Raw genomic sequence first — 60,948 nt, 5'->3', positions numbered from 1 at the left:
TTAAAAACTCAAGATGACCCAAGATAAATTAAAACAGACCAAATTAGAAAAATATTCAGACTGACTAAAGCAGTTTTAATTTTTACTCTGAAAATAACAAGGTTATTTGAAATTAAAAAATAAGTGTTTTACCCCTATGGCCACATGAAAACTAACTAACCATACTTTTAGTTCTAAAATGGTTACATATTTATAAATTATCTTTAAAATTCTTTAAAAGTTCAACAGCCTCACAACTAAACTTAAAAAAGTTGAGGTCTTGAGAAAAATACTGTCATCAAAATGAAAAACAAATAAATATTAAATAAAGAAAAGATACCCTTAAAAAACTATTGAATTTTAAACCTCCAACAAAAAACATTAAAATTAGAAAAAAAGTTAATAAAAATGTTAATTTTTGTAAAAAAAATGTGCAAATTAGTAAGGAGTAAGGAGGGAGGGTGTATAGGCACTTTTTTACATGTTGTTCTTATTTTAACTTTTTCAGAAAGCTAATAGTTACTCTTTAATAAACTTGAAAATCCCAATTAAACTTTTAGTTACAACCAGTCAAAGCCAGAGAGTACAATGGTTTATTATACAAGGAGCAAACCAAAACAGCAAAAATTACAATTTTACTGAAAACCTATATTCTCCATCATTTTTAAAACAATTTTTAATTAAACTTTTTCATCCTAATTTTTTTAAAACTTTATACTTTTGTTGAAGAGAAGTTTTCAATTTTTAAGTATCAATATATATTTTTATATATACAAAAAAAAAACTTTTGTTATAATTTTTTTTTCTTGGTGTTTTAAATATCTAATTTAGCAATTTTTTTTTTGTTTTATAAAAGAAACATCTAAAGATTTTGAGGTTAACTTATAAAAAAAAGATATGATTTTAGTGATTTGATTTATTTGTTGTTTGAGTTTATATTATAAAAATAAGGATTCATTTGTACCTTTGACTGTAAATTACCATATCTCAAAAATTTTAAGAATTTTTTATATTGATAAAAGATGACTTGTAGTTAAATTAAAACTGTATAAAGTAATTTAAGTGAAATAATTCTAAAGTATATGTTAAGGGCATAAAGGGGGGGGGGGGGTAAAACATTTTTTTAAACACTGTTTTAGTTTGTGCCTCCCATTATGAACCTTTTGTTGCCTTTGACTTTGACCGGCTATATCTTAAAACATATACTGAATTTTTAAAATCTGTAAAAAGCATCTTGTAGCTTAGTAAAAACTACATAAAATAAGATTAAATTGTTTCATCCCCCCTATGCCCTTAAAAGCAAAGATTATCTTCAGGTGTAGCAGGTGTTGTTTTCAAACTTGACAGTAAAAACATATTTTTATTAAATTAATTGATATTTTTTTAAATTCTGCATCACCTAAAAAAAATACCACGCGACGCCACTGGTGGCTACTATTTCTAAATCTAACATTTATATAACATTAAATATTTTTTTATTAATATTGTGTGTATAAAAACAAGAAATCACCCTAATTTTATGTTAATATTGTTTGATAAATGAGGCAAACAGTTTTTCTTAATACTTACAGTATATTCAATACATATTATTTTTCTATTAAATAATGAAATATAAGTATTTTTCAAAATTTAGGTACTTTATGCAAGTTTTATCTAACGTTTTAGTTAAAATTAAAACGTTAGTTTCACGCTTTAAAATTTAAACCTTTCTTTATTATTGTGATTATTGTACTATTTTGTTAATTTTAGTCCAAACGATTATATTAACTTGAAAATTTTGATTTACTTTAATTAAGCTGTATAGAGACTGAATTATGCTTAATTATAAAAGTCTTTCAATACGTACTTTTCAATTTTATAAAATAAACAAAAAACCAATACCTAAAATCTAACATCTAACCATGTAAACAAGGTGTAAAAGTTTTTTTTGAAAAAAAAAAACAATAAGCTACTGTCTTCTATCATTATAAACTTAGGTTCTATAAATTCAACCTAACATAAATCTGTAGTGCATTGTACTAAAAACATTTGAGTTAGCGTAAAGATTCAATTTGAAACTTTTATTTTTACACATGTAAGCCTTTTTGCATTGAAAATACTTTAATAAAACGATAGCTCTAAAACTATCTTTTTGTTCTACGACACTTAACAGTCTGTTTTGAAAAATTTATGAGCTTTAAGTTTTGCTGTAACGAATCGCTAATCTTTAAAATGCTTTTAAATTAGTGGTTGATCGATGTTTTTGATTTAAAGAAATACAAATTTTCAGCAAAAAATTATTTTTATTTATTGAAAACACATTCTGAATATGATTAAGGGGAATTAATTGGTTTAACTCATAAAAGCACTAAAATAACTGTATTAAAATGTAGTTTACAAAACTTAAAAAAGATAAAATCTAATCCTAACCTACATAAGCAACTTTTGAGAAAACCATAAAAACAAATAAATATAGCAGCCAACATTAAAATTCACAAAAGAAAAAGAAATCCAATTTTGAAATTGAACAAAAAATACAACGTAAAATTTTGATCAACAATAAGGTATTTTTTGATATTTTAACCTTTATAGATGCAACAAATGAAATCTTCAATTATTTGTTTGAGTAAAATTACAAAAACTACGTATACATAAACTTTTTAAAGTAAATACTAAATATCTTTAGTCAAAATCTTAAAAGTTGTATAAAAATAACAAAGATAAACAGTAACTATAAAATGAATTTTTCTAAACACTTGAGCAGCTTTTTAAAAGCTACTCATAAATAAATCAATTAAACAAAATTTCGTTATAAAAAAAATCCCGACAAAAAACATGGCACTATTTTGTTGTATACAGCAGTCTAACACATTAAAAACTATAAAGGCTTATACAGATTCTTTGTCTAACCTATTTAAATTACTTTCCACATCATTTATGCATTCTTTGACTTTTTCTCTGACGAACGATTTTGCCTAAATATTAAAATGCTTTTTTTTTATAAGCCATGCTACAGATTTTTTTTGTTAGCAACTTAAAATTAGTGTTCTATATAAGTTTTGTATACAAAAAGTAATTTAATTTTTTACATTAACTTTACCTTAAGTAATAATTACAATGACTATACAATCGTATTTCATAATATTTTTATTAAACTCATGTACTTGTAAATTATAACACAATGCAATCTATATTCATAAGTGGAATTATTTGGAGATAGTCTGCCTTTTTTATAATTTAGATTGGACTGTTTTGAAAACTGTAATCTACAGGTAATGAAACTGGTATAAAAAACCATATGCAATAACTGTTTCGATTCTTTTACAAAACCTGTCTCATTTCTTTTACAAAAACAAAAATCAACAGATACAAAAATCTTACAAAGATTCTATTAGAATAAGCATTGAAATTATTATTATAAAAAACGAAAGATACTTGTATATTTTGTTTTTTGTTTTTGTAAAAGAATTGAGACAGTTTTTTCATATGGTTTTTCAAACCAGTTTCATTACCTGTTGCATTAACAAGTTAAAATAGTACTAACATAAAAAAAACTTACAGCTGTTAATGTAAACAAACTGCTGAACAACATTAAAACAGAACTCATCCATAAAGCGCTTTTATAATCCTTCCCCATGAAATCAACTAGATTGCCTGTTAAACAGATTTAACTTTAATTCAACGAACTGTTTGCCTGCTGTTTTGTTTGATATACTTATAAAAACTTTTATTGTTTTCAAGTTTATTGTATAATAAAACTTCTTTAACTTATATCAGTTTAGCTGAATTTACAAAATATTACCTGCGCAAAGAGGCGCAACTAAACCAACGATTCCTTTCAAAGTCAGGCTTATACCAAACGAAGAAGCGTAGTTTTCAATTCCGACGATGTCAGCGTATATAATTGTTGACAATCCCCCGTTCGACCCCTGCACGTGGGTGTTGTGGTTTTTTAAGCGGTACTTGGGTTTAAAGTATGTAGATATTAAAGTTATGTTTGTATAGTATAAGTTTAACTATACATGGTAACTATAGGTAAAGACCTACTAGAATCTAGATAATATTAAACAGTTAGCTTGAATGTACTTAAGTTTTTGTTTTCTTGCATTTAAATAAAAAAAAATCAGTTTTATATTCAAATAGTCTCAATTTTCAGCAAAACAACTAGTTTTTAACACGCAGGTATTATGGATCATTAAAGGTAGTTTTTGAACAAAAAATATAAAAACCCCATTAAAATATAAACATAATTTTTTTAGCTTACCTCAAAAAATCCAAGAAAGCCACGCACGATCATCAAGTTGAAGAAATTTGTGGCAAATGGAGTTATCATGCTGACGAGTAGTTGCAGAAAATATGAAAATGAAAGCAAGTAAAGTCTGTCTATTCTGTGCATATTTGTTTGAAATTATTGATATATTTCAGCATATCAAATTAATTGTCTAGTTTTTATTTTCAAATCGGTAATTATTTTTTTTGTAAATTAATCAGTTTGTATAAATTTAAACGCTAATTAAATTGCCAATCAAAAACTTAACTTCTTTTCAACACTTATCTTGATAATACTTAGATATAAGAATACACTATTATCAGATTAAAACTTTTTTATCGAACCTTTTTAAATCACCCAGAAATCCGTATATTACTTTTGAAATAATTTCAACTATCATTTGTGTGGATAATATCAAAGATGCGTTTAAACTAGTTATTTGAAGCTGTTTAAATGTTTTTAATAAATGTCTATAGTAAGATAAGTACATAAAAGAATATTTTACTTAAAATAATATTTGTCAGTGAAAATATATAAATATTTTAAATCTCTTTAAAACTGTCTTTTACTCTTTACACAAAATTTCTACTACTGTTTTTTATTTTATGCAGTTGTAAATATAAAAGATCTTTTTTTAAATTAAACATTATAGTGTTTAAAGTTGTTTATACAATTTTAAAAAGGTTTTTTATGTCATTTTTGGGGAAAGTATAGTCTTTTTTATAATCAATGACAGTATACAATATTTATTTACGTACTATTTACAGCTTTAAGAAAATTAAAGTTTTAACTAATAATATGTCTTTCTAACTAATAAAAATAAATAAACCTGAGTTGATACATGGTAGCTTATGTACTATTTACGTACTATTTACAGCTTTAAGAAAATTAAAGTTTTAACTAATAATATGTCTTTCTAACTAATAAAAATAAATAAACCTGAGTTGATACATGGTAACTTATGTACTATTTACGTACTATTTACAGCTTTAAGAAAATTAAAGTTTTAACTAATAATATGTCTTTCTAACTAATAAAAATAAATAAACCTGAGTAGTTGCAAACGAGTGAATGAACAAGGTGCTTATCGTGTTAGACCCGAATTAAAGGGAAGTCCCTAAAACGAAAACCCAAAATACTTTGTTTGTCAAAAGTTGTCGAAGTTTGGAAGAGATGTTAATGCTTTTATCAAATGTTTTGAAACCAGCTCTGTTTTTTCAACGTTTCTTAAGTATTTTGTGTAGTTTATCTTACAAACAGCAAATAAAACTCAACCCTGTTTTTCAGATACAATAAGCAGACTAAATTATAGATATGCACATATTTGTTTAAACTAAATAAAGTAATAGAATATCTCTTTTTTTTAAACATAGTATTTAAACGTTGCTTAAAGGTTTTTAATCTTGAATTTAAGAGTTTTTAAATTAAGTAAAAATAATCTAATTACCTTTTGTTTGTTTCTGCACTTTTATCTATTCGAAGTTCTTTCATGAGCTCATCACGGTTGTTAGTCGTATTTTCTTTTGAGACTTTAAAGCTTTCATGCGTCACATTTTCTTTATTAAATGTGACATAAATGTTGTTTAAACCTTCGTTAACCTCGTCTGCTGATTTTTCTGTACTGGTACTCGCATTTTTGTTTTCACTCTGAGGTCTCATCAGGCAGCCGACAAAAAACAAAGACATATTTACCGCCGACATGACGAGCACGAAACTTCTGAAGTCAATTCTTTCAAGTAGAATTGTCACCGCAGGCGACATTACGAGAGTGCCTAATGACGAACCTGAATAAAAAATGAAAGAACTTTATTTTTATTTCGGTAATTAACATTGAAGTTAACAAATATAACAAAACTATATAGTTAAAAGTTAAATTTAGATTTAAGTTAAGTTAAAATTAACAAAAAAAAAGGACTTTTAATTTATTAAACTTGTTTTAAAAACTTTGCTTGAATATAAAAAAACTGAGTAACATTATTTTCTCTAAACGATAAAAGTAAAACAAAAAACTTAATTAATTAAAACACTTTGTTGCTTTGTGTTTCGTTATGTTTAAAAAAGTAAGTTTGTTTCAAGTATGTTTAATCTTACCTATACTAGAAATGTTTGTAGCAATACTTCTTCTTTTTTTAAAATGTTTCCCAATTAAAACTGGTACAGAAATATAACAAATTCCAAATCCAGCTCCTTGAAAAAATTTTATTTTTATTTTATTAAATCTAATATAGTAGAAAATTACTATTGAATTTAGTTTCTGAAAAAATTTATTAATAATAGATATTATAATGCCAGTCAGTTATCTTTATAAAGTGTTTGGTAATTGTGATCTAAACTAATTTCTGCAAGTTGTTATGAATATATAAAACAATTTTAGTTGACTACTTAATACTATATCATTAAATATGCTAGGGAGAAATTAGCTTTACAGACTAGAAGCGTGACAAATAAACAATTGCTTTAATTTCTCTTATGCTAGACACAGTCTATATCATTCAAGTGTGAAATAAACGAGGAATAATATTCAATCAAAACAGTTTTGTATCAACTCACCCACAACAAATCCGAACAAAACTGAAAATAATTCGATCGTTGGTGCGAACGATGACGCGACAGTAGATGACGTCAGTATCACAGATGACGTCATCACCGTGGTGCGAATCCCGAACTTGTTGAAAATTGGTATCGACAGCAAACCTACGAAAATAATTAATAACAATTTGTAGCTTTTGTTACCGAACGCTCAAAAAGCAGCAGCTGATTAGACATTTTTAAGCTTAAACTAAAATGAAAAAAATACTTCAAAAAGTTCTAAAGTTTTTATAATGTGACTCAAGTTAAATTTATTTTAACAGTTTGTTGAGTGATATAATTAAAAGTATATCACAGAACAGACAATATCTGTACAAACAAATTAAAACTTAGTGAGAAAGTCTAAGTAGAGTTACTAAGTACAAACCAGAAAAAGACATTCCTAACACAGTAAGCGACATTACTAGCGATGCTTTTGTATTTGAAGTTTGAAAATTCGTAATTATTTCTTGAACATACACTGACTGTACTCTGAAATAGTTTCAACAGACGGTTATTAGTTTGTGAAAAAAATATATTATTGAGTTAAATAAAAAAACCAAACGTTTAGTTTTGGAAATGTGGTTTTAAACTTATTGACTGTTTTAATACATGTGTATATATTTTTATACATAAGTATATTAGTATAAATATAATATATAATAGAATATAATATACTTTTCATACATAAGTCTAGATGAACAGAAGTAAAACTAATTTGTTGTGTGGTTAATACATACTTTCAACTTTTGAATAAAATTACTTCAGTCTTAAGTAATAAAAAATCACTAACTTGCTAGTACCAAGAGTGACAAAATTTATGATGAATCCGCAAGCAACTAAGATCCGTCCGTAATACTTTTGTGAAAACTTCATTGTATATGGTTAACTTTAATAATTTTGTTTCTTTTGTCTAAAAACGTTTTTTTTTTTTTATTAAACATAAAACAAAACAACATATAAAATAGTAAGTTTTAACGTTTTAAAACTTTACTACAGAATAGTATGTTTCAAATAAGTCATAGCTAATATATTTGTTTACATTTTTAGTATTTAGTTGATTATTCAAAAATAAATGTTTGTGTTTTTATATCCGTAAAATATCTCTATTATCAATAAACATAGCTTTTTTTAACTGCTTAATTTTTCGCTATACCTGTGATAAGCTAAAAACTTTATGTAAGTAAAACTACCTTATTTAAAAACAAATAACGTAAACGTTATTTAATATAACACTTGAAAAAATAAAAAAATTTAAAGAAACGTTTAATTAGACTACTTATTTTTTAAAGTTTGATTGTTATTAGAGCTTAGAGCAGAGGTCGGCAACACGTGGCCCACAGGCCAACTGCGGCCCTCCAAGAGTAAATCTGCGGCCCGCGAGCATATTTTTATTTTTAATGGGATGCGACCTGCAAAAGCAATTTTGTGGCCCGAGAGCATGTTGATCTGGCACACTAAAAAAATTATTTTAAGTTGATTTTTTTTTGGTTAAAGTTTTGTATTTTGAACTATTCCATTTTAAACCCCTGAAAAAAAAGTGTTCTACTTATTTTCCGCTTAAAATTAACAACTTAAAAATTAAGATTGTATTTTGTTTGTATTTCTTCACAGTAGAAACATCAGGGTTTTTTTCTACATCTGTAAGTGTTAACTTGTCAAATTCTAGGAATACTGTTCTATCTTGGGTTCTTTTTGGATTTAAAAATCATTAAATTGATATTTATTAAATAATTTTTGTTAATGCTTATTTTGGTAGTTTTCAATGCAAACTTAAGCTTTGTACAGTAATAAACTAAAATGTTAGTTTCAATCATACTAAGTATTTTGTTGAACAATTATTTTATATGTAACTTTCCATTAAATAAAAGTTTTCACTGCATTTTGTATTTTATGTTTTAAGTTTTTGAAAAAAAGGTCAAAGATCTCAAGTTCTAGTGGAGAAATAATATAGTTTATTCTTTCAAGACACCAACTAGTAAACTAAGTTTCGGTCAAAGACCTCGTCAGTACTTATATAAAGTCTAAAAAGATATATTTAACAGTCATGGAAAATAGTATTTAAACAATTAAACAAAACAAATCTCTACTTAAAAAACAAAAAAAATCATAAGGTTGAATGTATGGTAAAGTTTAAATATTGGTAAAGTTTGTGCTTAGTAATTTAGGTCAAAAAGAACTAAAATAATAATCGAAATAAAAATAATAATAAAACTATCAAAAAATAATATTACTAAGAAGAACCTAGATGTAGGCTTCTTTTTTTCTTCTTGCAAATTTTCAATACAAACATTGTTTAAATAAAGTTGTGGTTATTAGTAGTGGAAGAACTTTGAGTTAAAATACATTCTAATGTGGGTAATTTGAATTGTGACGTAGCTACCGAAAATTTAAAGAATTGTATGCTTTTTGATGACTATGAGTTGCATTTTATACTTAACTATCAAATTTAAATTTAATGCTTAAAGTAAAATATTGTATTAATAAGCACATTTTCACCTCATTTTAAATGATTAAGCACAGTAAGTTGTTTAGTTTGCACCCACTAATTAGGTTAGTAAAGTTTATTAATTATGCATTATATTACTACAAAGTTTGTGATAGTTTTATACTACATAGGGTGTCAAATATTTAGATTAGTTTAACAATTTCGAAGAAATAGAATACTTTATACTAGTTTTAATTATTTTTTTAAAATCAATCTAGTTTAGATAAGTTCATTATTTTAAAACTTTGTTAAGCTGTAATACTTTTTAACAAAGTAGTTAAAATCTTATTTAATTAAAATAATAATAATGTCGTTAGTACTTGATAAGCATTATTCATTTTAATTAATCTTTATGAACTTTATTTTAATTTTTTAAGTATTGAGATTAGATTACTTAAGATAACTTTCTTATCTCAAATGTGGCACTTTTTGAAAAATAAACAGCTTACTGAAAAGTTTAGACGTAAGTTTTTGAAGTTAGCACATTTTTTTTTCAAAACTCAAGTATATACTTTTTAGTTTATTTATCCATTTTAGTTTAATGATTTGAAAGTTTGAGGTTATATCAGATATCGAACGTTATTAAACATTAAGTAGGAAATTGATGTGTTCAAGTTATAAAAAGATTTATGAAAGATATACTGCTTTCATAATCGATTATTTTTTACTAAGATAGCTTTTTTTAATACCTTATTTAAATTAAGCAACATACTTTATCGAGCCTTTTTTATTGTTACTTATACCCCTAACCCTTAACCTCAAGCGGCAACTTGTTTTAGTTTTTTTTTTAATAAGGACAATTGAAAAAAAGTGGCCAAAATTACTTTTTAAGCTCATTTGTTTCGGTGCTAGGTGATAGTTAAGTACTAAAATTACTAAGCATAAAAGTATAAATCTATTAGACTGATGGGTTGATCATGCCAATTCGATCATCAGACCACAAGTTTCGGTAGACTGAGACCGGTTTCGTCCTTATTAGGACTCATCAGACTGATATTAGACTGATAGTAAGTTTATTAAGACAAAATCGTAATTTTACCTTTTAATAAAGTAAATGTATATCTAAAACTCAGACTGACATATGTATCAGATTAGCTAAGTTTAAATAGTTTTTAATATGTGTTCAAAATTTGGCCCGCGAGTACTTCCAGCCTGCCGACCTTGGCTTAGAGCCTTGCGACCTGAGACTTTCTTCAGTATCTTAACAGCCTAAAATAGATAAACTGTAAGCAGTTTTAGCAACAATGTTCTTATAACTCGATTAAAAGAATATATTTAAGAAAACAATAAAAACTAGGCTTATTTTTAATACAAATAAGTGTATTTAGTGATAACTGATAAAAACAGTCTTTCATTTAATCAATACTTTGTTTAAAACAACTAATTTAAGTTAACAAATCAGATTTTCTATCTAAACTTATTTTGTCAACAATCTTCAATATAGTTTAATACACGAAATCCTAACTATTTTTATAAAACACTTTCGTTCTAAAACTTTTAACAACAAAAGTTAGTTAAGAAAAACCTTTTTAAAATCGTTCTACATATAAGTTATTCAAATCTCATCTAACTAAAAAACAAAATTTATAATAAAAACAATCTTATTACTCGCTTAAAAAGTATTTTAAAAAAGAAAACATATATATATAACAAATATGTGTGTACTGTAAGTTATTTATAGATAAGTAACTAAGTAAGTATTTAAGCGGTATTTGTTTAATAAAGTACTTCAAAAAAAAATGTTCAAGTTAAAAAACAAAACTACCGATATGTCTAATATTTTTTAAACTTCAATAAAGTTAACTGAACTAATATCTTCATTTTTGAAATAAACTTGTGTTCAATATATTGATGTTTGAAAATAACTTTGAAGTTTAAAAAACTCTACGGTTGTTTAGAGCTTGTAGCTCACTCAAACAGTAAAAAGAAATTTAAGTGAGATTTTCTCAAGGAAGTTTATTTTTAAAGCAGCTTTTTAAGTAGTTAAAGTCGTCAATCAAAAGGCAGTTAAAGTACTTGAAAGTTTCTACTGACAGCGATTGAAGGATTTCTGATCAATAATAATTTTTTCTTACGTAAAAAACTTAAAATATGTTTTTCATGCGTTCAAGAATTTGAGAGAGTTTTATATTAAGACAGCAATGAATTGCATAAATTTTATGTTTTAATTGTTTTAACTAACATAGAAAACACAATATGAAAATAGTAATTGTAATACGTTAAACAAAAATATACAATGCACTTATTTACTTTAGAACTATTTTAACTTTTTTAAATTAAAGTTGTTTAAAGTCTAAATTTATATAGTATTAATCATACTATTTAAAGTTAATATATATAATAATGCTACCTTTGATAATAAACTTTTGATAGATTTCTATCAATTTAAGCGTTATAGATTTTTTCTCTTTTTTTAGACTTTCTTAAACTTTCACGAGACTAAGTAAGTCACAAGCTGGAGTTATACTTGTAAAAATTTTCTCCTTAAATATGAACCTAACTATGAAATTATTTAATTTAGTTAAGATTTAAAAATTTTTCACATCCATTTAAAACAGTTACAACTAAACTAATAAAAAGTTTTACTTTTATTAACTGCACACACCTGCTTAAAAGTGTGGTTTGAACTTTGGCATACTAAAACATAATTGGTTAAGCTTTTGTAGCTGTTAATGGTTGATAATTATAGTTTTAGGTAGGTTTCATTTTAAAATATGTTTGATTGTGTTTAAGTATTTTATCATTCAAGATTCTTTTATTTTCTCTCTTTTTATTATTATTCAATTTAATAACTCTTTTATGTATCCTGAACCTTTACCTTTATAAAAAATATATAAAAACTAGCACCTTACTTTCTTATTACATATGAAATGGTTTAATGAATCTAATAAACTTTATCTTTCTTTACAAATAAATGTTTTTAATCCACTAACTTCTGCTCTATAAGTCAATCCAAAAGCTAGTAAATTTTAAAGTTTAAAAAATTTAATGACTACTCACTAACGTATCTTAAACAGCTTTGATAGTATTGGTGTTTTAAAGGTCTTCGGTTTTTATTTAATTTTTTAAAACAAAAAAAAGACATAACTTTTCTAAAAATGCATTACACACTGTACAACACTTAGACTACAAATGAAATGAAAAAGTTTTTTATATTGTTATTGTTTTGACAGCTATGAAATTTAAACTTTTTGTTATCATTTTCTAAATTTAGACAGGTGCGAAAAACAAAAGCTTCGAGTGTTAAAAATAACTTGATTGTGTGGTTTCATAAACATGCAGTCGCTTAAAAGTGATAAACTTTTTTTTAATGTGTAAGTAAAACTGCCAAAAAGCTTTATTCAAACTTACAAATACGTTATTTTGATTAGTTTACACAACTTATAACTTTAACTTAAAAGCATTTTAAAAAACCAAACGCATATCTGCATGTTTTTAAAAAAAGTTGTATTAAGTAAAGTGTACTTTGCGTACTTTTTAGAAAATTTTCTATAAATCATCGAACTTTTCAACTTAAGTATCGTGACAGCGGCTTATAGAAGTTTGCATGTTCATTAAAAACATCAAAGCTGATAATATATTTTCTCAATAAACTGTTACAAAACAGGTTTTGTTTAATCACGGGTGTCTGAAAGTAAAATTCTCGCTTAAGTTAAATATAAATTGTTAAACAAGACCGCATAAAGTTAATGCAAGACAAAATGAAGTTTTTAACTTCTCATGATTTATATAAAAACTAATATTAGAATAAAAAGTACACATAAAGTTAAAAAAAACTTTCTATAAGCTGATAAAACTAGCTATTTGTAAAGTTTATCAATTTTTTCAAATAGTTTATATATTGTATCTACTAGTATATGCATTTACTTAGCATTAAAAATTTTGTTTGCAATAATAATTTCCTAAAAGATATTAATAGTTTGAAGTTAAAAATAAACTAAGTACATGTTGTAAACATCAAACTGATCAAAGTTACTTTTTACGTACATAGGATTAAAAACATTTTATTGTTTTTATCAAACATATGTACTGTTGTTTTTAAAATTAGAATTTTCGCATAAAAATGTATATACAATTATATAAAATTACCATAAATTATTTAGTTTTAATTGTTAAGCAGCACCAATTAAAAAAATTTAGTTTGATCTTTTTTTACTCGGTTTGGACATAAAGTTAATAATTTTATATAGATATGAATTAGACGTAGAATGAAATTATTATACTTCGAACTTTTGCATATTCTTTATTAAATAAAATTTTATTCTAAGATCATTGAAAATTTTGCTGAAGAAAAATCTATATTGATTGAATTTTTCAAATGGACAAGTGTAAGCCTTACATCAGGAATGTCCAACCTGTTAGATTGTAAATTGACTAAATGTTTTGATTTAATAAAACAACAGATGATACTTTAAAATTGTTTGTACACCGTTACATTAAATAAAAATTTTCAGTTTATTTATCCATACTAGCAACTTTTATTTACTTTATTTTGTCTTTAATGGAAAGTCTTTTGTTAAATCGGGTTAAAAAGGATAAAATTTTGTGGCAAACTACCAAAAATGAGGCTCTGCAAAAAAAAAAACCAAGCTGTATAAGATTGTAAGAAACATCTTAAAATCTTATTAAATTAAATTATAAAAAGTTACATAAAATCATTAAATTATTAATTTTAACACTAAAAATTGTACCAACGTTGTACTTAATATATTAAAAACTAATGACGTTTCTCTATTTTAATCAAAACACTTAGTTCTAAAAAGCTCTGAAAAAATATAAGTACTTCAAAGGAGATAAAATAACAAGTAGAAGATAAGAATGTATTTTGTGAAATATGTAGGTAAACAATATTTATGAGTTATCAAACTAATAACTATCTATAACTAAATTAAGTTTTAAAAATGTAGAGCAGAGGTCGACAGCCTTTTATTAGCCACAAGCTATTTTTGCTAGCAAAATTTGATCGCGGGCCACAAGCCTTCTCTGGGTATTTTAAACGGTTTTAATAACCAATAGAAATGCCGTTTTATGAAAAAAAAAAACATAATTGAAATAAACAACTATTTTTTCTAAAGCCTAACTGTAAACTTTTACTACATAACCTTTTTTTATTGTTATTTTTTTCTGATTTTACTCACAAACAGTCGCTTCAGTGTACACTGTACAGTAACCTGCCGCTTAGGTACGCACTTTGAACACAGCGTAAAAGCGCTTAAACAACAGGTAGAGCTTACCTAAGAAATCATGGTCTTTAACTACCTACATTAAGCCTAATACATGTTCATTTTATAAGTATCGTTTTTTATAAGCATTTCGAACTTAAGTTTCAATCATGGAGTTTGTAAATACAAAGTAAAATGTTTTTTTATTTATTGGTTTCGCATTTTTATGATATTTTTACATTTCAGTTTTAATCATTGGGTATGTAAATGTCAATTACACTCTTCATCCTTTTAGTTTATATAAATTTTGTATGAACTTTTAAATATTTTTTGTTCCTATGTTGTGATCATGGGTTATGCAAATATTTAACATGAATGTTACTTATTTCTATAAAATCAAAAAACTGTAGCATATTTGTTGTAAATAGAGTATTTAATATTTGTTTTAACTTATTTAAATCTAAAACAGAAAAAAAAAAAATATAATACTTTTTTAATACTAATTTTAGGTCTTTTTTATTTATTTTTAAGTAGAAAAAAAAACAATTTGAAAACAGCGTTTATCGGCTAAAAAGAGCGTACCAAACCGGCAGTGCGTACCTAAAAATTCTTACCTAAGTGACAGATGATTTAAATGTACTTGGTTTGATCTCAACAGCGGTTTTTTGCGACTATGCCTGCCTGATGAGTCCTGATAAGGACAACACCGGTCGTAGGTTGTCTCGGAAGCTGCTGTTGTTGGTTGTGTGGTGAGATTCATTATTTATAGTAAAAATAAGTTTTTAGCTGGTAATTCAGAAAAGTAAACATTCATCCTTTGCGGGCCAAAACTTTGCGGGATAAAACCTCCAAGTATTAATATGCTATAATAAACTGATTTAAGAATATTAAAGTTGCGTTATAACAGTCATTAAATCAAAAAACAATTTTTGAGTCAATGGTTTATTCACTTATAATTTCGTTTAATTAAATACGAAAACTGTAGAACAAGTGTTTTATACTTTTGTTTGTTTCATAAACACTTCATTAAAAATCCCTCTTTTAAACCATACCTTATATATATTGACAAAAGTCGGACTGTGACAAAATTGTTTGTTTTTCTGTCAACATTAGTTTCAAATACGTCTTTTAAAGTTCTCAGATTTTTTTTTTCATTTATCGTAGTTAGAAAAACTTCAGAAACCTGTATAACATAAGTTTTAATTCTTGTTTGATTTTTTTTTTATTATGACTATTACAATCTTTAAAAACTAAAATACATTCTTGTTTACATAACTTTTATTTTATTTCAATCGTTTGAGACTATGATATTAAAAAAAACATAAGTAAAGAAAAAAACATGTTTAAAGTAGTATTTTTCGTACATGGTAAATTTAAAAATTATCATTTTGGGGATTGCAGGATTATTTTTGGTAAGTTTGAAAATATAAACCAAATCAGTTACAAGGAGAACAAGTTAATAAATCTTTTTCGAAAAATTTGGGTAATTTTTATTTTTAAAATTTCAAAGAGACCTTTGTTACTTTAATCGTGTAAAAATTATGAAAAACATAATATTAGCTTTTTTTTTACAAAAATGTTGCCACTTTAATTAATATTCTAAGAATCGAACGAAGTTTAGTGGAACTAACAACAAGGTAAGACTTTTTAACAACAAAGTAAAAGATATTTTTAATGATAAACAACTCTAAAAATGTATAAAAATGTATTCAGCAACTAACGAAATACTCAAACAGTCTTCAACGTCAAAATTAATGAAAAATTTGTTTTTATCCAACATTTATTTCCTTGAAAACTTGCTAACATCACAGTTGGGATTCCCGGTGTAACGCTAATCTTTACTAATAAAACCTTAATAACCTTTCAATAACCCTTTAACCTCACTTTCGACCCAAATATTGCTTAATTCCTTTACTAAAAACGTGGTGTCCGAAACCACCTGTGCTAGGAGTTTTCTTTAAACAGTGTAAATGAAGTTTGCCATAGTCTGAGTTTTCTTAATCTAGCAAGTTTTATTTGCTTACTTTCCTGCAAACAAGTTGTCATGTGTCTTAAGAGAGAGCAAAACTATAAATTACAGACATTGTTATATGTAGTAAAAGACACATTTAGTATACTTTTAAGTATGACGATCAGACTTTACATAGTAAAGAAAGTTTTTGCGCGGAAAATTGAAACTACGGTCTTGACATGTAAAAAAACTTTCATAAACTAGTTATACAATGGTTATTGAAATCAAAGAAAAAGTAAAAACTATAGTTTCTAGTATAAATTATAAAAACCTTTAGCTATTTGAGAATCTAATTTTAACAATACAGTAGACTACCGCTTAAGTACGCACTTATCCAGAAAGACAAAAAAAAAACTTCTAATTTTTTTATATATTTAAATCAAATTTAAATAAACTTTTTTACTAGGGTAAGTAATCCTAAGTAGTCTAAGTGGCCTGAGATTTTGACAGTCCTTTTATTAAATGTCAATAAACTAAATACTTATGTGAAAAGAATAATTATATTTGAGATGTAATGCTATAAAATAAATAAGTCTAAATGACAAAGTTAAAAACACCTACAAATACAACATACTTAAGTCATTATTTAATTTAATTGTACACACATTGATGTTTTGAAAATGTTTGGTAAACACAATATAGTTTGGTATTTTCCCTCTAACAAAACAAAGTATTGAAAATATGGCTTAATGTTCTTTTTTATATTATCGACTGACATTGACTTTCTATATTGAATGTATGTATCAATTATGTAGAAACTTTATTTAGAAAAAAAAAATTATTTTAAAATCTATTAAAAAAGTTTGCAGATTAGAATTATTTATTAAATATTAATTAAAATAAAAAGACTTGTTTATTTGGCTGAATTATTTGGTGGCTAGTTGTAAGAAAACAAACAACTAAATTTCATACTATACTATGTCGTCAAAAAGTACGCACTACCCGTGCTAAGTACGCACTTTTTGGTCGGGTTCAATTTGCGTACTTAAGCGGTAGTCTACTGTACTTTTAATTTGCTTTATTCTATTTATTGTTTTCAATTTTGTACTTATATGAGTTTTAAACAATTCGCTTGAAACAAGTAAAATTTATTTTAACATCAAACTACTTTAATTATTTAAGATTGTTTAAATAACAAAAACGTCTTACTAAATACTTTATTTTCAATTACATGAACCTTAGGTTGTTTTACTGATAAGGTTGTTTATAACGTCTGTAAAAACTAATACTTTATTACATAATGCATAACTCTTTATAAAAAAGTTGTCTTAGGCAATAATTTTTTTTAACATCTTTTTTATAAAACACAATACTTAGACTAATTAATGTAAGTCTAAAATTGATATAAAACATCAAAACTTTAAGCCTTATTTGTTCATTTCTTTAAAAATTAAACACATGTTTCTGTTTTTGGTTATACTTAAAAAATAAAGTTTGAAAAATTAAAACTGTTAAGTAAAAAATAAAATAATAGATTTTAAGTTTTTTAGTATAAGTTTTTGTTTCCTTAAGTACAAACAAATAATTGATTAACTTAGTAGTTTATTAAATACAATAGAGAAAATAACGATGAAAATATTAAAGTACCTAATAAATAAAGCTACTTTTCATATACTTACTTTAACTTTTTTTAACTATAAAACAAAAAAGTGATATTCTAACATCAGAGACTTCTACTCTTAGAAACATAAGAAAGTACAGAAAAAAGCATACATGAAAAGAAAAGCGAAACAGAATATAACATTTAACTCAGAATGTCTGTAATGAAAAATAAATAATATTTATATGATAAAAAAATTCTTAGAATAGTAAACTCAGGCGTAACAAGTTGTTTTAATTTGTAAAAGTAGATAAAACGCCAATGTTAAAACCTGTGTATGTACTTTCAAACAAAAAAAAAACACTTTTATGTACTGAATTTTTTTTTAAGTTGTATAAAAAAAAACATAAGACTCAACTACAACAACAAAACACACGTATATTAACACAAAAAAAAATAAACTAAGAAAAACTACTTGTTTAAATTTATTCTTATACATTACTTTAAAATGAAACCTTTTAAAAGTTGAAAAGTTATAAAAACTATGCCGACAAAATAAATCAAAAAAATCAATATTAGATGGCAGTGACTTGATTAGCAGAAACTCAGCATTTTTACCAGTTTTACAAACACTTAGAAGCAACTTATTATTTCTCACACTACAACAAGACTACAATTTATTATCTTTTAACTAATTTAAACAAAAACCACAATCCCCTTCTACAGTGGCGGTCCGATTTGTAATTAAAGGTGTTTCCCCTAATATTTGCTGAGTCAGCTATTTTTTTAAGTCATAAAGTTATTTTTTTATAACCCAAACCCACCTTACCCAAACATACTAAAAACTAATTAAAATTAAAATTTTAATGAATGAAATTAAAAATAACATAAAAAAAGTATTTTTAAATGCTGACTCAGCAAATATTTGGGAAACACCTAGAATTCAAACAATAACACCCCTTCCACGGTTCGTGTTCACTTGAACCGCTTGACGACCTCCACCGTATTTCCCTCCTTCCTCCTCTCGCGCCTCCTCCTCAGCTTCCTCACCACGTCCCTGTACACCGGCCCCTTCGAGGTGTTCCCGTACACGAAGTCGGCGTGGCTGAACCCGTTCACCCTTTTCACGCTCCTCACGTAACTCCCGTTGACCGATCTCACCTGCAAAAATTGTGTAATGTTTATTATAAACTCTTGAAACTGCTATTTTGTTGAAAAAAAAACTTTTTATGTAAAATTAAGTTAGTTGTATAAATCAGGTTTACTTGATATTATTACAGTATTTTAGATTTTAAATTAAAACACATTTTGCTTATTAGATAGCTGAAAGTTATCATTGTTCCATGTTTAAAACAAACTGATTGAAAAGTCCCGTTAACCGATCTGACCTGTTTCATGCAGTCCCTCACCGGCACCATGTGGTCCCTGGTCCCGCAGTAAAAGTGGGTGGGAACGTCGAACTTGGAAAAGTCGTATTCGGGCGGCTCGGTCCGGTTGTAGCGAAGCGCGTTGGTTATCGCGCCGAAATCGTAAAAGTGCATTTTGGCGCGCGTTCCGCTCCGCTGCTCCTTGAACATCTGCATCCAGTGGTCGATGTTTCGCGACGACGTGGGCCTGAAGTACTGCTGCAGGAAAACCGACAACTTGTCAGAATTGTGACCGTATCTGAAAATCGTAAATTGTTTTATTTTTGATTTTTTTTTGTGAAACAAACGCGGTGCTAAATTAGATTAGTTTGTATAAACTTACAAAATACGTACTTAATTGGTTTTGAAAAAAATCCTAACTTAAGTCTTAAAGTTAAATTTTTAGATCAAATGTCTGAAACATATCTGTGTCTAAGAACACAGTAAACTTTAGTAGGTTGATTTTTGTCATGGTATAATTATCTTTTTATACAATAAAAAAGAACATTTATAAAAAAAAAAAAAAGTATATGTTCGTAAGTATGACTTTGAAATTTTTGCTACAAATAATATACTTTACTAACTTTTTACAAACTCTGACCAGTTTACAGGAAAACTAAAAAAGTGACGCACCAGTTTATAACTTTTTGCAACTAAGCTATTATACTGTTTCACAGAGTGATATAAACTTACAACAAAATAAATTTAATAATTCATATTGTTTGTATACAAAACACTATTCTTTACAGACACTTAAAAATCAATCAACGAAAAAATACCTGCTGAAGCCGGCTGCGTTGCCAATCAGATGTGAGCAAATGCCGCTGAACAGCCAATGCTGAACAACAACTATCCTCACTTTCTAGTGTAGTTTTATTATCATTCAGATTGTTTTAGTTTTACTTTATAGCTTTAATAACTTAATGAAAAGTAATGAATAGTTTCAAATAAAGTTGTTTTTATAGTTTTTACTTTGTTAGATTAAAACAAAACCAAAATAGAAAAAAAAATCAATTGAAGGTAAAAAGATAATTTTTAACGTGTACAGATCACAATTGCTATTTCTGACAATATCTTCAAATGATTTATGTTATGGTCAACTAAATTTATCGACAAAAAATAAAATTATAAATATTTACACTTGTACAAAAACATTTTTTTGCTTAACTTGTTCAAGATCTAAACTAACTTTTACCAATTTTAAATTTAACAAGAATTTAAGTTTTTAAACAATAACTTTTTGTAAAACTTAACATTTATTTTCTAATTTTATAATCAAATGTGTTTTTTCGTTAGCAGTTATGTAGTAATTAACAAAACAAGATAATAAACAATTTAAGAACGAAATTATTTAGTGAAGCTTTTATTCTTCTAATTCAATATTTGCTTACTGACGCTACTAATTGACAGTTGCTTAAAGAGTAAAAATTGAGCAACATTTTGTGATGTATTTGTTTTTTAGCTCAAAAACAGCAAAACACTATGTAATGTATGTTATGTTTCGAGGACTTATGTTTAAAAGTTACATTTTTAGTTTGAACAAGTTATTAACATACTACCTAAAGTTTAAATTAATAAAAAAAAATATCTAATTTAAGAAACAGCTTAACCAACAAACGATAAGACTTTGTTTAGAAAGAAGTTTTATTAACTTTTATATAATTTGTTCAATTTATTAGTAATAAATCTAAGCGTGAAACTAATATCAATGTTAGCAAATAAAATTTTTATAAAATTTCTTCTCGCTCGAACGTAATTTTTTAATCAAGCGTATGTGATTAGTGAGCATTATAAAACTTTTTCTCCAGCAAACGACCACTAAAGCTACATGCTTCGTCAGTTTTTGGGTATGAAAATTCCTCTTAACTATTCGAACGTTTTCAGATTACTGTATTATCATAAATAAATTTTCTTTTATTCAGCTCTTTGTTTTCAATATACTTTTTTTATTTTGTTTGTTTGAAAAATTTTAAAAAGTAAATATTAACTGATTAATATATTTTTCAAAAACTCGGTATATTTTGTTTTATCTGTCTTTAGAAAAAACTTAAACTACTTTAGCTTACTTTGAATCGATTTTTATTTGACAAAGTTAATATAAAGACGTTTGTAATGTTTATATAAATCTACAACAAATCATTTAAAAGCTACACATAAAAGCAAAGTTTACTATTTGAATATATTTTCAAATTTTACATAATTTTTTTTTTAAGTTTAAGAAATGTAATATTTAGTATAACATAGTAAGAACACATGCTTCAATGAAAAGTTTAAATTTTTGCAGTATGAATATTAATAAAAATTTAATAATTATTTATATATTTTTTATATCAATAAACTAAACTGGTTTTTTTTAGTACTATTTAGATAAAATCACTAAAATAAATTTAAAAACGTTTTCAAACAAAAAGTTATAGTTGAAAATTTTTTTATGTTAAAAATATGTTATTTTTTATTAGTTCAAGTTTTTTTTATCTTTGTTTCATTAGGCAGTTGGATTAACTTTCAATTAATTTTTATCTAACCTTAAGTTTTTTTTTACTTAAATTTTTGTTTTAATTGTTATTGAAATATTTGGTGTATGACTTATTAACAACTTTGTATAGTTTTATCTTAAGTAGCCTTAAGGTTTTCACTGGTGTATGTTAGCCTTTTGATACTTTTTAATAGAGTACTTGTAAACTGAAGTTAAAACTTAATATCTTCATATATATTTGTTTTATTTTTCAATATTTTGTTAAAAATTATGAACCCTACAGGGCAAAATGTAGTTTAATAAAAAAACAATGTGTACATTATCATGTTTTTATATTTTTTTTAAGTTGCTTTTAAAATTAAACTTTAGTGTATAGAAATAAACAAATATCGTAAAAGTAATTAAAACTACATATAACTAAAAAGTAGTAAATTTAAAGGAAAGTTATGACGTTGCGCTGCGCAAAACAAATAACACATTCACAACGTTTTTAAAATTTTTGATTATTTGTATACCGACTTAAAAGCATAGAATTTAAACTAAAGTGAAAATAAATTCGTAACAGTCATATTGATTAATTATGTCAAACGATGACGATAACGATAGATACGCTGTTTTTATTTTGAATGTTCCACTACAGTTTGGATCAAACAAGTTGAACAATTTACTAAAAACCAATGGAATTAACGCCTCTCTTGCTTTTTCACCACCTAAAAAAGGTGAAAAGTTTGCTAACGTGAAAGCAATTCTTGACAATGCAGAAGGTAGTTAGTTTTTTAGTTGTCTGAATTAGTATTTCATTTATTGTTTTTTTTACGAAAAGACAAATTGAAAAAATCCGCTACTGTTTGTTTCTTATTGACCTGTGCACTGAACACTATATTGCAGCATAAACTTAAAGATTTAAAAATTATTTCAATCAATACTTATTTTTGTCTAATCAACGCTTACTACACTACAAACTTCGCCGAGCATTCTACAAAGCCGCATAACTAAAAATACGCCCTAAAGCTTAAACTTCACACATTTATGTTTCTACAGAAACATTAACTTTGCTGAAGAAACGTTCGTTAAGCACAAATGTAAATGCGGCAAACCAACCTCCTAAAATTCTAAATTTTAAATTGTCATTGTTCCCTCAAGAAGAAACTTCGAAAAATCCAGGTGATTTGAATTTTTAGTCTTTAATTTTTCTGACACTAATACTTTTTTTTACTATTTTAAATACCTTACGTGATTATTATTTGCATGAAGTTAAATTCAAACGTTATTAACTAGTCAGCAAAAAAGTTCCTGACAAAATAGTAAAACCAAGTCAGCAAAACAAACCTGTAAATATTACGATGCGCTGCATACATGTCAGTCGATTAGTACCTGAAAACTTAGACGAACAGGTGTTAAGAAAAATATTTCACAAGTAAGTTTTGTATGATACATTACATTATTTATCATCTAGAAAAGTATTTATGTTGATGCTACTTATATTTTTTCTTTAAAACAAACAAACATTATGAAATAGGTATGGAATAGTAAAGTATGTGGTTTTGAACAAAGAACTATTGTTTGCAGTAATAAAATTTAGTAAACCGGTTAGTTTAATTTTACTAGTATCTTATAATGTTAATTCTTTTACCATGACCACAGCATAATAGTAAAATATCTGATTAAGTAATATCATTAAAACAATTTCAATAACAGCTGTTACGGGTAGGTCTTTTTATGTGTACTATTTTATGGGCACTATTTTATGTGTAGATTTGCTGCATTAAATTTTTGATGTGATGTCATCAAAATTATGTGTAAATTTCGGTAGGACTTTTTATGTGTACTATTTTATGGGCACTATTTTATGTGTAGAATTGCTGCATTCAATTTTTGATGTGATGTCATCAAAATTATGTGTAGTATTTAGATGTTGCTGCAATTAAGTTGCTGCAATTAAATGAAAAATAAATTACTGTCCAGGCCTTATATAAATGTTATGGATAGTTTTTGTAGTTTTAAGTTTATAAACAAACAAATAAAATATAACTTGAATAAACATAAACCAATAGTATGATTTATTTTTACATTTATTTGAGTTATATTTTTTAAACTGACAGAAGTAGTGGCTAGATTTATAAAAGATTATGGATAGTTTTTTATGTAATATTTAATAAAGAAAAAAAAATTGATTACACTTAAACAAATTGTTTGATTTATATGTATATTTATGTAGTTTATTGTTTTTATACTACCAGAATTAATGGCTAGTCATATAATAAGTAATTTTGGTTTTTTTTTTTATTTAAGATTTTATAAACAAAATTTATAAATTAAACTTGAACACACATAAACTGTTTGATTTAAATCTAAAATTGTTTGATTTATAGTTGTATATACGTAATTTGTATTTAGTAAACTTATAGAGTAGAGGTTCGACCTTATGTGTACTATTTTATGGGCACTATTTTATGTGTAGAATTGCTTCAATCAATTATGCCCATAATTTGATGTGATTTCATTCAAATTATGGGTAGTATTGAGATGTAGCTGCAATTTAGTTGCTGAAATTAAATGAAAAATAAAATACTGTCTAGATCTTATATAAATATTATGGATAGTTTTTGTAGTTTTAAGTTCATAAAAAAACAAATAAAATATAACTTGAATAAACATAAACCAATAGTATGATTTATTTTTACATTTATTTGAGTTATATTTTGTAAACTGAAAGAAGTAGTGGCTAGACTTATAAAAGATTATGGGTAGATTTTTTTAAGAAATTTTTAATAAAGAAAAAAAAACTTGAACACACATAAACCAATTGTTTGATTTATAGTTGTATATATGTGATTTATATTTAGTAAACTTATAAAAGTAGTGGTTTGCTCTTATGTGTACTATTTTATGGGCACTATTTTATGTGTAGAATTGCTTCAATCAATTATATTCAATGGGTAGTATTTAGATGTTGCTACAACTAAATGAAAAATAAAATACTTTCTAAGCCTTATATAAATATTATGAATAGTTTTTGTAGTTTTAAATTTATAAACAAACAAATAAAAAATAACTTTAATACACATAAACCAATAGTTTGATTTATTTGTACATTTATTTAAATTGTATTTTGTAAACTAACAGAAGTAGTGGATAGACTTATTAAAAGATTATGGATAGTTTTTTTATGTAATATTTAATAAAAAATCTTGAATACACTTAAATCAATTGTTTGATTTAAAAGTAGACAGTATCTTATTTTTACTTAATTGCAGCAACATCTAAATACTACCCATAATTTAAATGAAACCACATAAGTTAATTGAAGCAATTCTACACATAAAAGAGTGCCCATAAAATAGTACACATAAGGCCAAACCACTACTTCTATAAGTTTACTAAATGTAAAATACATATATACAACTATAAATTAAACAATTGGTTTATGTGTGTTAAATTTAAATTTTGTTTATAAAACCTTAAATAAAGAAATATCCAAAATATTTATAATATGCCAAGCCATTACTTCTGGTAGTATAAAAAATATAAATTATATAAATATACTATTAAATCAAATAATTGGTTTAAGTGTAATCAAGCTTTTTTTTTCTTTATTAAATTTAAAAAAAAAATTATCTATAATCTTTTAATAAGTCTAGCCACTACTTCTGTTAGTTTACAAAATACAATTTAAATAATTGTACAACTAAATCAAACTATTGGTTTATGTGTATTCAAGTTTTTTTTTTTTTTGTTTGTTTATAAATTTAAAACTACAAAAACTATCCATAATATTTATATAAGGTCAGGACTGTATTTTATTTTTATTTAATTACAGCAACATCTAAATACTACCCATAATTTAAATGAAGTCATATAAAACTATGGTCATAATTGATTGAAGCAATTCTACACATAAAATAGTGCCCATAAAATAGTACACATAAGAGTAAACCACTACTTTTATAAGTTTACTAAATATAAATTACATATATAAAACTACAAATCAAACAATTGGTTTATGTGTGTGCAATTTTTATTTTTTTATTTTGTTTTTAAAATCTTAAATAATTTTTTTTTTCAAAATATTTATAATATGCCAAGCCATTACTTCTGTTAGTATAAAAAATATAAGTTACATAAAAATAATTTTATATCAAACAATTGGTTTAAGTGTATTCAAGTTTTTTTTTCTTTATTAAATCTTAAATGAAAAAAAATATCCATAATCTTTTAATAAGTCTAGCCTATACTTCTGTTAGTTTACAAAATTTAATTTAAATAAATGTACAAATAAATCAAACTATTGGTTTATGTGTATTCAAGTTATTTTTTATTTGTTTGTTTATAAATTTAAAACTTCAAAAACTATCTATAATATTTATAAAAGGCCTGGACAGTAATTTATTTTTCATTTAATTGCAGCAACTTAATTGCAGCAACATCTAAATACTACACATAATTTTGATGACATCACATCAAAAATTGAATGCAGCAATTCTACACATAAAATAGTGCCCATAAAATAGTACACATAAAAAGACCTACCCTACCGGCTGTACCACTCTACAGTTGACGTTCTTATACGTAATGTTGTTAAATTTTATTTGAAAAAATAAGCCTTTCTAATGTTTGTATTTCTATAATATATAACAAGACGCTTAATGACTTAATCCTTGTTAAATCTTTAAAAGAACTGTTTATAGCAAAAAAAAAAATTTAGTATTTCTAGTTGTTTGTATGCGTAGTTACATAGAAGTAAATAAAAGTTTTAGAGTCTTGCTAGGTTTTATAAAACAAGTTATGCAGTCAAACACTAACTGTAAGTATTGTTTTAAGTTAATGGTTTTTTTCATTGTTTTTAACTATTTTAACACAAAAAACTTTAATCTCATAAGGAAGAAGCGGAAAATGTCATGAGAAATATGTACAGTATAACAGTTGGCCAGTTTTCTTATTCTCATTACACCGGAGTTTTGCGTTCTACAGTTCCTGACCTAAAATTAACACTTGATTTAAGTGAGTAATTTTTCACACAACATACTAAATAACAGCTTCAAACGAGGTTAAGTTTGTAATTTATAATTTTAATATACTTTATTTTAGCTATAATTTAAATTAATTCAAAATTTATATTTTTAATTGCTTTAAAATTAAGACATAACTTTAATTGAATACACTACTAAATAATACATTTTTCCTAAGATTATATAAACTGACTCAATTATATTTTTAAAAAGTAGATTATTTTTGCTTAACTTGTACAAGAAACACTGACTAAAAAAAATGCTTTAGGTGAGTACAAATATGCAGAGATAGAAAGGAAAGTACAACAAAAACAAAGAAACTTGATCGCTTATAACTTAAAACACTGTTTACCTACAGACATGCTCAACTATATTGTTAAAAAGTTATTATGTTACTAATTAACTAAACTTACGCTTGTTGACTTTTTTATTTTTAATTTTACTTGGTAACTTTACTTAAAAGCAACTATAAAAAATTGAAAAGCATTTTAAAGTTTGTGAAGTAGTACAAAATAAGAGTAAATGCATTGTTTTTAATAGAAAAAATATTGAAACGTTTTTACCTAACTTTTATTAAATATTTTGTAAATTTAGTGTGACACAAGGAAAAGGAAACGTTAATTATACCAGTAATGCTGAAAAAAAATTTGAAAATCCCGATACTTATTTATTGAAATTTAGCTCAGAAGTAAGTTTTTTATAACTATAGTTTAATCTCAGCAAACGCTTTAATTACTGTTTTTTGTAATAATATAACTTATTTTTACTAAAATTTTATAATAATTCTTTTTAATGACTTATAATCTTTGAAACAAGTTTTAAACCTAAAAATGAAGTACATACGAGTAATAGTGTTTAAAAATTAATAAATATATGTTAAGGAATTCGCAAATCAAGCAGTAACGAAAGTAAATTTTACAAAAGTAAAACAAGCCTGGTCTTTTGCATTGAGATATGACCCTGTTGAAGGTACGTTTAAAATGTGTAGAAAATATCTTTTTCTGCTGTTGTTTTCTTTAAATCAAAAGTTAAAAATTATTTACGCTTGTTGATCAATGGTTATCTTATCAATAGCTCACATAAAATTAGAAAATAAAAATATAATAAATTAACGTTTTTTTACACTAGACAACTATAAATGTTAATTTTGTTTATTAATGTTAGTAAAATTATTTTTTTTACAGCTTCTTATATTAGAGAGAAACTTATTAAAGAAAATCAAAAGGATCGAGGTATTTTTCTTATCTTTTTCTTAAAATATCTGTTTTACTGTTTTAAGAACAATCATGAATTTAAAAATATCTTTATTATAAATTTGTAATTCTGGTTTAGTTAAAGTTAAACTGAAAGTAATATTTTACATATAGTTTTTTATATGTTATTAATAGTTTGTTTTAATATCCAGAATTGTCATAGTTTCTGTCGAATGCTATAGAAAATATAGAGTGTCACAAAATTTATACGAAAAATGATGAGTAAATTAGTTTTAGTGCTACTAATTTATTTTTATGAGTTTTTTTATATTTTTTTAGAAAACGATTCTAAAGAAAGTGAAAGCAATAATAAAAATGTGAAAAATAAAAATAAAAACCATGAGATCAAGTCAACAGAAAACATTGTAAAAAAGACTGGTGTTAAACAAAACAAACAAAAAAACAAAGGTTTATAAGACAGTTAATTTTTTTTAGTTATCACCTTGTTTTGTATATGTCCAAAAAATTTTACATAGTTATTCAAAAAACTAACATATTTGTTATTGTTAATTTTAGTGTTTACTGCATTTGAACAAAATTAAATAAAACACACATGATTTAATCTGTTTCAAATACTTTTCACTATAATAATTAAAAGAAAATTGATTTAATAACTGAACGACCTATTAAAACAAACCATTTTGTGCAGTTTTTTATAAAAAATTAGTATATCTTTTACTTTTAATTAACATTTAAATAAGAGTAAAAAATTACATACAAGTCTAAACAATTAAAAACAGAAACAAAGCAAGCAAAAAATAGCACCAAAACTAAAGGAAACAAAAATTCTGTAGCACATACCAAGAATGATAGGTTGCTTCAAAAAAAAAATATTTACCTTATTTTCTTTTAACCTAAAGCTAAAATTACTGAAAATAAGTAAAGCACTAAAATATTTTTGTAACTTGTAATTTAAATGTTTTTATAAAATATTATGCTGGTAAAAATCTTAAAATCTTGTTTTACATTTTAAAAGTTTTAAATAGTTTTAAGTAAAACCTTGAAAGTATCTAACTAACAAGTATCTAAACTATATAAACTAAATCACTCATGATAAAATGAAATTTTAAATGAAAACCCTTTTTTTAAGTTATTTAGTATTACACAGAATAATAGTGGTAACAAACTTTTCAATGTCAACGACACCAGATGTTTTAAAATTGTACTTTGAAAATAAAAAAAGATCTAATGGTGGAGAAGTAGAATCTGTTGATTCTCTATTGAGTGAAGTTTATATTGTATTCAAAAACGCCGAAGGTAGATTTATTTTTTTAAATTTTAGAACATTTTGTTGATAATAATAGCTTACTAACTTAATTAATTATTTTGTATAAAAGTTTTATTTTCTAAAATTAGGTTAAAATTGTTAGTTTTGTAAAGTTATGTAAAGACTCATACTTGTAGCAAAAACTTCAAACAAAAGTAAACATTTTTGCTTTCTTTAGTTCCGCTGGTATATAATATAAACTCTTCTAAGAAAGGTTGTTTGATGAACATAAACAGAAAATAAATGTCGTTTTATTAATTTAAAGTTGTTTATTATTTATCAAACAGCTACAGTTAATAATTTATTTTACAATTACTAATATGTACTTGAAACTTTTTAACTCAAAGTTTTTTATTAATCATATTTTCTTATCACAGATCAAAGCAATGTGTTAAACAAGTCGGATCATGTTGTTGACAATAAAATTTTAAGAGTACACAAAAAAATAAATCCAAAGCTTTTGGATGATAGATTTCTTTTAGTAGTAAGTTTGTTCTAAAGTCATTTTTATTATTTCATTGATTCTTATATAAGTAAGTTTTAAGTTTTTCGTTTTAAATGATTATTTTTAAAGTTAATAAATTAAACTGGAAATAAACAACAAATTACTTCTACTATTTAGATAAATTAACAGCATTGTTTTAGGTTTTTTAAAACTTAAGGTTAGAAAAACAATTTTTTTTTAATGTTTGTTAATTAAAGTTATAGTAAAAATTTATATCAAAATAACTATTTAGTGCATTATACTTAAAAATATTTACCATATTTTTAACATGATGCTATTATAATTTTAAATTAAATAATCAGATTTCTGTTTACTTCACTACAATACACAGGGTATACCAGAAAATACAGATAGAAGTGTAATTGAAATGCTTCTTGAAAATTGTGACGTAGAAAATCAAACTACGCCTAAGTCTATTTTAAAAGTTGATAAAAACAGTTATTGCATTCGATACAACTCTAACAAGTCAGGTTACATTTAATATAAGCATACGCTAACAACAATACGTTAACAATTTTTCCAATATATTGTTTAATTTGTGCATGTATTTGTAGAAAAATAACAGAAATGTTGTTTATTTCTAAGAAATATTCTGTTTTTGTTTTAAGAGAATAAGCATAAGTTTTCACAACAAAATTACCACTGTAATTTAACAAATATAAGTTTTTACTTTTGTGATTTTTGAAAACAACAATATGATTAAAAAAAGTTTAAAACTTTTGAATCAAGAAACTTTTGAAACTAAAATATTACATTAGTATAATTTATTTTATTGTAAAGTAGGATTTTGTATGCTTTTTAAAATAAAATGTTTTATAGGAAGAAAATTATGCCTACGGAATATTAATATCTATAAGGTTGAACGTTAAATAAAAAGAGTAACAAGTTAAGCTTTCGTTTATAAAAACTTCATTGAGAAAGAACATAAAATAAATAAGAGTTTAATTAGACATTTTCTTTCTTAGCTCCGTAATAGACAGAATAATGATTCAAAATATTTTCCTTCTAAGAACACCTCTTAAATTTTTAAATTTTGCTATACAGATAAGGCCAGTGTACCAAACGCATTGTTTGCGAGTTAGGAACATAAATCCCACAACGAGCAACGATTTTATTGATCTGTTTTTTTCAAATGTTGAGAGGAGTAATGGAAGAAATGTGTCTTCAGTTAAAAGGATCATGAACGGATCTGAATGTCTCGTCTTTTTTGCTGATTGAAACAGTATGCATTGATTGTTTATTTTATAAGTTTTGCTTTAAATTACGTTTTGATTACTTAATTTGTTTAAAATTTTAGTGTTAAAAGTTTTACATTATTTTTTAAGAACTATGAAAGTCAATGTATTAACTAATTAAACATTTTCTTACTCAGGTCTACATATCTATTTAAATAAAAATTTAAAACGCTTTACTGAATAAAAGTTTTTTGTATTACAAACATTAAAATCAAAGTTTGTTATTACTTACAGCGGTGGATAACATTGTAAAGAGCAATAAGAAATTGGAAATTGATCATTTCGAATTAAAAGTCGAATATTGCTACGATTACATGAAAGTGTTGAACGAACAAAACAGACAAAACGAAAATTTGATTGATTTTGATTAAATGTGTGCAATTCGTTAAAAACCTTTCTAAAGTGTTTAATGCTAATAATGAAAATTACTCAAATAATTTCTTGTAACACCTTATGTTTTTACTAAGTTAATCTGAAATTTTTATGCGTTTCATAAGTAAATAACTCGTGTCATTAAATCTATATTTGCAAAGTAAAGTTTGATTTTTACTTAACCTTAAGCTTGCAAAACTTTTTGAAAATTTTCTGTAAGTTTTGAAAACTGTCTTGTAATAACTAATTTTTTTTTTAATTTGTACTTACGTATTAAACACCAGAACTATATTGTATAGAGTTACAATTAAAGTGTTTCTTTCAAAAACATGTTTTAACATGATGTGCTCATTTGTTTTGAAATTGTTACAATTTTTGAACTACTTTAAGGGCCTACAAATCTAATAAAAGCATTTTAGAATCCTGATTTATCAAATTTTATTGCCCCTAAACGCAAATAACTAATGTTTTTTTTTTTAATAACGTAAGTTACAAAAAGTAAAGAAAGGCATACCAAATTGTTAAATGCAAATAAATTGAAGTTGTACAAAAACATACATGTGTTGTTAATGTTACTCTAAAAATCTGTACAAGCTTAACACTGCCTTATAGCGGTATATTTATTTTCACTTAAAGTGAGTATTTAAAAATAGAAAATGTTAACAAAAGTACTACGGCAATTCGATGCTTAAAATGTAACGATTACAAGTGTTTTAATATATTTGATGAAAAAGTACTGTTAAATATTATCTTTCAATTGTATTACTGTTTTCTTTTAAACAATATATTTTGACTAAGAAAGATTATTAACTTATTGATTGAAAGATTCTTCAGTTTCCCAAATAAACAACTTTTAATTATTTTTTGTAACAAATGAAATATAGTTTTATTAAATTTATGTTGACTGTATAAGATTAGATAATGACTAAACTCTTTAAATTAAACAAGTTCAATGTAAAAAGTAGTCTAGAGTTCAAAGTTTAATTTAATTTCAAAACTTCTCTATTCCATTTGTAGAATAATAACTAAAAATACAAATTCAATTATCAATAATATGCTTTGAAACTATTTGACACCAAAAAAAAAAATTAAAGAATATTTTATTTTTTTAATAGAACTGCTGCAAAGCATTAAGTTCAATATAACAAAATATTAGTTTAAGTTGTTTTATGCAAAATACAGCTGTACCTTATGTTATTGGAACTGAGTAGAACATATTTAGAAAAATCGATTTAAAAAACTAGAACATACGTTCTATAAATACAAAAAACTGTTTTTTAATCTTCAGCTAGTACGGTTTGAAATAAATTATTCAAAGCTTTTCACGTAGGCTTTGTGGAAATTGATTAAGTTTAAATAACTTATGCGATATATGTATAAATATATACAGCTATCTTTTACACACCATATATTGAAAACTAAAAAAAAAGGTTACTGATATAAAGTAGTGCTAACAAAACAAAATAAGTCACTTTTGTATTAAGGCTTTGTTTTTGTGAAAATAAGCTCGTACTAGTAGGTTAAAAAGTTTAATTCGTACTTTTTTATAAATGATTAATTTTCGTTTTTGTATCATGTTTGTTAATTTAAAAATGTTTTTATACGAAACTTTTACAAGTATAATTACAAATTTAGAAAAAATATTTGAGCCAGTAAAATAAAAGTTTTTGTTCTTTTTATTAGCTCTTGTGTACAAAAGTATTCAAAATAGAAATATATAGTTATGTCATTAATTAAGCTAGAAAATTGATTTAGACTTTTTTTGTAAAACTTATTTAAAAAAAAAAAAATTTTTTTTGTTTTTACTAAGGAAGTCATGTTTGTTATTATTAAGTCATAATAATATCTTAATCATAATATATTGTTTTCGTTTCCTAGCTTGCTACATGCTACGTTTTAACAGTTTAGATTTTTAAACATTGAATTACTATCTCGTAATTAAAACGAAAGTTCATACTACTATAATAAAAAAAAATTAAAGTAGTTTTTAGATAAATGAAGTATTAATTTTTTAGTTTTAGTTAGATAATATAAGGATAAATGTTTGATGTCAACATATATTTATGTAAAGATTTTCTCTAACTGTCTTCAAATACAGTGTACTTGACACAAATGTTTTCGAGAAAAATTTTAATATGAAAAAAAGTTGTATACCATACAAGTTGTTTTTATTTAATTTATGTTAAGTTCTTCTGTTAAGTTTTCGTAGCTTCGAATTAATTTAAACAAAATTTCATTCACTTATAATTAATTTTGTTAGTAGTTGTTGAATAAAACAAAATGCTTAACAGAGTCTCATTTCAAATCAATTAAGTTTCATCTTCGTTTATTTTCTTTTTGATAAATTTTCTGTAAACTAGTTTTTACTCATTTCTACTTTATTTATCGTTTTAATTTGTTACAAAGTAGAAGCTTATAATGTTCTATATATGCATTAAATCTCTTTTAAACATTTCAACTGTGTAAGAAAGTGAATAAAAAATTAATTTTCACATACTGCAATAGTTCAACAATAGGTTTAAAAAAATGTATAAATAGTGTAATGAAAAATGGTATACTTAGACAGTATTCATAACTTAAAGCATGGATGAGTTTTTAAATTAAACTTTCTTTGATATTTTTCTATCTTCTAAAGAACTAATATTGTTAAATATAAAAAGGATAAAAACTATAAAACAAAGTAAGAAAAAAACAACCTTTATCAAAAAATTACTGCAATGTTTAAAAAAAGTTTTTTTTTCAAATATAATTAAAGAAGCAAATTCTTAAGTAACTAACAGCATTCAACTTTAAGAGCTGTGGTTTCTTTTATACACGCATGTTTATATATAAATTTTATTTCTTCATGTTGTTTTTTTTTTTTGAAATTTTTAAACATAAGTTTTATGTTTGTTTTATAACTTTAGAGTACTGCACCAAACTAGAAAATAAACATTTCTATGTTAAGTATTTTGTTAATTTAAGTATTTTGAGTTGGTAAGCCTGAATTTGGAAGAAAAAAAACTAAATCTTCTTAAAAATAAAATGTTTTATACTGACATTGTGGATAAAAAAATATTTATCAGTTTTAACTTTTTAATCTTAAAGTATTTTGGCAGAAAAAAAACTTTATAGTTAGAAAAATCAAAAACTAACCATGGTTCAATTTCTATAAACTTCATTGTTTTAGTTTCTTTTTTTTTTGGTCAAATAAGCTTCAAGATGATTTCGTTTTTGTAATTTTTCATAGTATTAAACCTTTCTGTTTTCTTTTTATAGTTTTTTCAGTTCTTTCAAGCTTTAAAACTTTATAAAAGCTCCGTGAGTTCTAACTTTTGTTTTAAAACTATTTTTCTAGAACTAAATCGTATTGCATACAAAGTTTTCACAAGTTTGTAATTCAGATGGTTTAATAATCTTTTTTTTTGTAGTTCTCTTTTTATACTTACACTTTAACATCACACTTTTGCTTTTCTTTTACTTTATCCTTTTTAGTTTGTTTTAAATTTTAATTTATACAACGTATTTATGGCAGTTTTATCCACAAATTACAAACAACTCAACAAAGTGTTGATTAGACTTTGGTAAGTTTTTTCTTGGTTCATTTTATTTTGGGTACATTTTCTGTAAACTGTTTTAAAAACACTCAATAGTAGTTTCTACTTTATATCAACTATTAAGCATGTATGTACTTACAACATATTTAAAAAAAACAAATTGTATTTAACATTAGAGTTTTATAAAAAAGTTAACAATTTAAAAACTTTACCTAAAAACTTGCTGTAAATTAAGTTATAATTAGATTTGTTTTGTCAACGTTAACCAATAGCTGTAGTTAGTATCATACAAAGACAATAAAAGTTTTACAAGTCCAAGTACTAAATTGTTATTTTAAATTTGTTTTGAAGTGTGCTGATCATTTACAAACTAAAGATAACACTTAATCATTGAATTTACGATACTTCGTTGCAATATTTTGTTACACACTTTTTTGTTTTTCTTAAAGACGTTTTAAGTGTAACGGTTACTAGAATTTTTTTTAACTAAATTACGATTTATTTAGTACATTTAAATAAAACTGTCTACAGTTTGAGAAAAGTTAAGCACAAAAAAACAAAAGTAATTTAAATAAAGCATTTTTGTATTTTTTTTATGCAAACCCATCTTTAGTTTTATTTTTTCATGTATCTATACACAGAAGTGCATAACTTAAACACATTACTAGTACGTGATCAACAATCTTTCTATACAATAGTTTTCTGCACAACTAAGATTTTTAAAACATTCTTTTGTCGTAATTACTTTTCAGCCGCTTTTTTTATTTTACTTTAAACTTAAATTTTAATTTTCTATAGCGTAAATTGGAATTTGATTCGATAAAATATACAAAGCTAAACTAAAATTTGCTTAGTGTTTAGTACTATCTGTATAATTTTTGCTTCATTGAAATAAAAGTTCGTTGAACGCAAAAAAGGTAACAGTATCAAACTAGTATGTATGAAAAGCAAAATACTTACTTTTTTTAGTTTTATCCATATCTTTATATTGGACTTGGTAATAAAATCCTTTCTTGATCTTTTACTAATTTGAAGTTTTTTTGGTCCAACTACTAATTTTAAAACTTGTTTTCAACAAAACAACGAATTTTAACAAAAAGTAACAGACTCTATCTGCTTAAGCTTTACGTCATAAATAGATTATTTTAATTAAATTTTTTTAATGATTTCCATTATTATATTTTTTACTTTTATGCAAATTTTCCTAAATTTACACGAGTAAGTTTACAAGATATTTTATTATCAAAAACAATACAATATTTCACCCTAGGTTCTAGCGATCGTCATTTCTTAATTTAAAATTATTCAATTAAATAACTATCTGCGTTTTTATATAAAATTAAATTGAGTTTGAAAAAGATATCATGTTATTTTTTAATTACGTTGAAAAATCAAGTAAATAGTAGATGAGATTAAAAAACCATAAGTACTACTTTAGAAAGAGTTTTGCTGATAAATATCTACAACAGATTTTTTGTTTAAAGTCAAAAGATCAATCTCTTAAATTATTAATATCGATTTCCTAGTACTTCTTTGAAGCCTTTGCTGTTAAACTAATTTGTTTCTGAGTTATTTCAAAGTTAATTATCAATTTAAATAAATTAAAAACGATACTGTAACGATACGTTATTTAATTACAACTTTCTATTTTTTTATTGGAAACACTTTGTTGTTGGGAAAGCTAAAAACAACAACAAATGAGATGTTGACAAGTTATAGTACAAGAAATTTGAAATTGTTGCTATAACAACAGTCATCTGTAAAGGAAAGGACTATTGTAAGCTTGGGGCATTGTTAGAGAGAGTAGTCTGAGTTCTGAGGAAAAAATTGGAGTGAAGTTTATTGTCTTCGAGTAGAATCACCTTTTCCTGTGTGCTAGTGACTAATTTTATTGACTTTTTTATAAGCAAGATACTTAAATTGTTTTTAGACAAATTTAAGTATTTTCTTGAATTTTGTTAACATTGTATAAAATTTTATAATAGTTTATAAAATTTTATTGATTTTTTCATTCCTGAGTTTTTTATTGTAATTTTTGTCTAATTTTAACTACTTTATTCATTTTAAGTTTTTTATATTTTGTTACAAATTGGTTTACTATTAAGTTTTTAGAATATAAATTTATCCCAACTGCTTTGTATTTTATATTATTAAATAGTTTTTATTAAAGTAAATTTAAACTATGTCACGGGTCAGTCCAAATCCAGAGTGTCTTCCAGACACTAGGATTCAAACTCGGGCTAAAAGTGCTCGCATTCAGAGCCAAAGATCTCTTAGCCATGAGTCAACCATTGACCCCCCCTACCTTCCTAAACAAACCCTTGGAAGTTGGCATTCCAACCTCCTCTGGTTTCAATACTTACATCATTTATTGTCCTGGACAAGAAGTTAAAAGGTATCCATGGTGTGCGATTCGATAACCAAGAAGTTTTTTCGTGCAACAGGTCTTAGAACCAAATATTTTGGGCGTATTTTTTGTCGTTCAATAAACTATAAAACATCGATAATCGATGCCATAAATTGCATGTTTAAACGTGTTTATAGTGTAAATATAAGTTATAAATTTACTCAGAGAGTTGTATTCAAAATGTAACTATTACTTTTTGTAGATGTGAATTCGACTATAAACTCGACTTTATTTTATAAAAATAATTAGAGCTTACTATGAATAAAGCCTATAGTATTATAAGTTTAAATACTAAAAACTATTGAATGTTAATATGTTACTTTGTTTATTTTTTTTAACTGTAGCATTCATCAGCAAAATTGTTATTATGAACTTGATCTTAAAAACATATTGAGGTATAATAATGGTAAAATGGTAAATGATTTTACAGTCTAAAAATTTTTTGCACTTTGTATTTTTTTAGAATTTAAATCTTTTTTGTTATATTTTATACGAGAACAGCTTTTAGTGGTAATTAATTTCTTAAAAAGGCGGAAGCAAATAGAAAAAAAGATAATAAATAAAAAAAACTAGTATGGTTAATCAAAAAAAGACCTTTAACTAAAGTTTTCTTTTTTCAATTTAACTTCTAAAATGGTAACTTTTAGACAAGCGTAAGTAAAAAGTTTTACTACAACTTAGTTTTCTACTAATGTGGGTCTTTTACTTAATCAATGTTGTTCTTATAATTGTTTGGTTGAACTCTTTAGAAGTTTCCAATGTAGCAGAATATACATTACTAGGTTAAAACAACACTTTAACAGCTTAAAGCACAACTAACTAGTTTTAATTTAAAAAATCAGATAATGTGATTATTGAGTTTTTTTAAAGTATTTTGTAGCATGGTGTATGTAAGTTATGTATGAAACTATCATTTAATATACTAACAAACCAGAAAATCATGTATTTTATAACTTAAGTATATATAGAACCAATTACAGCTTATACATTGTCAGCTACAATTAAATACTTAATTGCAACCTTCTAACATGTTAATAATTTGTGACAAAAATATAAATAAGCTAAAATAACATTCCAAGAGAAATAACTGTTTGTTAGTGATGTATAAAACCATTAAAAAGTTTATTTTTCTATTGAAATAAATGTCATAATAACTCTAGTTTAAAACAACTTTTTCTTTGTTTAGTAGAACTATAGTTATTCTAAAAAAGATAACTATTTCATTATATAATTACAACTACAAAGCAATATTTAATAATTTATATTTTTGGTAACTTAAATATTTTTACTTTCAAGTTTGATTAGATAGTTTAATTGAGTTATAGGTTGAAGTAATTGTATTTTTTTTGATGCCAAAAAATTAAAAAGTATGTTTGAGAACTTTAAAAAATTAGATTTGTATAGAAAGTTTAGCCTATTATCATAAAAGAGATTTTCGTTTTTAAATGTTGCTAAATAAATACATAAGTTTTAATACTGTATGTCGTACAATTATAGGTAATAAATTTAATATACATAGATTTTATTGCGCCTAATTCTCAACTTTAAACTTTAACTGTGTTTATTTTAAAATTCAAGGTAAATGTTCACAACTCTAACTAATTTAAACACTTCAAAGAAGAAAATAATTAATTTTAGAAAACGGATTATCTTACAACTGTTTAACACTTATAAATTTATATTGTATTTACCAAGTTAGATGTTGCTAGTATGTGAAATTGTCAAAAACCAGCAATCTAAATACTTTATTTATCTAACCTTGGTTTTAGGATAACTTATTAGAAGAAGATAGAACAGTAATGAAACTACTTTATAGTTACAGTTCATCAGTTTACACTGTGTTTCATGCACAAAGCAATGATCACAAGTTTAAAATAACAAAAGAGAAAAGAACACATATTTAAAATCAAGGGACGACTAAGTAGTGAATAAAGTAAGAAAATAAATAAGAGCACTATTTTTATATTTGGAGGCTACATCGTTTTACTCAAAAACCTACAAATAAAAAAAACAGTAAAAGTATTTATTGAAATTATACTTGCACGTGCTGCATCTTATTAAAAGACTAAATACTGATATGTAAGAATTGTTGTCATCTCATCAAAAACTCTAATCAAAGTAGTACAAAACTAAGAATCTGTTGATATTACCTCCCCTTTAAAGAATACTAGAATCGACTTCAAAAAATCAAGAGACTCCAACATACACAATTATTTAAAAGCTGCTTGTCGTACAAAAACTGAAAACGTTATAAGAGTCAGACATTTTGTTGCTAATATAAGTTCAAATAGTATAAATTTATAAAAAAAAACAATATCTCAATTGACTCAAAATATCGTTAAAGAAAAGCTAACCAGCATCGCAACAATCCGACGATTTCAAATGAACGTTCTTACCAGCATCGCAACAATCTGACGATTTCAAATGAACGTTCTTACAAGCATCACAACAATCTGACGATTTCAAATGAACGTTATTACCAGCATCGCAACAATCCGACGATTTCAAATGAACGTTCTTACCAGTATCACAACAATCCGACGATTTCAAATGAACGTTCTTACCAGAATCACAACAATCCGTCGACTTCAAATGAACGTTCTTACCAGTATCACAACAATCTGACGACTTCAAATGAACGTTCTTTCCAGCATCACAACAATCCGACGACTTCAAATGAACGTTCTTTCCAGCATCGCAACAATCCGACGACTTCAAATGAACGTTCTTACCAGCATCACAACAATTTGACGAAAACAAATGAACGTTCTTACCAGTATCACAACAATCCGACGATTTCAAATGAACGTTCTTTCCAGCATCGCAACAATCTGACGATTTCAAATGAACGTTCTTACAAGCATCACAACAATCTGACGATTTCAAATGAACGTTATTACCAGCATCGCAACAATCCGACGATTTCAAATGAACGTTCTTACCAGTATCACAACAATCCGACGATTTCAAATGAACGTTCTTACCAGAATCACAACAATCCGTCGACTTCAAATGAACGTTCTTACAAGCATCGCAACAATCCGACGACTTCAAATGAACGTTCTTTCCAGCATCGCAACAATCTGACGACTTCAAATGAACGTTCTTACAAGCATCACAACAATCTGACGATTTCAAATGAACGTTATTACCAGCATCGCAACAATCCGACGATTTCAAATGAACGTTCTTACCAGTATCACAACAATCCGACGATTTCAAATGAACGTTTTTACCAGCATCGCAACAATCCGACGACTTCAAATGAACGTTCTTACAAGCATCACAACAATTTGACGACTTCAAATGAACGTTCTTACCAGCATCGCAACAATCCGACGACTTCAAATGAACGTTCTTACCAGCATCAAAATAATCTGACGATTTCAAATGAACGTTATTACCAGCATCGCAACAATCCGACGATTTCAAATGAACGTTCTTTCCAGCATCGCAACAATTTGACGAAAACAAATGAACGTTTTTACAAGCATCACAACAATCCGACGACTTCAAATGAACGTTTTTACAAGCATCACAACAATCCGACGACTTCAAATGAACGTTCTTACCAGCATCACAACAATTTGACGAAAACAAATGAACGTTCTTACCAGTATCACAACAATCCGACGATTTCAAATGAACGTTCTTACCAGAATCACAACAATCCGTCGACTTCAAATGAACGTTCTTACCAGTATCACAACAATCTGACGACTTCAAATGAACGTTCTTTCCAGCATCACAACAATCCGACGACTTCAAATGAACGTTCTTTCCAGCATCGCAACAATCCGACGACTTCAAATGAACGTTCTTACCAGCATCACAACAATTTGACGAAAACAAATGAACGTTCTTACCAGTATCACAACAATCCGACGATTTCAAATGAACGTTCTTTCCAGCATCGCAACAATCTGACGATTTCAAATGAACGTTCTTACAAGCATCACAACAATCTGACGATTTCAAATGAACGTTATTACCAGCATCGCAACAATCCGACGATTTCAAATGAACGTTCTTACCAGTATCACAACAATCCGACGATTTCAAATGAACGTTCTTACCAGAATCACAACAATCCGTCGACTTCAAATGAACGTTCTTTCCAGCATCGCAACAATCCGACGACTTCAAATGAACGTTCTTTCCAGCATCGCAACAATCTGACGACTTCAAATGAACGTTCTTACAAGCATCACAACAATCTGACGATTTCAAATGAACGTTATTACCAGCATCGCAACAATCCGACGATTTCAAATGAACGTTCTTACCAGTATCACAACAATCCGACGATTTCAAATGAACGTTTTTACCAGCATCGCAACAATCCGACGACTTCAAATGAACGTTCTTACAAGCATCACAACAATTTGACGACTTCAAATGAACGTTCTTACCAGCATCGCAACAATCCGACGACTTCAAATGAACGTTCTTACCAGCATCAAAATAATCTGACGATTTCAAATGAACGTTATTACCAGCATCGCAACAATCCGACGATTTCAAATGAACGTTCTTTCCAGCATCGCAACAATTTGACGAAAACAAATGAACGTTTTTACAAGCATCACAACAATCCGACGACTTCAAATGAACGTTTTTACAAGCATCACAACAATCCGACGACTTCAAATGAACGTTCTTACCAGCATCAAAATAATCTGACGATTTTAAATGAACGTTCTTTCCAGCATCGCAACAATCCGTCGACTTCAAATGAACGTTCTTACCAGCATCAAAATAATCTGACGATTTCAAATGAACGTTCTTACCAGCATCACAACAATCCGACGATTTCAAATGAACGTTCTTACCAGCATCGCAACAATCCGACGACTTCAAATGAACGTTCTTACCAGTATCACAACAATCTGACGACTTCAAATGAACGTTTTTACCAGCATCACAACAATCCGACGACTTCAAATGAACGTTCTTACCAGCATCAAAATAATCTGACGATTTCAAATGAACGTTCTTACCAGCATCACAACAATTTGACGAAAACAAATGAACGTTCTTACCAGTATCACAACAATCCGACGACTTCAAATGAACGTTCTTACCAGAATCACAACAATCTGAAGACTTCAAATGAACGTTCTTACCAGCATCGCAACAATACGACGATTTCAAATGAACGTTCTTACCAGCATCACAACAATTTGACGACTTCAAATGAACGTTCTTACCAGCATCGCAACAATCCGACGACTTCAAATGAACGTTCTTTCCAGCATCGCAACAATCTGACGATTTCAAATGAACGTTCTTACAAGCATCACAACAATCTGACGACTTCAAATGAACGTTATTACCTGCATCACAACAATACGACGATTTCAAATGAACGTTCTTACCAGCATCGCAACAATCCGACGATTTCAAATGAACGTTCTTACCAGCATCGCAACAATCCGACGATTTCAAATGAACGTTCTTACCAGCATCAAAACAATCCGTCGAATTCAAATGAACGTTCTTACAAGCATCACAACAATCCGTCGACTTCAAATGAGCGTTCTTACCAACATCACAACAATCCGTCGACTTCAAATGAACGTTCTTACAAGCATCACAACAATTCGTCGACTTCAAATGAGCGTTCTTACCAACATCACAACAATCCGTCGACTTCAAATGAGCGTTCTTACCAGCATCACAACAATCCGACGACTTCAAATGAACATGTTCGAGCGCAGAGGATGCAAAACAAAGTTGGAAATAAGTTTTTGATCCGGCCCACTAATGAAATGGTGGAAAACAATCGTGATGTAAAATACGTAAAAAAAGGTCGTTACACATTCCAATCTAGAACAGAACTTGTTAGTTTTGTTTAATTTTTAGTAAGACATCGAAACAAAAAAATTAAAAATATATCTTGAAGTATAGTTATCCAAATACTTAACAAAACCTTACTTAACTTTTTTTTCTTCAAACAAAATATTTATCTGTTTTGTATTCAGTTCAAAACTGTTTATTATCAGGCTAGTAGTAACGCAGTTGTTCAACGCAACCATCCTTCGATTGAGCCGAATCATCTGGTGCCAGTACAAAGTCACAACTATAGCTCTCACAACCCTTTAACCTCTACAAGGTATGTTTAGTATTAACTGTGAGTTATATACTACCTCAAAACTTTTATATAAATCGAGTTAAAAGGTGTCTTAGTACATATTTATAGATTTCTTTTAATTGGTTTTATACATTTTTTAATTTCGGAGTACCAATAAAACTGATTTTGTTCTTTTAAATAATGACTAAATAACCGTCAACAAAAACAACAGCGACAATTAGCTGCAAAGAAGCAATGCCTCTACAAAAGTGAAAGATCTAGATAAAAAACAAGAAGTTTTTTCCACAGTCTTGGGCAGATTAAATTTATGGAATAAAAAAATTAAATACGACGTGTCAAATGCCAAAATAAAAAGGAGGCTCTCTGGTCCTGAGCGTTTTAATACCACACTGCTTAACGGCTATTTGAGAAGGTAAAATAAATATACCAACAAACATAAAAGTGTCAGTAAGACTTAAATTGACTTTTATTTATAAATATCGTAAAAAGTTTTGATCGATTAAAATGTCAATTTTAAATTGTTTATTTTAGTTGTAGTTAAAATTACAGAAGTTTAACTATGAATACTAAAAATCTTGTTAATGATAGAAAGAAAAAAAAAGACGGGTTAATGCAGCTTCGTGAGCATTTAGAATCAGTTGGTGTTGAACTGCCAGAACGCCGTCGTCAAGCTGGAAATATTACGCTGTTTACAGCGTTAGTAGAAGGTAGCAATACTAGTTTTACATAATTTTAAAAACTATGGATATATGTGTTTAATTTTCTTTATATACTTTAATTTTGTAAATATTGATTAAACTCTCCGGAGTGACGTTTTACATTGACTAAAATTTACTGATCACGTTAAATTAAAACTGATTTTTTTCAAAAAAATCTCGTGTGTCAGGTAAATTGTTTGTTTTATAGGTAGTTAAACAACCCTTTAAAATGTTTTTTAATTGAATCATAAAAATCATGTTTTTATTTGTAGGTGAAGCGCTTCAACTTGCAAAAGGTTTTTGTTCATTATGTGAGAAGGAGTTTCCCGCCAAACCTCTGGCAGAATTTGTTTGCCAGAAATATTCTGATCCCCATGGGTTGTACACGAGACAAAACATGATACTAGCTGCAAAGTATGTTATTTATGTTTTTGAAATATATTACTTCAACAAAAACAGCACAAGAAAGTAATAAATAAACCGTAATAATTAAATATGATTTTTTTTTTTGTGAAGTTGTAAATGAACTCGAATCAATTAGTTTAAAAAAAAGCAGCTACAGTGCTTTTTAACTTATCCGAACACGTTTGGCAAGATTTTTCTGTAAACATGTCCGGATAATCAAAGTTCCGGATAAAAAAAAAATTCATATAATAATGTAACTGCCGCATTTAAGAGAAAATATTTATCTTTAAAAAGAAAAAACTTTTTGTAAACTTGTCTCCCTAAATAAACTTTTTAAACAAAAAAAAACAGACATAAAAAAACGAAAGACCAAGTTTAAATTCAATTTAACGGAAACGTATAACTCCTAACAAACTAGTTTTAATTGAAGGTTTACTTTAATAAAAAAAAATAAGTCGTTTGTTTTATAGTTTTTTCGCGTTTTTCAGCAGAAAACTCATTGAATTTAATAAGTTGTGAAACCTGTTCTGGCGTGGCTTCAGGCTGAAATCTAAAATAACTTAAACTTATAATAAAAACTTTAAAAGTTTAAGTAAAAACTAAAAGTTGTGTTTTAAATATCATTGTTTTGAAATTATCTAAACTGACTTACTTAACATGTAAAAGTTTTTGATAACTAAACTAGTTTTGAATAAAAGTAGAATGTAATCTTTCGTAGTATTATTATGTCATAACAATGAACAAACTTGTAGAATTAATAAAATAACTTAGAATTTTCTAACAGCATGAAAGGTTGAATATTTTTATCATACAAAAATGTCAGTGTCTATTTTAGAAATTTTCTGAATTTTCCTCTGAGCGAAACTGTCCGGATAAGTGAAGTCCGGATCAGTGAATAAGCACTGTATTACTTGGACAATTTGTTTATATTGACAGAATTTTAAAGTAAATTAAAGCTTATCTATTTAAGTAGCAAAAAATCCTATATATTCCTGTTTGTTTTCGTAAATATCAATCAAATAAACATTTACAGTAGTTTATTACTTCTTAGACTAATTTTGATTTACAGGGAAATAATTAAAGAACTGCAAGATTTGCTAGCGCAAGACATGTCACCAATCATGAGTAGCGCACCAACACCGATACTGGAAGAAAGAGTTCAACGTCCTTTGACAAACTTCAGTTTAATTACTCATGGACTCGGTAATCCCGCAGTTTGCACTGTACTAACTGCAGTGCAGGTTTGTTTTTCTACCTTTAGTTGGCTTTCCAGTCGTTTTTTTTTCGGATGTTTTTAAGAAAATGGTTTTTTTTATCAACTCTTTAGAGACTCTAATAATGCTTTTGTTAAAAAAAGTGCTAGTACAATATTTTCTATAAATAATATGAAATTTATAGACAAAAATTATTCTACTAATATTCAAAAAAATCCCAAAACATTTTAGTTTGTAAAAATTTTTAAATTACTTACAGCTGTACCTGGATGAATTGCTGAAAGTTCAAGCAGAGAAACTGCAGAGATCTCAGCATGAAAATTTGTAGACCCGAAACATCATTGTACAGAAGCAGTCAGCCACCCGAAACAGAAAAATTGTCTTGCCTTTTATTTTCTTTGTAAATGAAGAGCTTTTGCTTTAAATATAATAATAAAAAAAACAAAAGAAATATTTATATTTTGAGAATTCGTACACATTTACAAATGATAAATGATTTTCAATTTTTCTATGATAGTAGACTGTTATGTTATAAGTTTTAACTGTTATTTTACTAATTAGCAAAAAATTTTATAATAATCTCGATTTTGTCAATTTAAGTTTCTATGGAGTAGATTTAATGACTATTTTTCAAAGAGAAACTCAAAAAAATAGTATTTCAGTTTGGACTTTTTTTTGAGTTTTCGTAAATACGACTTATGTTTATTTTTATTTATGAATAAACCCTCAGTTTTAGAAGTGTTCAAAAAGTCAACTACCCTTTTTATGCATTAAGTTTTTTTAATTAGTAATTTTGTAAGAAAACAAAATAGTTGTTAAGCTTAATGAATGTTTTAATTTAGTTGAAATTTATCTTAAACTTTGATACGTCAAAGTTAGTTATAAAGCTAGGTATAGACGATTTTAGTTCATAAAAATTGTTCATTGCGATTTTATACGACTTTCCAGCAAAACAGTTTTGAAACGACTGATACTTAAACACTAAAAGGTTTAAAAACAAAGTTTAAAAGTATTTTGCATTTTTTTTTTTGGAAAATAAATGTTAACTACAAACCTGCGTAATCCAGTGGCGTCGCGTGGTATTTTTCTTAGGTGGTGCAGAATTTTTTAAAGAAATCCCCTATTTTAAAACTCTTTTTTATTTTAAATAAAGACTTTTTTCTATAAAAACTACATTTAATTGCTAATGTAACTTGGGCAACTTTGTTTAAAAATAAAACATTTATATTTTCAAAACAAAATTATTTAAGAAAATAACTTTAAAAATAAGGTAATTACTTTGAAAATTAAAGCAAATATAGGAATATAAAAAAAATTTAAGTAATTTAAAAGACTCAAAAAATGTTAGCTCACTTATGAGTATTATTTTTAAAGAAGGCTTTAAAGTTTAAATTAACAGTAGAAAAAATTTAGACAAAACAAATTATTATTATATTGAAAAATACAGCAACTTTAATAGTTCTTTATTTTGCCTCAACTTTATTTCAAAAATATTTGATTAAACATCATACTAAGAATGGTTATTTTACTAATATTTAACTTAACAAAAAATAAATATCTTATTAGACTTGGCAAGGAAATTAAAAAGTCTACAAACAAAAAAAAATTGATGTAAAAACTGCAAGTTTATTTTAAGTAAAATTTATTTTACTTAGTAGAAAATAATTGCTTATTTACTGCTGAATATTGAAAACAATAAACGAGTATCAACTTACAATTAATTAAAACTTTTGATGTTTGAAAAAAACAGCTTGGCTACTAAGTTAAAAACACAAAAGTAATATAAGCAAGCTCATAAATATCTTATTTTAAGAATTCTCTAACTTACAATTTAGATTAAACAGACTAATATTATAATAAGAAAATACAGCGAATGCAATAATGTTTATTTTAGCCTCAACTTTAGTTAAAAAATATTGGATTAATTAAAAATCTAACTATTTTACTAATATTTAATTTGAAAAAATCTAATCATACTTGGCAATAAATTAAAAAGTCTACAAACAAATAAAACGTTGTGTACAAATTAAATATTTTTCAAAGAATAACTTACATTACTGAGAAGAGAAATTTTAAAGAATTTTAAAATAAAATTAAGATTAAAAAAAAGTTTGACTAAGTAAAAAACTCAAAAGTAAAACAAGCAAACTAAATACAATTAAGTTTTACAAAGGCTCTAAAGTTAAAACTAAAAGTAGCTAACAGTTTAGATATTAAAAACTTATATTTCAATAAAAAACACAGCAACTATAATGATACTTCATTTTAGCTTCAACTTTACTTGAAAAATATTGGATTAAATACCAAACTAAAAATGATATTTTTACTTGTTTTTAACTAAACAAATAAAGGAATACATAATGAAGCTTGGCAAGTAAATTAAAAAGTCTACAAACAAAGAAAATTTTATGTACAAACTACAACTTTTTAAAGATAAACTAAACTTGCTTAGTACAGAAAATAGTTACTACTAAATGCCTGCATAAAAAATAAATCTAAAGTTCTAGTTTTGCAAACATAAATACTTAGACTCATGCTTTTCACCTTTGTAACTAAAGTTCATTCTTCTCTCCTTTTGGTTGATAAATTTCTCCATCACCTCTTCCTTTAAACTAGTCCAGTTTTTAAGTAAGTCCCTACCAATCGAAATTACACTTAAAGAATCTAATCTTGACTGACCCCTGGTGTTTCTAAAAAATGTTTTTATCCTTTTCAAAGATGAAAATGTTCTTTCAGCTTCTACACTAGTCATGGGAATAGTTATCAAAATTCTAAGAAGCCTTGTAGTTTCGTTAAATATTTTAGTCAGGTTATGTTCTTCAAGATATAACAGTATTTTCACTAAACCATCCTGATGCATTTCTTTACGTGAATAAAATGTTTTCAGTTCTCTTTCTAACTGTTTACATTCAACTACAGTATAGCACTTCTTCACTGTTTCTATAAGTTCTTAAGGAATACAAAATTTATAAACAGTAAAATATTTTGCGAAAAATAACTGCAAAATTCTTAAATGGCCTGAAAACTTGAAAAAAATTAAAAGAGATCATGCTGTTTATATGGCCAAGTGAACATTCATGGCTTTTGCATCTCGCAGAGATGTTAGAAATATTTTTGAAGCCAGTTTTAGTCCATTCCATGCTGCTTCCTTCCCAAAGAGCAAGCATGGGAAACAAAATAGAGCTTTTGTTTCCGAGCATCCGGACAGCCATTGGTGTTTGGAGTAATAACTTTTGTTGAACTTCCTCTTAACTGTTGTACCTATAACAAAAGTTTAAACATTATTAAATCAGCTTAACAATTTTAAAAGACTCACTTGTTATATATAAAAAAATATATAAAAGATATTGTTTTAATTAGATTTAAAGATAAGAAATCTGACTATACAAACTTTTCTTTCTAATATTTTTTTTCTCTAGGATATAGGTACATCTGAATATTTAAAATCAAAAAAAGTTCTTGTGACAACAACAATTTAAAACTTACTGAGTAAACAAAGAAATATACATACCTTTATCATAAATTAATTTTTAATTATACCCTTTGGTCTTTTAAGATTTTTTATAAGTTGGCCTCAAAATCTTTAGATGTTTCTTTTATAAAACAAAACTATTTGCTAAAATAGATACTTAAAACACTAAGAAAAAAAAAGTTAAAAAAAAAAACTTTTTTTGTATATATAAAAATATATATTGATACTTAAAAATTTAAAACTTCTCTTCAACAAAAGTATAAATTTCTATAAAACTTAGGATGAAAAAGTTTGATAAAAATTGCTTTAAGAATGATGGAGAATATAGGTTTTCAGTAAAATTGTATTTTTTTGATGTTTTGGTTTGCTCCTTGTATAATAAGTCATTGTACTCTCTGGCTTTGACCGGTTGTAACTAAAAGTTCAATTGAAAATTTCAAGTTTATTAAAGAGTAACTATTAGCTTTCTGAAAAAGTTAAAATTAGAACAACATGTAAAAAAATGCCTATACACCCTCCCCCCTCTTACCCCTCACTATTTTGCACAATTTTTTTTTACAAACATTTAGATTTTTATTAACTTTTTTTCAACTTTTAATGTTTTTTTGTTAGAGGTTTAGATTCAATAGTTTTTCAAGGGTAACTTTTCTTTATTCAATTTTAATATGTTTTTCATTTTGATGACAGTATTTTTCACCAGAGCTTAACTTTTTTAAGTTTAGTGGTTAGGCTGTTGAACTTTTCAAGAATTTAAAAGATAATTTATAAATATGTAACCATTATAGAAGTAAAAAAACTGGTTAGTTAGTTTTCATGTGGCCATAGGGGTAAAACACTTATTTTTTAATTTTAAATAAGCTTGTTATTTTCAAAGTAATAAACTAAAATTGCTTTAGTCAGCCTGAATGTTTTTATGAATATTTTTAAAATTTAGTCTGCTTTAATTTATCTTGGATCATCTTGAGTTTTTAACATTTCTAAGTTATCCTGATTATGAGGCAAGGCAACCATGTTTCAAAATTTTTATCTAAAATTTTTGCATTGTTTATGAAAAAATTAAATCAAAAGTCATATAAAGTAGACTAAATTTTCCTAAAATGTTAAACTACTCTAAGTAATCAAAGTTTCTAAGTTAAGGCTATTTACTTTTTTAAATATGTGACTGTTTCAATACTAATTTTCTTTTAATATAAATCTAAACTACTTTTCTGTAAGAGTGAACTAGAAGTTTATAATAAACTTCATAATTAATTTTTTTCAGAACTTTACATTTCAATATAATTTATTTAAATATTTTATTAACTTTATGATAAAAAAAATCAGTTATAGTTAAGTTTATGTATGCAGATTAAAATAAAAAATCAAATTTCTTAGACTTTAATGATTTAGGGATTTTATCTTTCTTTTCAAAATATTTAATTTATGACAAGTTTTGTTCTTTTATTGTCCAGTTTTAATAGAAGAGATCTGTTAAATTTAAAAAATCCTGTGAGTACATAAACTCAAGATTAATCCTTTGCAGTAGCTTAGCTTTGTTTTTTTTTATGTTTACAATAGCTTGTAGATGATAATTCAGCATGTCCTATTTTAGGGAATTTTCAACTTAGTTTACTTACCGCAAGATATTGATTTTGCGGTAATTCTTGAAGAAATTTTGCTTTTTTGAGTTCATTTGCGGCAGTCAGCTAAGAGTTTGCGGCAGTGAAGTGAGCAAAATGGTCGTTTTCAAAATTGGAGTTTTAAAAGAGATTTTGTTCTAAAAAATAACGAAAACGTTATAGATACTTATTTTTTTACTTACAAAATTTCAAGGTGGTGCAGTTGCGGCAGTGCAACACCCCACGCGACGCCCCTGGCGTAATCATATACCTGCTTCTTCATTTATTTTAGTAGAGTTTAATTTAGTGAAAGTTTTGTTTCCTAAAAGTTATTTTTGTTTTGTTTTAAAAACACGCAAGATTTTATTTAGTTGTAAATTTAATATTATTCAGTTTAAGCACATAAAGCGTTTGGGAATTATAAATTTAATCTAAAAATATCTTGCTGTAAAATTAATTACTTTTAAAGCTTACCTTACGATAGTCTTATAAAATTTTATTTAGCTTGATTTTAAAACAGTCGAAGAATTATGTTAGAATTCCCTGAAAACTTGTTTAAAATTTTAAAGGCAGTATAAAGATAGTGTAGTGAATAGTTTTTAACTTATCTAAACTGAAAATTTAGATAAATTTTAAAAACTTAAAAGTAATATAATAGTTAGTACGTTTTCGTATAACTTTTTACTTTTTCTACCATATAACTTTAAAAATGATATGAGTTTACTTTAGAAGTTTAACTTTCACGAACATTTTGTTATCTTATTAACACCATTTTTTTTATTTCACCAATTTTTAACCAGTTTTACTAATACTACTTAGTGCTTTTATTCTTCAAATTAAGTTATTTTAGTCCCTGTTCAGCATTTTATGCTAATTTTCTAAATATTATGTCTTGTTTTGGCAAATGTAACAGTGTTTTGTATTTCTGTTTCTTGATAGACATGAACTCCACTGAACTGGTTCCAAAAAATAAGTACATTACATAAGTACAATGTAGAGTACAATTTATTGAGTTTTTTTTTGAGATAAAGTTTAAGTTAATTGAATAAGTAAAAAACTTACTTTACTTTACAGGCTTACTAATTTTTTAAAAATCAAACCCATTACCTTCCATAATTTTTTACCAACAAGCAAATATATTGAATATTCTAATTATGAATGTGCTAAACTTGATTGTTATATCCTCTAGTTTCCTAATTTCTTTTTTATTGGGTAAGTATAAGTGATGCTGTAGTCTATAGAAAAAAGTGGTACATAATGGCTCTTTTACATTGGTTTTAGCAAGTCAGACGATTAACAAGTAGTTTTAAGTTTTTTTTAATTTAAAAAAATATTTTTATACATTATAAGCTATATTGTGAAAAATGCCTATATATATAAAATTGTAAATAAAAAAAAACCGTTGATTTACTGTTTTTCGTATATTAGGGTAAACATCAATAGATATTCAAAACAATTTTAACTGTTTCAATAACACTAAATAATTTGCATTACAAAAATGTACAAATTTTTTAAACTTAGTATTTTCCAAAATTCTGTCTATTGAACTACCCAATATTTTAAAAAATGTAATCTTCTATGCTTATGAAGTACTGAACAATGCAAATAACTTTTTTTTTAATAATTTTTTAGTTGGCGCTAAGGAAAATAAAACCACTTTTATACATATATAGACGCTATATTTCGTTAGCGTAACAGCTTTAATACAACCTAAATTAAACAAAAAATGTATACTTTTTACAAGAAAAAAATATTTATCAAAGCTACTGTTTAGTTTTTAAAACAATCCAAGAGCGTGATTTGACTTGTTTATTGTTTTCTTGTGGCCCTGAAAAAAAAAAGATAAAACTCAGATCATTTACCAAAAACGTTGTTGAAGGACAAACAATAGATTTGGTTGTACTTTTTTGTTAAATTTTTAAATAATGAATATTGAGTTTATAAAAACAAATTAAAGATAAATTAGCATTTAGATGTGCATCACTAGAGATCAGCAAAATTTTTTGAAATTAAAATGTAATTATGTCTTAAAAAATATATGTTTCAAAAGAATCAGTTATTAGAAGGAAACTTTTTATTAAGCTGCTAGAATATAGTTTACAGTTAAAGTGTATACATAACTAATGAATAATTTATATATATATATTTTTTTATACTAGAAAAACTACTTTTACATTAAAAATATGAAATTTTTATTAATAGAGTATAAGTTCACTTAGTTGCTTGTAAATATTAAATCTATATGAAGCAAACTTCTACAACTTTGTTTGTATAGCAACTTAAAATTAAGTTTTGGTAAAGCAGATCTCCAAATTTTATATCATGACATTTCCATAATAATATTGTTTATTAATATTGTTTTTTAAACTTTGAATTTTAAAGTTCACTAAATACTGACCATGCTATTTCAATCACTCAACAATTCCATTTGTACAGTGTAATTGCAACATAAAAAGTTGTTAGGCCAAAAAAAAAATTTTTTTTTTTTATTTAGTTTGTTGCTAAAATACTTTTTTTAATAGTGACTTTCTAACTTTCATGAACTGAGTTATAGTATTTTGTTCTAATACATTTAATTAGAAGATTATTTCTAGTCATGAAATAGTTATAATTGAATTTTTTGAGAAAAAAAAAACAGAGGACAGTATAATAATATCATTAAACTTTCATTAGCTCACATTTGTTTTTAAACAAATGATAGTATTTCAACTAAGCTTTTTTAAATAAATAAATAAATAGCTTTTTACGTAGAGACTTAGTGATCATTTTGAATGTGTCAGTTGAAGATATTAAAACCTTTTTAATATCTAAACCTTCTTTTTGAAGATGAAACTCTTACTAAAATAAAAAGAAGGGACTAAAAAGAAAACTAATACTCAAAATAATAACTTTATGAAAGCATAGTTTAATACTACTTTAGAGAAACTTTATTAATGAAGTAAAACAAAAAAAGTTTCCCCATTTCAAAAGGCTAGACAAACCCCTGATCTGTTGTACTTTGTAAATCTTGTTTTAAAAACACCACTAAAGCTCTACTTATATGAAACTTCAACATAAGCTTTAATACAGTTTATTGAAAACAGATGTGATTAAAGATTTTTATGTTTAGTTTTATTTTTACATTTAAATTTGCAGGGTTGCAGCGCACAGTCAGGCTATTTGCATTAGTATGAAATCTTTAAAAATTTTAGGTCAATTCAGGCTAGTTTAAAGTGTGTTTTAGTCATTTTTTTAAACTTTTTTAAAGTTTATATTTTTGCAAAACGCAGGCTAATATTGAATTTATTTCTAAAGTTAATGCTAAAGTTCAAAACTCAAAATCTTTAATTTTAGTTTTCTCAATAGGTTTAAGTCCTTTAGTGTTGTTTTTTAAGTATTCAAACTTTACTACCTGTATTTTTTTTCTACTTTTATCTAAAAGCTTTTCATTAAGTCAGTCTGACTTTAGCTTGTTTTTGGTCAACCAGACTTGTTTTATTTTTATCATTTTAAGAATGAGAACCCTGAGTGTTGCTAATACTTAGTTTAAATGTTTGATACTCAAAGTTTCATTTTGTACAAATGTGCAAAATTTGTTAAAAAAATTGTTTTCGAAGCGAACAATTTAATACAACCTGATTTTTAAATAGAATTTCAATAAAAATTATTAGACATTTTACAAGGTTGTATAATTTTACACTCTAAAAAGTTTTTTAAGTAGTCTACTTTGTAGGTTCTCAGTATCTATTTTTTATCTGTTTTGTTAGGTTGTTTAAATGTAGATTTCTAGCCATTGCCAATCTTTTTTTTTTTCAGTTAAGCAATAAAATAAAATTTTGTTCTAATTTGTTAACTTTCAAAAGCCCCCAAGGAACAAAAGAAATATTTGTGTAAAATTACAAATTGTGTTTCGTGCAGAACTTTAATTTTTACCTTATTTGAACTAAAAGGTAAGTCAAAAATCTAGTTTGTATGCACCAAAACGAAAAGAATCATAACTGGAAAAACATTTTTTTCGAAATTAAATCAAGTAGCAGACATTTAAAGTTAAAAACACTTTTATACAATCTAATTTTACAAAATGGCTTAAGTTATATCAAAGCTTATTAACAACACTAAATTTCATTCATTAAAGTTTAAAATTGTTTGATATAGAAAAATAAACAATATCATATCAACTTCTAAAAATTATTTTTTATAAGATAAACAAAACTATTAAATAAACGTTTAAATTTACATATTTGAAATAAAATGTCTTTGTTTTTTAGTTTGTTTCAAGTTGAATGTTTGCACTAATATTGACATTGACCTAATTTAAAAGTACGTCATAATGCTTTTTTGTTATTTTGTGCAATTTGTTTATTAATATAATGTACATTTTGTAGTTATTTCCAATTCAAATAACTGAGGATTGCAGCAGTAAGCTACATAAACAACTATTGACTTTTTTTACTAATTTATCATTTTAGATAAAGTATTTAAAAGCTGTTCAAAGCAGTCTCAGTTAAGATAAGTTAATTCAGTTAAATAAATATAGTTATATTTTTTATATAAGCATGTATATAAATTTATTAGCATTTACTTATTAGCTGTAAATTTTCTTAATGCTTGAAGAACTTCTTAAATTAAAAAAAAACTGTATTGAATCAAATATTTAACAGTTTTTTGTTTAATCTTTATTTATATACATTATATTAATGACTTTTTTTTTAATATCTGAAGTTTAAAATTTTTACTGAAAAAGTACAAATACTGTTTATTGTGTTTGCGTTTTTTGAATATAATAAGTTGATTGTTTTATTTGCATAGCTAATAACACACGTATTTCCAAGTACTTAATTCTTTTCTTTAAAACTGAAATACCTGTATTTTTATTTATGATAGTATATAATAAAAGTTTTTTATGGCTATATTTGAATTTATTATTTTCATATGAAACTTAATTTAGTGTCCATTAGAAATAACTTGTTATATAGTATGAAATATTTTTTGTTTTAAATCTTTAAAGAAACAAAATATTTTATGAAGCTAAAATTCACTTTTAAAGTTTGTTTTCAATTTAACTAAATCATAAGGCATTAACCATGTGACCAAAAAAAGTTAATCTACTTTACAAAACGTAATAACATTATAATTTATTTTGGCTTTTGAAACAAGTAAAGTCAATCTAAGTTCTATTTATTTATACAATATTTGTAAATCATTTAGTTTTGTTTATAAGCTTCCTTGTTATAATAACTAGATTTTTTAACTAATTAAGCTATATAAGTGAATTGAATTAAGTTTTACTACTATTTTGTCAAGCTAAGAGCATTGTTTAGAATTTTGAAAACAAATCTTTATTTTGCTTAAAGTCTATAGAACATAAGAAAAAAAACAGTCTTTTTTTAATAAATAGTGACATTAGTAACTATTTACAAATGAAACAGTTTGTTTTTGGAATAATAGTATTGTTTTTAATAAGAAGTAAATTTCAAAACAAGCCAAGTTCTTTATAATTTATAATTCTAATAAAGTTATTAGAAAACAATTTTTTAGAATTTTTCAATTAAGTAGAATCAATTTTTTGCAAATTTAACTTCAAATCAAAAGGTCAAATTGCAATAAAAAGCTTAAGTTTAAACAATGCAATATAACTGCTGAGTTTTCACTACAAAAACCGCAATTTTAGTTGTAGTTTAATGCAGCTTTTAATTTTTTGGAACTTGAGAATTTTCAATCAAAGATTTGACTTGAAATTTAAAAGTTTTAAATTTTTTTTATTTTATGTTTAAAATAAGTAGTTAAAGTTGCTAAATAATATATTTTTTTATGTTCGTTTGTAAAGTAAATTGTTATAAGTTAAATTACTTTTTCGTACGTTTTGTTTATTAATTTAAGTAATATTTAAGTTAGTTTATTTATGTAAGCAGCTAAGTTTAATTATGTTATTTTTGATATGTTATTAGCGCTTGATTATACTTTTTATTAATTGCTGTACAAACCAATAATTTACTGTTAACAACAACAAACAGTATTTGTTGTGCATCGATGTTGTTTTTAGTTATGAACGTTTTATATTTGTTTTTGTTCAAACCTCTACAATCTGAACTAAGATTTAAGCATTAACTTATTTATAGCTATATACTTAATATTTAAATAGATTTAAAACTTGTGAGCTTGAAAAATAAAGCTTCTAACCATAATGTTGTAGCAGTTTTTTTTTTTGGTAAAAACTTTGAAAAAAACCGTTTTATTCCTTTATTCAGTTATATTTTTGTGTATTTTATTATTCAAAACAATAAAAGCTCTACAAATTTGTATAATTTGTATAGTTTAACTCAATAAAACCATATTGTTTCTTATTATAACTGTTAAATTATAAATTACTCTAAAGTAACAAATTTGACAACATTTTTTGAGCTGAAATAAAACTTAAATGAAATATATTATCTATGTGCATATTTTATTTTGTTGAAGTTCTTTGTTTTTTCATTAAAAAAAACAACCTTTAGTAACTGTTTAGTTGAATTTTGTTTTAATCTAGTCTACAGTTTGTGTAAATTGTTAATCTAGTTTGTGTAAACTGAAGTTATGCCAAAAACAAAAACTATTATTTTTGATTTTTTTTGTTAAGCAGTTGATCTAATTAAGTCTCTAATAAGTTTAGAAATATCAAAAATTATTAAGTATTTTTTTCTTTATTATGTGCTAAACAAAATGCTGTTTAATAAAAACTTTTCTAATTCCAGTTCTTAATAAAAGTTTATAAAAGTTCTTATATACTTGTTACAAAAACAATTTATACAAAAAAAATTGTACTAGAGATTTTATTTTAGTAGTATAGGGTAAGTTTATTTGATTTAATGTTAAATAAGCCAGTTTTGATCAAACATAATATATTTTTTGTGTGGTTAGAGATTAAACAGTTCTTACGATTTTTTTAAGTTAGTTAGATTTGGTGTTAAACACGAGTAAGCAATTATGCAAAACATTTTTTTCAAATAGTATTAATAAGAAAGGTTTTATTTAAAAATTGTTAAGCTTAAAGTTGCGCTTTAGAGTTTATTCATTTTAAATTCTTATATTGAAAGCTTATTCTAATTTCGAACTAGTTTAGTATTATGAAGTCGAGTAATTAACTGTACATTTATTAAAAATATCATATACTAGTTGATTATTTTTTTAAATTCAGTGCTTATTCACTTATCTGGACACATTGGGCAAGATTTTTCTGTAAACATGTCCGTATAACCAAAAATCCGGATAACTACAAAAAATTAATCTTTCATAAAATATAACAACTGCTTTATTATACAACGTATAATAAATAAACAAAGTCTTATAGTAAATACAAATACATATTAAATGTGAAAAAGATATTAAAATGATAAACAACAAAAGCTAAATTTATGGTTAATTTTTTTTTCTAAGGTAGAAAAACATCAGACTTACTAACCCTCTGCAACGATATACGTTTTTGTAATATTGTTTGAGTTAAAAACCAAACAGAACTTCTATAAAATAAAAACAAAAATCAACTTAGAATTCAATTCACTATCAAAAATCTCTGAAACTTTAAATAAAATAAAAAAACTACAAGTGATGTTTTAATGGAATTGTTTTTAAGATTTCTAAACTGACTGACTTAACGATTACATGCAAAGGTTTTTCATAACTAAACTAGTTTAGAATAAATTTAGAATGTAATCTTTATAAGTATTGTTATATCATCATAACAAACAAAATAGTATAAATTATAAAATCACTTAAAATTTACTTACAGCATTAAGCTTAAGTATTTGTATATCATACAATAATGTTATTGAATAATATTGAAACTTTTTTGAATTTTCCTCTGACTGAAAGTGTCCGGATAAGTGAGCGTCCGGATAAGTGAAGTCCAGATAAGTGAATAAGCACTGTAGCAGGAAATAAGTTTCAAGCGCCTAATAAAACAGTAGTTAAAGTCTTTTTAAAATTAGACAATACAACTACAATTTATATCATAACTTGTTTCAACAATAGTCACTAGAGCGAAAATTGCACAAGTGTTTTTATATTTCTTTACAAGTTCTGAAGAGTAGCTTTATTTTGTGCTATAATATAATAATTTTAAACTATATGAAAAAAAATATTGATTTGTTAAATTTAAAACAGAATGATAGTTTTAAAAGGCACTATTTAATTGCTTTATTTTAAAAACCTACAATCTACAATAAGTGGATCGAAAAGTTCATAAATTCATTTTTTAATGTTAAGGAAAAATAATAAAAAAGTTAACTTTTTCTATGGTTTTATGCTTTAAATATGTGTTTTAAGAAATTAAAAACTTCTTCCTACATAGGTTTTACAAAAATGAAATTAATCAACTAATGACTCATTTCAGAATGACAATATAAAAATGGACGGCATGGAATCGCTGATCAACAAGGAAATACCTGAAATGAGAGAAGGACTCCTAGACACCCGGGAACGTCTCTCCCAGGTCGCGGATTACTGCGTGGACAACTACAAAAACTCCAGCAAATCCAAGCAAGAGGTGGTCGAAGAGACCAAGGAGCTCACGAACCGAGCGCTGGCCGCCGTGGCCTTCCAGGTATTTTATTATACATTATATATATAGATTTTCTGTTTTATTTATTTGTTTTAATTTTTTTTATTTACACTATTTTAGGTCCACTCAATGGCGTCCAAGCTCAGCACTGTGCTGGACATCCAGGAAGAAAAAGCGTCCAGGCTCAAGCGGTCCGTGGATGCCGGTGCCATGGAAGCCAACATGAAGATGCGAATGAAGGACGCGTCAACGTTGAGGACGGTTGCTAGGGAGAAGGTGGCGCCACCCAGGATGAAGACCCACGAGAAGATTCATGGAACGAAGAAGGTCACAAAGTACGTGCGGAAAAAGATCGATTTCTCCCAACTGGACCACATCGGCAAGGGAGTCGTCGTTCCGGAGCAACCAGACTTTGAAACGACCAGGAAGAACCACCGCAACAGCGCCTCCATCGACGGATCCGTGGTTTCCAAGGCGTCTTCGGGGACATTCAGACCAAAACCGTCGGACTCGGACCTGACTTCCGCGTTCGGGTCGCTTGGTGGCAGCGCTGGTTGTCATCCCAACATTTTTCGCGGCCCAAACGGAAAGCCCCGCGACTTGTTCGACATCGGACACTTCGAAAACGCAAGTTCTTGCACGCATTCTCCCGTTCCCTCGGATTTCGACGTCGGCGACAGCGTTTCCGTCGTTAACGGCAACCGCAATGACGTCACAACGGACCTTCCTTCGCCCCCCGTCATGAACGGTGATTCCCCGGATGATTTCGTTCTCCCTCCTCCTCCTTCACCCGCAGAACTGACCACTGAGGAGGATTGGGCGCCAGAGAGCTACTTGGAAAGAATGGTGGCGATATACGATTACCAGCCCCACCAAGCGGACGAAATGGAGTTGAAGGTGGGCGAAATTGTCTTCGTCACCCAGAAGAATGACGACGGTTGGTATGAAGGGGTGTCGGTTGCGGGTGAGGGACTTTTCCCTGGAAATTACGTTCAAACCGCTTGATTACTTGTATACTAGTAGAAAGTTTTTTTTCTAAATAAGTTAAAAAAGAACACTAATATTTTATTAACAAAAAAAAATTAAAATTATTGTTTAAATAGTTAAGACTAAATTAAAATGTGCTTATTTCAACTAATTCTTCGGATAGTTATCTGGAGTTTTATAAATTTCTATTAGACCTATATAAGTTACTGTTGGTTTTCTTAAAGTTAGTTTCTATTTGGTAAAATATGTTCTTATACCTTTTTATCAGTATCTTTTCTAATAAAATTAAAGAAGTGTTTGTGAAATATTGCTTTGTGGTTAATTATTTTACTGATGACCGTGTAAGGACAGTGTCCTCCACCTGTCCTTTTAATAAGTGTATATTCTTTCGAGTATGTCATATTTACCGTTTCTATAAATAAATTACATTTTCCAGCCTTGAAAAGTGTTTTACACAAGTACTTAATTAAAGTATAGGAAGTTTCCGAGAAAATGACAATTT

At 26.0% G+C, this 60,948-nt stretch overlaps 5 protein-coding genes across 5 annotated transcripts; 3 read left to right on the top strand and 2 right to left on the bottom strand.

The window, feature by feature from the left end:
- Window positions 1–2,793: 2,793 nt before the first annotated feature.
- LOC145839131 (uncharacterized) lies at window positions 2,794–6,994 on the bottom strand. The gene is made up of 7 exons (XM_082946741.1): window positions 6,967–6,994; window positions 6,779–6,922; window positions 5,676–6,012; window positions 4,223–4,346; window positions 3,761–3,920; window positions 3,518–3,612; window positions 2,794–2,933 (listed from the first exon to the last, which is right to left on the bottom strand). Exons 1-7 carry the CDS (start codon window positions 6,992–6,994, stop codon window positions 2,847–2,849), a joined length of 975 nt encoding a protein of 324 aa, XP_082802867.1. The 3' UTR covers window positions 2,794–2,846.
- Window positions 6,995–18,972: 11,978 nt separating this feature from the next.
- Window positions 18,973–22,448, bottom strand: LOC145839130 (gastric triacylglycerol lipase-like). Its single transcript, XM_082946740.1, has 4 exons — window positions 22,443–22,448; window positions 20,183–20,265; window positions 19,386–19,662; window positions 18,973–19,158 (listed from the first exon to the last, which is right to left on the bottom strand). Exons 1-4 carry the CDS (start codon window positions 22,446–22,448, stop codon window positions 18,973–18,975), a joined length of 552 nt encoding a protein of 183 aa, XP_082802866.1.
- LOC145839129 (uncharacterized) lies at window positions 20,250–31,129 on the top strand. The gene is made up of 16 exons (XM_082946739.1): window positions 20,250–20,270; window positions 22,445–22,643; window positions 22,921–23,043; window positions 23,158–23,296; window positions 23,399–23,468; window positions 26,760–26,880; window positions 27,157–27,271; window positions 27,483–27,576; window positions 27,770–27,857; window positions 28,073–28,120; window positions 28,421–28,549; window positions 28,882–28,954; window positions 29,250–29,398; window positions 29,786–29,892; window positions 30,245–30,378; window positions 30,958–31,129. Exons 2-16 carry the CDS (start codon window positions 22,460–22,462, stop codon window positions 30,959–30,961), a joined length of 1,578 nt encoding a protein of 525 aa, XP_082802865.1. The 5' UTR covers window positions 20,250–20,270; window positions 22,445–22,459; the 3' UTR covers window positions 30,962–31,129.
- A 12,987-nt stretch (window positions 31,130–44,116) lies between these two features.
- On the top strand, window positions 44,117–46,202 carry LOC145839128 (transcription factor AP-2-epsilon-like). The gene is made up of 4 exons (XM_082946737.1): window positions 44,117–44,264; window positions 44,528–44,669; window positions 45,730–45,901; window positions 46,134–46,202. The coding sequence occupies exons 1-4, from the start codon at window positions 44,117–44,119 to the stop codon at window positions 46,200–46,202; spliced, it is 531 nt and encodes a 176-aa protein (XP_082802863.1).
- Window positions 46,203–59,306: 13,104 nt separating this feature from the next.
- LOC145839127 (ABI gene family member 3-like) lies at window positions 59,307–60,464 on the top strand. The gene is made up of 2 exons (XM_082946736.1): window positions 59,307–59,501; window positions 59,580–60,464. The coding sequence occupies exons 1-2, from the start codon at window positions 59,307–59,309 to the stop codon at window positions 60,462–60,464; spliced, it is 1,080 nt and encodes a 359-aa protein (XP_082802862.1).
- Window positions 60,465–60,948: the final 484 nt, after the last annotated feature.

This window comes from Thalia democratica, chromosome 6, assembly GCF_965202585.1.
Source record: "Thalia democratica chromosome 6, ktThaDemo2.hap1.1, whole genome shotgun sequence".
Taxonomy (NCBI): domain Eukaryota; kingdom Metazoa; phylum Chordata; class Thaliacea; order Salpida; family Salpidae; genus Thalia; species Thalia democratica.
Note: the sequence above shows the minus strand (reverse complement) of the source record. Positions and strands in the feature narration are given on the sequence as shown.

What these genes read in the sequence shown, in the direction of transcription:
- LOC145839131 (XM_082946741.1), bottom strand. Translation starts at nt 6,994, where the DNA reads ATGTCTAATCAGCTGCTGCTTTTTGAGC. An exon ending in AGTGCAGAAACAAACAAAAG is followed by an intron (nt 4,347 to 5,675) that starts GTAATTAGATTA and finishes AAATATGCACAG; the next exon opens with AATAGACAGACTTTACTTGC. An exon ending in GCTTTCTTGGATTTTTTGAG is followed by an intron (nt 3,921 to 4,222) that starts GTAAGCTAAAAA and finishes TTTAAACCCAAG; the next exon opens with TACCGCTTAAAAAACCACAA.
- LOC145839130 (XM_082946740.1), bottom strand. An exon ending in AACGCAGCCGGCTTCAGCAG is followed by an intron (nt 19,663 to 20,182) that starts GTATTTTTTCGT and finishes TACGATTTTCAG; the next exon opens with ATACGGTCACAATTCTGACA. An exon ending in TGAGGGACTGCATGAAACAG is followed by an intron (nt 19,159 to 19,385) that starts GTCAGATCGGTT and finishes CAATTTTTGCAG; the next exon opens with GTGAGATCGGTCAACGGGAG.
- LOC145839129 (XM_082946739.1), top strand. Translation starts at nt 22,460, where the DNA reads ATGTCAAACGATGACGATAACGATAGATACGCTGTTTTTATTTTGAAT. An exon ending in TTAAGAAAAATATTTCACAA is followed by an intron (nt 23,297 to 23,398) that starts GTAAGTTTTGTA and finishes ATTATGAAATAG; the next exon opens with GTATGGAATAGTAAAGTATG. An exon ending in TATTGAAATTTAGCTCAGAA is followed by an intron (nt 27,577 to 27,769) that starts GTAAGTTTTTTA and finishes ATATATGTTAAG; the next exon opens with GAATTCGCAAATCAAGCAGT.
- LOC145839128 (XM_082946737.1), top strand. Translation starts at nt 44,117, where the DNA reads ATGAATACTAAAAATCTTGTTAATGATAGAAAGAAAAAAAAAGACGGG. An exon ending in GTTTACAGCGTTAGTAGAAG is followed by an intron (nt 44,265 to 44,527) that starts GTAGCAATACTA and finishes TTTTATTTGTAG; the next exon opens with GTGAAGCGCTTCAACTTGCA. An exon ending in AACATGATACTAGCTGCAAA is followed by an intron (nt 44,670 to 45,729) that starts GTATGTTATTTA and finishes TTTGATTTACAG; the next exon opens with GGAAATAATTAAAGAACTGC.
- LOC145839127 (XM_082946736.1), top strand. Translation starts at nt 59,307, where the DNA reads ATGGACGGCATGGAATCGCTGATCAACAAGGAAATACCTGAAATGAGA. An exon ending in TGGCCGCCGTGGCCTTCCAG is followed by an intron (nt 59,502 to 59,579) that starts GTATTTTATTAT and finishes ACACTATTTTAG; the next exon opens with GTCCACTCAATGGCGTCCAA.